The sequence below is a fragment of the Acomys minous genome (assembly GCF_964271855.1).
Source record: "Acomys minous genome assembly, chromosome: 11".
Taxonomy (NCBI): Eukaryota; Metazoa; Chordata; class Mammalia; order Rodentia; family Muridae; genus Acomys; species Acomys minous.
Genome location: NC_140492.1, coordinates 9,597,121 through 9,669,209, shown reverse-complemented (window position 1 = coordinate 9,669,209; position 72,089 = coordinate 9,597,121). Strand labels below are relative to the sequence as shown.

General features: G+C 39.0%; 4 protein-coding genes across 4 annotated transcripts; 2 read left to right on the top strand and 2 right to left on the bottom strand.

Annotated features, from left to right (window-relative positions):
• Positions 1 to 15,146: 15,146 nt before the first annotated feature.
• On the bottom strand, positions 15,147 to 16,075 carry LOC311608187 (keratin-associated protein 13-1-like). The gene has a single exon (XM_084800545.1). The coding sequence runs from the start codon at positions 15,992 to 15,994 to the stop codon at positions 15,467 to 15,469; it is 528 nt and encodes a 175-aa protein (XP_084656671.1). The 5' UTR covers positions 15,995 to 16,075; the 3' UTR covers positions 15,147 to 15,466.
• A 23,680-nt stretch (positions 16,076 to 39,755) lies between these two features.
• LOC311608190 (keratin-associated protein 13-1-like) lies at positions 39,756 to 40,520 on the top strand. The gene has a single exon (XM_084800548.1). The coding sequence runs from the start codon at positions 39,814 to 39,816 to the stop codon at positions 40,309 to 40,311; it is 498 nt and encodes a 165-aa protein (XP_084656674.1). The 5' UTR covers positions 39,756 to 39,813; the 3' UTR covers positions 40,312 to 40,520.
• A 23,605-nt stretch (positions 40,521 to 64,125) lies between these two features.
• On the bottom strand, positions 64,126 to 64,978 carry LOC311608189 (keratin-associated protein 13-1-like). Its single transcript, XM_084800547.1, has one exon. It carries the CDS (start codon positions 64,908 to 64,910, stop codon positions 64,395 to 64,397), a length of 516 nt encoding a protein of 171 aa, XP_084656673.1. The 5' UTR covers positions 64,911 to 64,978; the 3' UTR covers positions 64,126 to 64,394.
• A 6,026-nt stretch (positions 64,979 to 71,004) lies between these two features.
• Positions 71,005 to 71,838, top strand: LOC311608188 (keratin-associated protein 13-1-like). Its single transcript, XM_084800546.1, has one exon. The coding sequence runs from the start codon at positions 71,075 to 71,077 to the stop codon at positions 71,594 to 71,596; it is 522 nt and encodes a 173-aa protein (XP_084656672.1). The 5' UTR covers positions 71,005 to 71,074; the 3' UTR covers positions 71,597 to 71,838.
• The last annotated feature ends 251 nt before the right edge of the window (positions 71,839 to 72,089 follow it).

Sequence of the window (72,089 nt, the reverse complement as noted above, 5' to 3'; positions counted from 1 at the left end):
CAAATGAGGAGCAGGGCCAGTTCTGCACAGCAGCTGGACACCCCGAGGTCCCAAGCTGGTGTCTGTGGCCCACCTATGATGGTAGTCTGCATGTTTCTGCCTGTCTCCCTTCTCCCTCACTGTGTTTTATGATGGTAGTCAGGGATCTGTGTGTCTATGACCATGCCTACGCCATGGGGCAAGAGGGCAGGTCTGAGGACGTATTTCCCAGCCTGCACTGCATGGCATGGTGGAACACAGGCCTCTATATGTCTTCCTGCTCCCTCACTGCACTGCCATAATTTGAATTGAGTTTTATGTGTCCTTGGTGTGGGGACAAGGACCTGTGGGAGCGAGGGACCTGACCAGGAGTGAGAATGAGTTCAAGATGTGTTCAAACCCTGGACATCTCATCCTGAGATCAGCAGGAGCAGGACTGATCCACCTTGTCTCAGGCCTGCATGTACAGATGCACATAGCCCTGTGCCCCAGCCCTGCCCCCCTCGTGAAAGCCCCTACCCAACCCCCAAACTTTTAAGTAGCCTTTGTTCCCCCCAATTAAATGAGCTATCTCACTGGAGCTGTGTCCCAAGAGTCTGTTCTCCTTGCATTCACAGCTGCCTAAGGTCTTTTTTTTTTTTTTTTTTAACCTGCAGCCCTTGGTTGCAGCCGTGGGCCAATTGTGCTGTAACAGGCAGGGAATGGAGTATGAATGTCACCTAGGCATAACACAGCTTTGACTGCGAAGCCAGACATCAAACTCAAATGAACAAAAGCCTGCCATCTACTCTGACTCACACAAGAAGACCACCACCAACAAGGTTCCTTTAAAAATTTTTTATTAATTTATTCTTGTTACATCTCAATGGTTATCCCATCCCTTGTATCCTCCCATTCTTCCCTCCCTCCCATTTTCCCTTTGTTCCCCTCCCCTATGACTGTTCCTGAGGGGGACTTCCTCCCCCTGTATATGCTGATAGGGTATCAAGTCTCTTCTTGGTAACCTGCTATCCTTCCTCTGAGTGCCACCAGGTCTCCCCCATTTCTTTATCCATTGCCAGAGAGAACTTTAATATTCTTCAGGCTAAGAGTCTAACAATGGCGATTATTCATTTGGCGTGTAGGAAATTATGACTAATTAAAGGTGTGACTCCTGGTAAGTAACCTGAGTTCTATACTCAATTTGATTAGGAGTATCTTTTTTTTTTTTTCCTCCACTGAGCTTTCTCTGGTTAAAGAAATAATTTTGTTGTATATGCTTGGTTACAACTATTCTAATATGGCATTAATGGTAAGCCCTGTTTGAAAATGAATGACAAAAAGATGGCTGCGGGAGTGAGGAGGGCGCAACTCTGTAAAGCACACATAACCCATATTAAACTCTCCCCAAGGTGGTGCTGCTGGTAGCTAACCACCTAGAAATGTGGCTAGAGATTTGGAAGGTGGTAAAATTATTGTAAATGTTCAATGGTGCAAACTCTTTTCTATTAAAAGCCTAAACAAGAAAAAGAAGAAGGAGGAGGAGGAGGAGGAGGAGGAGGAGGAGGAGGAGGAGGAGGAGAAGGAGAAGAAGAAGAAGAAGAAGAAGAAGAAGAAGAAGAAGAAGAAGAAGAAGAAGAAGAAGAAGAAGAAGAAGAAGAAGAAACTTACAAAATCAGAACGTGCTTCTGGGTCTGTCTGCATATATTCCATGACTCAATTCAACCTTTGGTATATAGTTTGGTTTTGTTCTTTGAGATTGATTCTTGCTATGCAACCCAGGCCAGGCTGGTGATAAACTGGTGAAACTTCCTCTCCTGTATTTCTTTTTTATTATTAATTTATTTGTTTACTTTACATCCTGGTCATAGCCCCATTCCTTCTTACCTGCCAGTCCCTCCCCCCTTCCCCTATTTCTCAGAAAACGGGAGCCCCACTTCCAATACACCCAACCTCATCACGTTGCAACAGGACTGAGCATGTCCTCTTTCCCTGTGGCCTGGCAAGGCAGTCCCACCAGGGTGACATGATCAAAAAGCTCACAACAGAGGCCATGTCAGAGACAGCCCATACTTAGGGGCTTTCTCTGCCCTTGTATTTCTAATAATAGAACAAGAAGTTAAGAGCAACTTTGCTCACCCCATCTATATACTGCAGGTGAGTATGTGTGTGAGATAGTGTGTGCTTATTCATGTAGCAGGGATGCACAAATATGTGGAGACCAAAGGACAACTTCTAAAATATTTCTTCCTCAGGAGCTTGGTTTACATACTCTTTATTTGTTTGTTTTTTATGAGTGATAGAGTCTGTAAGGATGACATAGGTCTCATCTACTAGGTTAGGCTAGATGACTAGCAAGCCTCAGGGAGCCTCTCATCTCCATCTTCCCAAAATTATGATTAAAAGCCTACTCTATCACGTCAAACTGGACACTGGGTGCTGGAAATCACACTCAGAATGCACGGAATGCTTTATATTGACTGAGCCATCTTTTCAGCCCTATCACTTCTACATCTTAAATCACATAAATGAAGCTAACACATAATACCATGTATACAATTTAAATAAGTTCTTTTTTTTCCTTTTTTTATTAATTTATTCTTGTTACATCTCAATGGTTATCCCATCCCTTGTATCCTCCCATTCTTCCCTCCCTCCCATTTTCCCCTTATTCCCCTCCCCTATGACTGTTCCTGAGGGGGATTACTTCCCCCTGTATATGCTCATAGGGTATCAAGTCTCTTCTTGGTAACCTGCTGTCCTTCCTCTGAGTGCCACCAGATCTCCCCCTCCAGACCACCAGAGAACTCCTACAGCTGATAAACACTTTCAGCAAATTGGCTGGATACAAAATTAACTCAAAAAAGTCTGTAGCCTTCCTATACACAAATGACAAGCTTGCAGAGGAAGAAATTAGGAAAACCACACCCTTCACATTAGCCACAAGCAATATAAAATATTTAGGAGTTACTCTAAGCAAGTGAAGGACTTGTTTGAAAAAAATTTCAAAACTCTGAAGAAAGAGATTGAAGATGACATGAGAAGATGGAATGATCTTCCTTGGTCATGGATCAGGAGAATTAACATAGTAAAAATGGCCATCCTACCAAAAGCAATCTACAGATTAAATAAGTTCTTATCAATATAATATTTATCACTTAAGTCTTTATCATTAAAGAAAGCATCTATCATTAAAATAGGAAAGAAATGGGGATGAAAATGTTACATATATGCCTGGAGACATGGCTCTGTGAATAAAAAAAAAGTGCTTGCATGCTTGCTTTGAAGCTTAGCTTCTAGTACAAGTATCTGTGTAAAAAGCCAGGCACAGCTGTACAACCCTTGTAACACCAGTGCTGTAGGGCACTGACCAACAAAACCCAAGAACTCAATGGCTGGTCAGCCTAGCTGAATTGACAAACTCCTTGTTTATTGAGAAATAATGGCTCAAGACAATATGGCAGAGGGCAGCAGAGGAAATACACGCACTTATGCACACACACACACACATACACACATGCAAACATGCATACACACACATACACACACATGCAAACAAACACACACACACACACACATACATGGGGCAGGGAGAGAGAGAGAGAGAGAGAGAGAGAGAGAGAGAGAGAGAGAGAGAGAGAGAGAGAGAGAGAGGAGACTCAAATGAGGCTACTAAAGCAAAAACCACATCATTCTTCCAAAATAAATTTGCCACTCCCAAGAATGTACTGGGTTTGATGGTTTATTCTTCCTTTTTTCTAGTGTGCCAATAGGCCATAGACTATCACCCTAATGTTGGTGAAGCTAAAGCAGTTTTCAAATTTGGCTTATATGCTAGATAATATGAACAATCAATCACACCTCTTCACCTTCTAACATGTATAGGGCATGATAGTGAAGTCCCTGGAATCAGTTTTATAGTCAAGACATTAACCCCTGTGGTCAGTTGCCCAGCAGGAAGAGTGAGCAGTTCCAAGCACAGAGTCAGCTATTAGTCACTTCTTCTTATGATCACCAGTGTGAGACCAGCTTCCCCTTCAATTACACGACTAGAACTATTTTGCTGATAAAGTACGAAAAAGAGAATGGGTGTGGAGGCAACTCTAGAAATTTCTCCCTTTGCAAAATCCCCTGAAATGAGAACAACTCATTATTTTAAATATGTATTCTGATTAAAAATTGATTTTAACTAAGAATTGCAATATTATCTGGCTTTAAAAAAAACTTGGGGAAATTGATATTGAATGTCTCAACTTCACTGTCTGGAAAGAAGAGAAAAACAAAACAACAAAACAAAAACTACATAATTTTTTCTGTTTTTTTTCTCTTGGAAAATCACAAAAGACTGGACCATACTTAAAAGACTTTGCAATGTAGAAAACTAAATCTGATGAACTTGGCTAGTGAGTCATTAGGACTGTAAGTTAAAATTTACATCGAATACTATGTAATATCACTAAGCAATTAATATTGGAAAGTAGGCCTAGTCATGTGAGACTGGGGCAGGAGAGTTTTATGATTCCATCCTAAAACAACACAAAAAGTTATAAGAATCTACACAATTTATAACGCGAGGTAATATGGGAGAAGGTAAAGGAGTCAGTAGGTTGTATTTTGACCTTTGACCTTTGGTGTTAGAGATGTTGTAAGTCAGTGGGAATTATGTCCTCTCACCACAACTAACAGAATTTTATCTCTGGAAATGTCCCCTATAAACCATATGACACAGCTACTTTTATTCTCAACCTACAGTTACCTTTCTTTAAAATTTTAATTTTGGAATTATTACATTATGCACACTCAGGAAGTTGCAAAACTAGTACATGGAATATTTTTCAATCCTGCACCCAGGTTTCACAATTGTTAACATATTTCTTAACCTCTACAATATCAAAATCAGGGAGTTGAGAATTTGAAAGACATTATTGCCTGACACTTAGAACTCACTGTGTTTTCTAAGTATAAACATGTATGCCTTTGCGTATGTTCACACATATATGAATGTGTATAGTTTATTCCCTGTGTAGCTTCGTGTAGGTCCAATCACCATAATGCCTAGAGAACTAGTTCCATTCCTGCTCAACTTGTCAATAGAAAAATTTAAAAACAGATATGTCCAAATCATTTACAAAATGTTATAGTGAGTGGCTTAAACTCCAGGTGATTATTTCTCAAAGATTTGAAGACAAGAATGTCAATACTAAGGTCAGGGGTCCATTTGGTTTCTGTGAGGGACCACTGCCTGACTTGCAGTCTACAGCCTATCACTTCACAGGACAGGAAGAGCTCTAATCCCCTCCCCTTTTCTGAAGAGTCTAATCATATCTTCCTGGTTCAACTTTAACCATGTCATCTCACCTTAATTGCTTTCCCTAAACAGGCTCTTACTAAATAGCATCACATGAGAATTGAAACGTAAGAAATTTTGAGATATACAAATAACCATTCTATAATAGTTATGGTTAAAAAACTAAGATATACATTTTTCATGTTTATTACTGTGGAATATTACTTAACTTTGTCAATTATGAACTTTGGGCGGGGCTGGGTAGAATGCTTACCATTCATGAGGCCAAGAGTTCAGTCCTTAACAGCACACTCACAGCTAACTGATTAATAAAAACATGGACAGACACAGTTTAACAGATATTGAACCCCTCCCATCCCTTGGCATTTGAGGTATATGATAAGATAAATACCAAAAAATTGTCATATCTCTGTATAATAATGTCCCTTTCCCCTTAAGGCCCAAGCAGAAAAGCATGGAATCTGAATGTTTCCTAGGGAACTTTATACTATGGAAAGTAACTCACATACAGAATTGAAAATTGTAGAACTCTTAGATGCAGAGTAGAGTAGTGGGCTTCAGGGCTTGGAGGAGTCAGGAAGCTGTGGGCCAATGTATCTAAACTAGCAATTATATGGCAGATACATTTTCTGACCTATTGTAGAGGATGTAGTTGTAGCTAACACTCCATTGCTACACTTAAATTCTCCCAGAGAAATTGGTATGCATTCACTACAATAGACAAATAAATGTATATTTTAGTGAAAATTATGAGATTATAGATTTCCTTTTTAAAAACATTTATATATATATTTAGATTATTACACACATATACAATAAACTACCTATAGCAAGAAGAACCATGACACAATCAGGAATTATATAAATTCTTAGTGTCTTGGCTATTTGTATTTGGCAGCCTTGAAGAAAACATCTTTCCTATGTTGGTGCAGCTAAAATTCTGATTGTACATCAATCTCCATCACATTTTGTCATTATCAACTTAAAACATCTATCTAGACCTAAAAACATCTTAACCCCTAAACAAGTTAATTAGTTTGACTGTGAAGATTGTTTCATACAGTTAGTGCTTCTGTATCCATACTGAAAGGTTCTGGGACACGGACAGTAACCCACCTTCACATATAAAATAAAGTCTTCATATAAAATATCACATTGTTTGAATGTTTCCCTTACCCAAAAGCCTTTATGCTTTAAATCATCTCATAATAATTACAATATTGAGAACATTGATATTGGTGCAGAATTAGTTTTTATTACTTCATTTACTTTCTAATTTATAATGTAATTATGTCTTTCCCTTTCTTCCCTCCATACCTCCAAATGTATCCATGATTGCTTTATTTCAAATCCATGAATAGTTATTAATAGTTATTACATGCATACATGTGTATGTATATGTGCATAGGTTTATATATATATGTGTGTGTGTGTGTGTGTGTGAATATAAATGTAGAAATATATTCCTAAATACAAGCCACTGGGTCTGTATAATATTACTTATATGTTTGTTTGCTGGGCAGCAGAATATAAGCATTTTTCCATGCATTTCAATCCATACCCGAATGAAACTATGAAATGGACCCTGGGTGACACAAGAAATAGACATATTTTCACAGTATATCCTCAATGCACACACAGATATAGTATATTACATTGTATTGTTTATATATCTACAATTATAACTATTATGCTTTAGAAAGCTTGACTAAACTCTCCCCAAATAGCCTATTCAAAAAATCTAATTAAAAAATCCTATGAAGGATTTACCTTCGAAATAATAGGTAACAAAATGTAAAACAAATTTTATTTTTAAATTTATCAGCAGGCAGTTATTTATCCTACCATATGTAATATCTTAGAATAGTTCCTTTGATGAAGGGAAAGGAAATGACCATATCTCCCAATATGTTGACTGCATAGGGAGAATTTACTATTAGAGCCAGGAAATTTTGTTCTGAAATCTAATGATCTGTGTAGCAATTTGGCATGTAATACAAATGTAGGCACTATAACTGGCAAAGCCTACAAATAATTTTCAGGAGAAATCATGTTAGGTAATAAAAGCAGAACCAATACAGAGAAAATTACAACCTTTATGGATTGAAAGTGTCCCCCACAAAGTGGTATGTCGAGGTCTTCATTAGTCCTCTGGTGCTGTGAAAACCCATGTCTACAGTAGGCTTTCGTAGCCAGGGAAAGGTGGTGGCATGAGACTACAGCTAAAAAAATAGACATTCTGAGTAGAGTCTTCAACATCTAGGAATCATCTCTGCTTTCTTCTTATAGTGTAACTCACTTATATGGCTTGGGTGTTCTAAAGACAAATTTATGTTTTAAAACAAATTTACTGATTTTTTTTCTAAAAGTTAAAACTCACAGAAACTCTAGGCTTTGTGTTAGTGACCAGAATTAATAAACACACTCTGATATTATCTGAAGGCCTTCAGTTGTTGTGGGTTCTAAATCTAAAGAAAAAGTAACAGAGGAAAATATTTTCACCAACCCTACATCCAACAGAGGGATAATATCATATATATATTTCAAGAAATTAAACACCAACAAACAAAATTATCCAATTAAAAAATTGGGTGCAGATCTAAATAAAGAATTTCAACAGAGGAATTTCAAATGGCTGAGAAGCACTTAAAGAAATGTTCAATGCCCTTAGCCATGAGGGAAAAGCAAATCTAAACAACTCAGAGATTCCATCTTACACCTATCAAATGGCTAAGATAAAAAACTCAAGTGACAACACATGCTGGCAAGGATGTGGAATAGGGGGAACACTCCTCCATTGCTGATGGGAGTGTAAACTTGTACAACCACTTTGGAAAGAAATCTGGTGCTTTCTCAGAAAATTGGGAACAGCTCTATCTCAAGACACAGCTATACCACTCCTGGGCATAAAAGATGCTCCACCGTACAACAAGGACATTTTTTTCAACTATGTTCATAGTGGCACTATTCATAATAGCCAGAAACTGGAAACAATCCAGATGTTCCTCAACTGAAGAATGGATGAAGAAACTGTGGAATATCTACACAATGGAATAATACTCAGCAATCAAAAACAAGGAGGACATCATGAAATTTTCAGGCAAATGGATGGAACTAGAAAAGGTTATCCTGAGTGAAGTAACCCAGACCCAGAAGGACACTCATGGTATATACTCACTTATAAGCAGATATCTGCCATATAATACAGGATAACAGTATTGCAATCTACAGACCTAGAAAAGCTAAATAACAAGGAAGACCCTATGGAAGATGCTTAATTTTCATTCATAAGGGCAAATAGACTGGACACTGAAAGCTATTGAAGAGAGGTAACAGGATGGGAACCTACCATAGAGGTCCTCTGAAAGAATCCACCAAGCACAGGATCTAAGCAGCTGCTGAGACACCACAGCCAAAATTTTGGCAGAGGCCAGGGAGTCTTATGGAAGAGTGGGTGGATAGAAGGACCAGGAAGGGACAGAAGCTCCACAAGACAACAACAGAGCCATCAGATCTGGGCCCACTGATGCACCAAACAAGAACTATGCATTGAGAGGATCTAAGCCTCCTGCTCAGATGTAGCCTATAGGCTGCTCAAATCTCCATAGGGGTCCCCTAGTAAGGAGATCAGGGCCTGTGCCTGCCATGGACTCTGTTGCCTGCTCTTTGATCACTTCCACCTGGCCACAGAGGAAAAGGATGAAGGCAGTTCTGATGAGGCTTGGTAGGCTGGGGTCAGTTGATAGGGGAGAAAAGCTCCCTCTCTGTGAAGACTAGGGGAGAGGAATAAGGAAGAAGAAGGAAGGAGGGTGAGACCAGGAGGAGATGAAGGAGTGAGCTAAAATTGGGATGTAAAGTGAATAAAATTTTCAAAAAACAAAAAAAAAAAAAAAAAAAAAAACAAAACAAAAAACAAAACCCAAAACCTTAATTGCCTTCTCTTCAGAACTCACACTTCCAAGCAACAAAGGGAAAGTGAAAACAATTCCAAAATTAGCAGCCACTGTTGCATCATTGGGGCTGTGCTCTTGAAGAACATATTAGTAGCCCAGCTCCTCCCTCCTTCCTTCCCTCCCTCCCTCCCTCTCTCCCTCTCTCTCTCCCTCCCTCCCTTCTTTCTTCCCTCCCTCTCTGCTTCCTGTGGCTTTACAGGTCAGGCGCAGTTCTTGATGTGCTTTTGACAGTGAAAGCAGAAGTCAAAACTTGGCAGACATTTCACAGCTCTGTCTGTTGGGTTGGGAAATCACACCTTGTTGCATCTGGCTGTTGAGATTTCACAGTTTAATATAAAAGAATGTGTAATATTCTGCCCACGAAGCAAACATGATGTCCTCTAAGTAACTGTGCTCACTCTCGTGTGGTGACTGCTTAGGCCAGCTCTTTTCACACCCATGCTTCACAGCAAGAGAAAAGGAGAAAATGTGTTTTTCTCTCTAGACAAGAAATAACTTTTTAAAGACAAAAACATTGGTTCTACTGACTATCCAGCAGGGTTTTCACAAAAGAACTTCACGCAAAGTTAAAAGTCAAAACATATGAAAGAGGCTGAGGCCACAACAAAGAGATCTCACATTGCTTGGCATATTAAGAGAATTAGTTTCGAAGTAAGAGTGGATGACTTAATGGGTTTAAAGACATGTCTATATCCATTGCGTTCTTGTTACCATCATCCAACTCACCACTGATCCAACTGCAGTCTAGAGCAGAGAGAACACAGGATGTAAAAATGAGAAAGAGAGGAGGGGCAGAGAGAGAGAGAGAGAGAGAGAGAGAGAGAGAGAGAGAGAGAGAGAGAGAGAGAGAGAGAGAAGAAGAAGAAGAAGAAGAAGAAGAAGGAGGAGGAGGAGGAGGAGGAGGAGGAGGAGGAGGAGGGAGGGAGGGAGGGAGAAGGAGACAGAGACAGAAACAGAGAGACAGAGAGACAGAGAGAGATTTGTAATGGCACTGAAGAAATAAATTAGTAAAAAGCTTTGCACATTAGAGGAGAAATAATGCTAAGGAGAGTTACTATGTAGCTATTAGGTAGGGATTGGATGACTCAAAAATATCATCATTTTGTCTGATGCCTGAGATCCAAGTCTTCACATTGTATGTTACAACATCACAAGCTGGGCAGGTGGTTTAATGGCAGCGTGTTCAGCTTGCATGTGGCAAGATCCCTAGTTTAATGCCCAGAACAAGGTGTGGTGCTGCATAATCTGCTATATGTAATCTTGGCAATGTTAAAATATTCTTGAGCTATATAGAGAAACCCTACCTGAAAAATGCCTAAGAATTTTGTTCTAATGGATGCATTTCTTTCTCTGCTTTGTTTTATTTCAGTTTATAATTTTAGAGCAACATTACCCTAGAGTGTGGAAACTCTCTACGTCATTAAATCATCTGTGTTAGCTGTAACCCTTTCATTTTCTTCTAGTGTCATACTGTCTATCTAAAAATATTGCATAGGAGTCCTCAGAGTATATAGCCTTGTCTTTATCCTAGATTTAATTAGTGGGAGAGTGGTTGGCATTTTCTCCATGTAATATGACATTGACTATGGTTTTGTTATATATAACCTTTATTGTGTCGAGGTATGTTATTTTTACCCCTATGATTTCTAGAACTTTTTATCACAGAGTAATGTTAGTATTGTCAAAGAACTCCTCTGAACCCATTGAAATGATCACATAATTTGTATCTTTGAGTATATTTTTACATTGTATTACATTTTTAAAAAAATTATGGATATTGAACAATTTAACTTGCAAGCAGGTTTTGAGGATTTGGGGGCATTTGTGTTTATCAGGGATAAAGGCACAAAGTTTTCTTTGGCTTTTGCATCTTTTTCTGGTTGGTATCATAGAGTAACACTAGCTTTGTAGAAGAAATTTGGAGACCTTCTTCCAATATTATATATTTACTCTAGATGTGTTGGCTGTAGTTCTTTAAATATGTGGTAAACTTTGTTGTGAATCTTTCCAAAACTGTGTTTTTATAATTAGAAGTTTTAAAAATGAGCATATACAGGGGGAGGAAATCCCCCTCAGGAGCAGTCATAGGGGAGGGGAATAAGGGGAAAATAGGAGGGAAGAACGGGAGGATACAAGGAATAGGATAGCTATTGAGATGTAACAAGAATAAACTAATAAAAAAAGTGGTACTGCTTCATTTTTTTCTGGTTATAGATGGTTTAAAATTATTAATCCCATTTTCATTTAACTTTGATGGGTCAGTTATGTCTAGAAATTTGCTGATTTCTTTTAGGTTTGTCAGTTTATTGGGATGTGGATTTTTAAATGGATTCATTGCTCTCCAAGCTTCTCTGATGTAGCTGTGACAGCTCCCATCATCTGTCCCTTTATTAATCTCCTCCTTCAGTACTCCTCTCTTTCTCCTGATTATTATTAGTCTTGAGCAGTGCTCGTGATAGTCACTAGAATTAGCTTGATACCTTTCTTGATGAGCACTGGAAACTTCTAGTCTTGAGGACTTTCTCACTGATGATCTAACGTGACACATTTGAGTTTGTTTTCTAAAATGGCTCCTTATTCTGCATTTTACTCATTACACATTATTTAAAGAGGGTGATTTAGCTATATTCACTGCTAATGGAAATTATTTATACTGTGTAAATCTTTGTTTTCATTAGATAAGTTTGAAATGCACATTTAAATAAAAGTCAATGAGTAGCTGCATTTGATAGCAAATTGTATTAAGCATAATTCTTTGACTCTGACAATTTCTTATTTTATTCTTTTAATTATTTTAAAAGAAAGGAAGAGTTTAACCCATAAATCTCAAACACATGAACAATGAGTTAAGGGAACAGGGGAAATAGAGAATCCTGCCAACCTGGCCTTCCCTTTTGGTCCCTGTTTTCTGTCTGTCATATATTTCTGAGCCAGAAGGCCTAACTCCCACAATTCCATGCTTATTATGTTGTTGTCTTACCATAAAAAAATTTGCTCTCTTTTCTATAATCCATATAGAAGAGGTTAAGGAAATGATATTATGGAAGACAAATCAGTAAAATCTTACATGATAGTCAATGATTGTTATTGATAATTACAATTCCCCCAGTTGAGTGATGTTACTAAGTATGGCATGGGAACCTTTTACCTTCATTTTCCTATCATGCTTACCTTCTGAAAAAAAAATTGTCTAAGCTAGAAGGATCAGTAGAGTGTGGTACACAGATGTCAGGAGTGTGCTACAGTGATTTATTTTTATCCTCATTGATGAGGCCATGTGGATCCCAGAGAGATATAAGCAGATTTGAAACTTTAGACTATCAAAAGTAATCCATTATGATTTCTTACTCAATCAAAAATAGAGTGAATTATTCATCTGTGTTCTGAGGGACTTAATAATCCAAAAAAAGAACTTAAGTAATAATGGTTCTATATACATAATTTCTAAATATGCCATATCTGGGAGTTTCATACTCATGAGATCTTATAATCATCGATTTTAAAATATGTGAAAATGCATTATTATCATGTGTGTGTCTGTGTGTGTGTGTGTGAGTGTGTGTGTGTGTGTGTGTGTGTGTGTGTGTGTGTGTGTGTGAATTTTTCTGGTCTAAATTTCTTCAAGTATACTGCCTTTAGTTAACTGGGGGTTATGAACAGCATATGTGTGATTTAAAGTTAATGGGAAAATGTATATATGTTAAATGAGAACACAATACACTTTTATTCAAAGAATATCATAATATGTGTATTTTTATACCTGTGGGAGCCCTTCTTTTATAGATACTGAAGGAAAGCTGTTTTGTTTTAAAAGAAAATACTAAATTGTTCTATTTTACCAATAAAGACTCAAGAGCCAGATGCTAGGGTGAAAACCCTGTTAGCCCAGAGAGGCAGAAAGCACCCTGTTGAACCTTCCTTCTCAGCTCACTTCCCCCCGCCCCAAAAAAGCCAAAAAAGTTCTCTAGCTCAGCTGACAGCCCAGGAGGAAAAATCCAAAAAAATCCAAGGCTAACGGCTTGCTAATCCAAACCCCAAAAAGCCAAAGGCCAAGGAGCTGAGGAGCTCACTATCTAAAGAGCTAAATGCCAAAGAGCTAAGAGGTAAAGATCACCCCTTGAGTCGAGATTTGGTGGGTCTGTTGGTCTCCTTGTGGAGCTCCTGTCCCTTCTGGGTCCTTCTATCCCCCTGCTCTTCCATAGGATTCTCAGTGTTCTGCCCAGAGTTTGTCTGTGAGTCTTAGCATCTGTTCTGATGCCTTGCTGAGTGGAATCTCTCAGAGGACATCTATCTTGGGCTGGTATCTACTTATAGGTGAATATATGTGATGCACATCTTTCTGAGTCTCGGTTATCTCACTCAGAATGATCATTTCTAGTTCATTTGCATGCAAATTTCATGATTTCCTTGTTTCTAATAACTGAGTAGTATTCCACTGTGTAAATGTACCACAATTTCTTTATTTCTGTTTGGTGGGGAAATCTTGCAGGGCCACAGGGCTCATCTTAATGAGTCCTGACAGGCTAAGGTCAGATCTTAAAAGAGGAGGTCCCCCTCTATCAGAGGAGTAGGGGAGGGGAATGGAGGGAAGAGGTGGGGGAAAAGGAAGAGAAGGTGGGAATGGGAGGATAAAAGCAAGGGGGTAACAATCAGGATATAATGTTAATAAATTATAAGAATAAAAATTATTTAAAAGAGCCAAAAGCTAAAGAGCTAAGAGCTGAAGAGGTACAAGCTAAAAAGTTCTCTCTACTTCTGCAAGCTGACTTAAACACCCCTCAACTCAAAGCTCCTCCTATTCTTTAATCCCTGCCAGCTGCTTTCTTGCTCCACCTCTAAATCTAGGGTTAACTTTATTAAATCCTGTGTATAGAAAGCTCTTGCATTAAAGGTGTGTGCTAAGGCTGGTTAAACTATACCGTATTCACCTGTTTACAGTAAACAGAAAGTTCTTGGGTTAAAGGGATGTGTTAGAGCTCATCCACGCTAAACAAAAGCCAAGTGTTTAGAGTTCACAGTCTCCGGAATCAAAATTAAATCAAGTATCCTGCAACACAGATGCATAGATTTATCTGCTCTAAGACAAAATATGCCTCCCTACAATTCTTCACTAGTTAGTTTTCATCATTATGTCTTTCTTGTCTTTGTCTCTTTATCTCTCACATGCTGGAAAGCTAATGTTTCTCATGTATTTAAAGATAAACATAATTACTTCTACTGTTGTACATGTTTTCTCTTATCATGTCAATACATCATTTTTTAAATCTAATTTAAGTTTTTTTTTTATGCCTTTACCATCTAGTTCATAGCTTCTTGGGGAATTCTAACTCAATCTTGTCTATACCATGTAACCTAAAAGCCAACTATGATTATTAGCATAATGTTCTCTCATTGAAAATATGAGTTGGCCATGCATACTCTCTGACCTTACAGTATTTCCATCCCCTATTTCACAGGTAGGAGGACTTTTGCCTTGTCTTACTATATCCTGTTTTGTTATATTGGGCTATTGTCTCTTGGAGCCTACTCTTTTCAGAATAGGAAATGGAGAAGGAGTGTATATGAGAAAAAAGAATGGGTGGGGGGGGGCAAGCTGGAAAGAGTGGAGGGAGCAAAACTGGTCAGAATGTATTGTAGAGGGGAAAGAAGCTATTTTCAATAAAACAAACAAATAAAAAAAGAAAATATGAGTTGGCTGACTTTTTTTGGACGTATTTTCAATGATTCTCCTGAAAATTCCAGAAGGCTTTCACCCATCAGCCTATGCCAATGGAAAGTTCTACGAATAAATCTCTATGTACCAATGCTGATACAATGTCATAGGTAAGTTGATTGCCTGGTGAAAGCAGTCCAAAAGCACCTAGTCTCAAAGATAACTCACAAATCAAACCATGAGAGTCAACAAAGAATCAGGAGATCATATTAGATGCGTGGATAAATGATTTTATTAGGTCAAATATAACTGAATTGCCACATACCGTCCAAGAATTTGTGAACAGGTAATAAATCACTTCAAACGACATTTGAATTTGTATTTTTGTTATCAAATAATTTCTTAGTTGGATAGACCAAACCTTGCTAGGGAAAGGATTCAGAGAGAGAGAGAGAGAGAGAGAGAGAGAGAGAGAGAGAGAGAGAGAGAGAGAGAGAGAGAGAGAGAGAGAGAGAGAGAGATCTTAGTTAGCCTTATTGGAAAAGCCTATGATAGTAGCACTAAATTAACTCAATTCACTTATAATCAGGAAGTTCAGCAACTTGATCTCCAGAAGGCTGATCCACAAGTGGGTCTGTGATAAGAAGACTGGAAGTTTCTAGACGTCACATAGGTTGGGTAGCAGAATCCAGATCCATAACCAAAGGAAGGGTAGCCACGGACTCCGTAACTCACAGGTCTAAAGCCACTAGAGCCACAGCCTGAAGTGTAGAAGCTCCTTGACCCGAAGCCCAGGGAATGGCAGCTGCTGGACCCAAAGCCCTGAGAGCCAGCATACGTGGTCCTGCAGGGGCTGCAAAAGCTGGAGATCCTGGGGCGATAGCAAGGCTGATGGCAGGAGCTGTGTACCACATGGGAAGCCTGGCATCTGATGGGCTGGAAGCAGTTCTGATGGTAGCCGCTGTGGAGAGCAGAGCCCAGATGGTAGGTTCTGGGAGAGCAGAAGTTAGTGCTCTGGACTAGGTGAGTTAGGTAGGAAGAACCACAGGAGGAGTAGGGGTAGCGTAGTTGACCTCCATAGGATCTAGAGGAGAAGCTTCCAGAACAGCAGCTGTAGGACATGTTGAGAAGAGATGTGAGATCAGCTAGGTGTCGAGGTGTGGATGAGATGATGCTGTGAGTTTGAGTGTCATGATCCAGACTTCAAGTTATATATGCTCTTACATTGGGTGTGTCTACATTCCACTGGATCCATTCACCTCCCTCACCCTTCACAGGAAAATATTTTCCTTGGTTATGCAGTTTAATTTTCACACATTCATATATTAATTGCACTTTAATCACTGTGGCACGTAGTAAAAAGAGATTCATAGTTTATTTGCCCTGGCGCTCGCTGTGGTTTGATATTCAAGGTTACAGTTGATCTCAGCATCTGCTGAGACTGTCCTAATGGAAGAATTACATAAACCCTTTCTTCATTTCCTTGACACGGAAAGTACTCAGTGGTTACTACTCAAAATAATTTGTACCTTCTAGTTTTCACAAGCACACTGTAGTGAAACCTTCAAATACTGTATTTAGGGATTTTTTAAAAAATATGAGCCATTAGATAGGCCTCCCTCTACCATGTTGAGCTGATTATTAAGAACTTTGCTGTGGCATTTCTATCAATGATTTCCTCAGTACAGACCTTTCTTATACCATGTTCAATAAATAAGGAACAATAAATACCACCCTTTGAGTGGAACTTTAAAGAGAAATGTTGCCATAGACTTTCTGAAGAAGCTGTTTTGTAGTGTACAGCCTTCGTCTATGCCTGTCTGTCTGTCTATAGTCTGTGTGTGTGTGTGTGTGAGAGAGAGAGAGAGAGAGAGAGAGACAGAGACAGAGACAGAGAGACAGACAGAGACAGAGACACAGAGACAGAGACAGAGACAGAGACAGAGACAGAGACAAAGACAGAGAGACAGAAACTATTAATTTGTTTTATTTTCTTGTTTTCATAAAATATTCTTGAATGACATCATTTATGTATACTTAAAATGTAATTTTAAGGAATGCTTTTTTTCTTTATTTTATTTTATTAATTTATTTATATTACGTCTCAATGGTTATCCCATTCCTCCCTCCATCCCATTTTCCCCTTACTCCCCTCCCCTATAATTGTGACTGAGGGAGACTTCCTCCCCCTGTATATGCTCGTAGGGGAGGGTATCAAGTCTCTTCTTGGTAGCCTGCTATCCTTCCTCTGAATGCTTTTTTCTAAAAAGAATGACTGAGAGCCAAGTAGATAGTGAAGCAAAAACTGAGCAGCCATGCTGCTGAGGAGCTTAAATTTCTTCTGCCTCCTCGCATCTCAGCATGGCAGAAGACTTATGCCTCTCCTGTGCTGCCTTAGGCAGAGGAAACTTCAAACTCTTCTGCAAATTCAGTTCTAATCTTTCTTAAAAAGTAATCTGTTATTCTGTTTATACTAATATGTAAAAGTCTGATGAACCCTAGTTACCTTTTCTGGTAATATTTACACTGAATAGTGTTCAGCAGGGGAATTCCATGCCTTGGTGGTTTGTATACATTTCAAAAATAGTTTATTTTCTAGGTATAGATAGGAAATAGCTAGAAAATTGATAGTCATATTAATGGGGACACATGCTTCTTACTTGCTTTGTTCCCATTTCTCATGCTCTGAGACTGACACTTTATGGGGCTTACCTAAGGGACATGGCATTCTCAACTGCCATAGTATAGAAGGCTTCACAAATGCCTAAGAATTAGCTGGCTTTATGCATTTTACAGAGCACTTACTTACTTTGTTTTATGATTACCTGTCCCATTCAGAGTCCAAAGGGTGGCATGTGTCACACAAAGTGACCTTGTGCACTGCTCAGGCCGCCATTCTGAGTCACCTAAGTAGACACGCTCTGCTTTATGAATGGACACCTACTGAATTCCCTAAAGTAGTCCATGCCATTCTCAGCACGTGGCACTCCTCCTGATGCCAGCTCTGAGCTCCTTCTGATCTAGAAGTATCTTTCTATTCCTATTAGAACTTAATTCTAAGAGATACAGAGGGGTAGAAGAAAGGAGGGGGAGAAAGGGAGAGAGAGAGACAGAGACAGAGAGACAGAGAGACAAACAGAGGAAGAGAGAAACAGAAACAGATACACAGAGACAGAGAGACAAACAGAGAGAGAGAGAGAAACAGAAACAGATACACAGAGACAGAGAGACAAACAGAGAGAGAGAGAGAGAGAGAGAGAGAGAGAGAGAGAGAGAGAGAGAGAGAGAGAGAGAGAGAGACAGAGACAGAGACAGAGACAGAGACAGAGACAGAGACAGAGAGAGATCTTAATATCTCAAAGTTTCCGCTTTCTAAGCCAAGTACCGATATTGGAGAATAAACACTAGAATTACTTGACCATAAATAAATTCTAATTAACTCTGCCTCCACTCATTTGTAATTACATTATTATTTTTCATTAGCATTATATGTTCACTTTGTGGAAATGCTAATAAACAACTTATAAATGCTAATAAATATGTCCTTCTGAATGAAAGAAAGGTCAGAACTAAGTAAAGCAGCTTTAATAGCTCCAAAACAGGTCCTGGGAACACTAAGGTACTACACACTTCTGCAAGATACTATACACTCAAGCAAGATATTTAAGAAGAAAAAAACTCTATAAATAGGTGAGGGGGAAAATGCTACATCTGGATAGCATTAATTTTGAACTTAGTGATCGATCTATAATCTATGTATTATCTATCTATCATTTACCTATGTGCCTCTCTCTCTCTCTCTCTCTCTCTCTCTATCTATCTATCTATCTATCTGTCTATCTATTTACCTATGTGCCTGTGGACATAGTGTTGGGAGAGGGTCTTGGGCAAGGAGATCTAGGGAAATGAAGGGGAAATGGAATATATATGAAAACACATTGTACACAATGTGAAATTCTAAAAGAATAAAGAGCAATATTAAAATGATTTGTTTCTCTCTTTTCAGCTGTGTTTACCAGTTTTTTCTTACCCTTCATCAATTTTTGAGAAACACCAGTATAATTCATTAAAACAAAACAAAACAAAAATAACACCCACCACAGTGCTGCTAGCCAAAAGTCGCCTGCCATTTGAACTACTTGCAAAATTGTTGTTTTTCAGATTATTACACATGCCACTTAGCCTTCAAACCAACAATTTCTTATTGCAGTATTTTTAGAAATTAAAGAAAAACTTTCAAATTCAACAAAATTCTGCAATAGCAAAAAAAAAAAAAAAAAAAAAAAAGAATATTTGTGCTCAAACCACTGCATAGTTCCCTCTGTGTTCACTTTTACATCCTCAAAATTGACTCCTTGAAGCCTGAGGAGCATCTTGTGTCCAGGTTGACCAGTTCTTCCTTATGGCAAACCTGGTTCCTTACTGTACTTTGACCTTGCTCACCACCTGCAGTTTATGTGTTGAGCCTGGTGACAGCAATGAGCCAAGGGACTCCTGACTGGCAGAAGGCTTGACTCAGGGTCTCAGGCCCTGCCTTGTGCCTCCTCCCCTGTCCAGCCTTGGTTTTCTCCAACAACCTCTCAAATTCTCCTTGGCACCCACAACTTCTCTCTGCAATAGCTGTATTTGCTCCAAGCAGGTTCAGTCCATGTGCTCAGTCCCAGGTCATTTATGAAGTGTCTGATGTAAAATTGTAACCGGCCTCCAAGATGCCCTGAGTGTAAATCTGCTGCTAAGAGCCGACACTTGCACCAAGGAAGTGACTTGAAGAAACCCAAGTGTCTACATAAAGTTCCATGGAGTGACACGGCAAAGTCTAGAGAAATTTTATGGAAATTATTTCCTTAAAACTTCAGCATTTTGTCTCAATTGCATCCTCTTGTCTCTCTTAAAATAAGCATTAGAGAAAGTAGTCCTATATGGGACAACTTTAGTCTGATTCTTTCATAGTTGTCTAAAGGAATACTAATAATACTAATAACAATAATAATACATTTTATTTTAAATGGGGTTTTTAGGAAATTACAAACAAATATAGACTCATACAGTTTATATTGATATTATTATTTTTATAATAATGTTGCCATATTTAGCATGGTTATGTAACATTCATTTCATATTGAAATTTTTTATAAACATACTTGAAATATGACCACCTGTATTTTAAATTCATTTGTCATCTTTACACTCATATATTTAAGAATAAGCTGTAACCACTTACCTTTCATTATTACTCATAGACTACTTAATGCCTGTGACTAATCCTACAATATGCACACTGTTTTATTGTTATTTTATAGTTGAAGAAGCCAGGACACAAATAGGTTGGGCAAATTTCCCAAGGTCACTGATGTAGTTAGTAGCAGAGATGGAATTTGCACTCAGTTACTGGTATGCTGACTGTGCAAAATCTGCTTTGATGCCTTACAGGCAGCCAGCTCCTTCCTGCTTCTACTAAATAGGGCTTTCCCACATAAAACACCATGTTCTTTGCGTGTATTGCATGTATCTATCTTCTAGCTTTCACTGTTATAGACTGTGCTTGTACATGGGTGCCTGTACACACATCAAGGTGAGATCTGTGTATTTGTGATTACAAATAGTTTGTTGTAGTTGACAGAGGCTGTTAGCCCACGGACTCAGGCTGGCTGATATGAACTCTGACCATATCCCACACTAGTGAGACTTTGTTCTCTTACTTTTATGCATTTTCTGCAATCTCACCCCTTTTATTGTTTCTCTTTTTTTGAAAAAAAAATGTGTTTCTTTTTTAACATATACATTTATTTATTTTTTAAATATATTTTATTAATTTATTCATATTACATCTTAATTGTTTCCCATCCCTTGTATCCTCCCATTCCTCCTTCCCTCCCTTTCTCTCCTTACTCCCCTCCCCTATGACTGTGACTGAGGAGGACTTCCTCTCCCTGTATATGCTCATAGGGTATTCAGTCTCTTCTTGGTAGCCTGCTATCCTTCCTCTGAGTGCCACCAGGCCTCCCCATCCAAGGGATGTTTATTATTACACCTGAGTAAAGTAAACTACATACAGCAGGAAGAACCACAAGACAATCAGGAATTATATAGATGTTACATTCATAGTGATTTGGCCATTTGTATTTGGCAAACTTGAAGTAAACATCTTTCCTATCTTGCTGGGTCTAAATTTCTAAATGAAGATCAGTATCTATTATATCTCATCTCTACTAACTTAAAACATCTATCTTGATATAAAAACATCTTAACCCCTAACCAACTAAACTTAATTGAAAGACTAGACTCTCTTGTCTTCAAACCCATCAGAGACTTGAGAAGGAATAAAATTTCATTACCTGATGAACCCGGAGTGCCGGATAGCATGTTTCAAAATGAATATTAAAAAATGACTGAGACAGTTTCCTGCCTGAACAGTCACCCAACACTCTCTATAACATTGGATCATCTTCTTCAGCCTTCTGGCCCAATATATCTGACAGACATATTGCGAATCAGTAACTAGTACCCTCTCTTGGCAGAGTTCAGCCATCGACTCTGCCTGCATCTCCACTGACCATTTTTAGGCAGAATTCTGTCTGTGGCAGAAACGAGGACATTTTCCCCAGTGCCTGGTTTGCCTATTTGAAGCCAACTCCATAAGGAGGTTCTTTGATGTTCATCTTCTTCTTTAAGGCAGGTTGGGTGTTGCCAGGAGTTAACTTGTCTTATACACTTCATCTTTAAAAATATTTTTATTTTTGTTTTGGGCATGAGTGCCAGCATATATGTATGTGCATTATTTATATGCCCAGTGCTCTTGGAGGACAGGAAAGGGTGCCACATACCCTGAAACTGGAGTGATGAAATTTTGTAAGTGACCATGTGGATTCAGGGAACAGTATCCAGGTCTTTGCAAGGCAGAGTTATTTGTGTCTTCTTTGTTTTATGACTTTGTCTCTCCTATGTGTACTTTTTCAGTCAGGGTTTTAACTCTTATGTTTAGACACCTTTATTTAGATATAATTCCCATGTAATAAAACAATAACCTCTCTCTCTCTCTCTCTCTCTCTCTCTCTCTCTCTCTCTCTCTCTCTCTCTCTCTCTCTCTCTCTGTGTGTGTGTGTGTGTGTGTGTGTGTGTGTGTGTGTATGTTCCTTTAGTGCATGTGGACATGCATGCCTGTAGATTCCAGAGGTTGGCTCTTCTCAGATGTCTTCTGTAATCACTCTTCTTGTTCTGAGGCAATCACCAAACCTTGGGCTTATTAATTCAGCTGGAAGGGCTGTCTCAGAGCCTTCCTCCTAGTCATCTTGTCTCAGCCTCCCAAGCCTTTGGATTAGAGGTGCATAGCACCACAGCTGGCCTTTTACATAGACTCTGATAAATAAGCATTGGCCCTCTCAGTTGTATGATAATTTGCTGCTCTAACACTGTGTTCATACAAGCAGATGTCATTATATAACCAAGAACAAACTGAGATAGACTATTTCCTTTACTGACGTATGTTCTCAGGCTCCTTTGTGCCTATAGTTTCATATACCTGGAATTATAGATCATGAACATATTTTGGCTTGGATCTTGCAAATAGCAGTATGATTTTGAGATCCATCTTCATGTTTCATGCTTCACTACTTCGTTTTTTGTATTCCTGTAATTTAATTAGATATATGTTATGTGATGTAGATACACACTATGACATTATCTCCTGATTTGAGTTATTATGAATACTATGGAATACTACTCAGCTATTAAAAACAAGGAATTCCCGAAATTTGTGGACAAATGGATTGAGCTAGAAATGATCATAATGAGTGAGTTAACCCAGAAGCAGAAAGACACAAATGGTATATACTCACTTATATCTGCATATTAGCCCAAGGGGCATGTCCCAGGAAAGCCTTCACTTACCAGGAAACTGGGACAGAGGGGAGGACATCCTATTGGGACTCTAGATGAGAGAAGCATGGGAGAATTACAAAGTAGAAGGATCCAGAGGGTCCTAGAAACCTACAAGAAGAACATTATGATAGGCAGATTTGGGCCCAGGGGTCCCGCTCAAACTAAGGCACCAGCCAAGGACAATACAGGCAGTAAACCTTAAACCCCTACCCAGATCTAGCCAATGGACAGAATACTCTCCACAGTTGAGTGGAGAGTGGGGTATGACTTTCACACGAACTCTGGTGCCTCATATTTAACCATGTCCCCTGGAGGGGGAGACCTGGTGGCACTCAGAGGAAGGACAGCAGGTTACCAAGAAGAGACTTGATAACCTATGAGCATTTACAGGGGGAGGAAATCCCCCTCAGGAACAGTCATAGGGGAGGGGAATAAGGGGAAAATGGGAGGGAGGGAAGAATGGGAGGATACAAGGGATGGGATAACCATTGAGATGTAGCAAGAATAAATTAATAAAAAATTTAAAAAACCAAATGATTCAAACAGTTACATATCGGTAGTTCTGTGGACATATACTTTCACTTATCTTAGGTAAACAGCTAGATACAAGATCACTGACTCATAAAATAGCCTTATATTTAACACTGTAAGACAATGAGGCACTCTTCTCCACAGGAATGTAACAATTCACATTCTCAATGACAATGTCTCAAAGGTCCTGTTGTTCTGAGTCCTCAATGATTTGTTCGGCTATATAATTATCATAATAATTCAATTATTGTTTGGTTTACTTTAAGTTGGCATGTGATGGCACACTACTGTGGTTTTGGTTTGCATTTGTGCGGAGACTAATGAGAACGGGTATTTTTCTCGTGTTATTTCTCTCTCACATCTGTTATTTATTTATATCTGTTGTCTCTATTGTGTGCTTGCCCTTGCGTTATATCAGTTCTTATACAAGCAAGGTTCCATTTACTTTGGGTTTTTCCAATACATTCTTCCAACTGTGTCTCATATCATTATTTCCTCTCTTTACAAAATGTATTGTATGTACTCACTTTACTGTACAATGTTACACAAGGATTTTTATACAATAACATAAGCTGAACATATTTCCCCCATCACCCCCATATTTCATTTTCCCATCTCTTCCCCTCCTGTAAGCCATTTTACTTCTGAAGACAGTTTTGTCTACTTTCATGTCATGCGTACAGTCATGACTTTATGTATCTCCATACAATCTACAATATACAAGTGTAAAATCAAGTACTACTTGTCTTTTAGAGGTGACTGAAATTCACCTAATGGGATTATCTCTAGTTGCTTCCATTTCTTCAAAAGACATAACTTTGTTTTTCTTTAAGGCTAAAAAGAAAAAACCAACTGGAGAGAGAGAGAGAGAGAGAGAAAGAGAGAGAGAGAGAGAGAGAGAGAGAGAGAGAGAGAGAGAGAGAGAGAGAGGGAGAGAGAGAGAGGGAGGGAGGGAGAAATGGACAGAGACAAAGAAACAGAGATACAGAGACAGAAAGAGCATGTGTATGTATGAGTTCATTTTAAGGTCTTAGCAATGTATCTGTAGAGATTCCAAATATGAAATTTGCAAAGCAGGCCAGCCCAGTATGCTAGGAACAGAAAGGAAAACTGGAAACCAGGTTTCTATGTTGCAGTACTGATAATCCCTGCTTCCTTGGGAAACTTAATATTACTTTTAAGGTTTTAAACTGAAGTTAGTGAAATAGATCAGTGGATAAAAAACCTTGCTGTAAAAGCAAGAAGGCAGGGGTTGAAATCCCCAGGATGCATGTGAAAGATGAGCCTGTAATCCTGAGGGTGGGTGACAGAGCTAAGCAGATCTCAGATGTTCCTTTTCTATCTGGCCTAGCTAAACCATATAGCAAGTTTCAGGCTTGGCCAATGTACAATGAACATTATACAGACTGAATTCTGTGTATACGTGTATACATATATGCATGTAACAACAATTAATAAAAGAGAAAAGAAGGTATATATGGTATGCAGGGAAGATAGAGAAGGAGGAAATGATGTTATAATACTATAATCTCAAAAAGTAAAAGAAATGATTAAAAAACAGAAAAATAAGATGGAGAGTGCTAGAGAAAGGTAACATATGTCCTCCTCTGGCCTCTGAGTGCATACACAGCATGCATTCATATATATATATATATATACACATACATATATATATCCCCAAACAATACACACACACACACACACACACACACACACACACACACACACACACACACCACTTCTAAACTGATAGGGTGGAGCTCACCACTATAATGAAGGGTAACCTACACTACTCAAAATTTTAACAATTTATATGAAGGACAGTGACAGACATCTGCCACCATAGAACTCAAGAAGCCTATTCCAGAGGGTCCTGATCTCAAAGCTGATGTGTGTTATAAATTGTGCCTTAGAAATGTCCAGTGATTTAAAAACTAGTCATATTTTAGAAGTAGTTTTGCAGAGATATCTTCACTGCTGATTGACAGAGTAAGTCACGCACTGTAAGTTAAAGTTAGCCATACAGATGGTAAGGTTACAGAGTGTCAGTAACTTGAGCAATAAACAGTTCCACAAATAACTTTTATAAGAGAAGTATTATTGTCATTCTACAATATACTTCTTTGTTAGGTTATTTCCCCAGGTGGGTTATTTCTTTAAATATTTCTGCATTTTTGAGTCACTCCATATTGACTATTATTTAGGCAGTTTAAAATCTTTATAGCTTGCATGAGCCTTGCTGAGTAGAGGAGGAGTATTTGCTAAAGAATAGCTAACACCCTAGTGGCTATCCACTCCTAAAGAAAAGGACACTCCTGCCCTAGCAACTATTAACTGCTAGCCACCCCTGAGGGCTATGGAGCATTATGGGCCCTTTGCTATGGATAACAGCAGGCCCAACCCACTGATGCTGGGAATTTATGATGGCAATAGCTACATAGTGGCCCCCATTTCATTCCACAACACTCTTCCTGTTTGTTTTCCAACTCATATTTATCCAACCTCCTCCTCTGTGATAGATATGTCCTGCACTGTAGATTTGGTATAAGAAATTCTAAAAGAATAAAAAAAAATCTCAATAACACATAAAAGTTTTTTTAATCAAGTAAATTGTAACACCGTGAATTGAAAGGTATAAACACCATCTGGGGAAAGCATTGGTCTTATTTATAAGAAAGATCATTACAAAGTATTCACTAACCAGTGTAATTGAATGCAAGCTAAGCCTGTGAATGTTCTATATTTCATTGTAATGCTGAGATTCTGTCGAAATTTATGTTCAAGAAAGCACATATTGATTTCATAAAACACTGGAACGTTTATGGTGATAGTTGTAAGAACTCTTTGACTTGATGCATGAGACAATGGATCTTAGTAATGAGAAGCTACAATTTATTAGGAAATATTCCTTCAGTTAAAGTTGGAAATAGTATTCGTCATCCAATAGGAGTCTTTACCACTAAGTTTCTAGCTATTATTAACTTCTTAACTATGATGTCACTATGCTTCACTCACCATGGTAGCAGGGAAGATACTTAAAGCCAAAACCTTTTACTGTAATCTATTTTATTTCTTTTTGTTCTTCCAAAAACTTAAGTGAAATAGATTTGATAATCTAAAGCTTAATTTTAGAGCAGAATTAAGAATCTCATTTTTCTACAGTAATAAACTAATGGTAATAATAATAGACCTAGGGGAGGAGAATAGGGTGAAAGCAGGAGGGAGGGAGGAATGGGAGGATAGAGGTGATGGGATAACAATTGAGTTGTAATATGAAAAAATTAATTAAATAATAAAAAGAGAAAAATAATAACAAAAGGTAATATTTAACTTAGTTTACATGGGCCAAATGCTGTGCTAAACATAACACATAATTTATCCTGTTTAACTCCCAGTAATCATGTTATCATTTTATATACTTTTAGGGAGAGAAAGAAAACAGAAACTATGTTCCATCATAGCTTGATCTGAGCCTCCAGTCATGTTTTTAGCTCTTATTATTCATTATTGCCAATGAATTTTAATTTCTCTGTTGTCTAAGTATGATGAACCAGTCCAGAAAAATCAATTCAGATCTACTTCATGATACCAGCCTAGACTTAAATTTCAGCATCAACAAAAGTGTTCTAGCAATTTTCTGATATTTCTCCCCGAAAATCACCTCCTTTATCTGCAGTATGATGCTATACGAAGACATTGTATCAAACCATAAAAAGAAAACAGCCAGCTACTAACAATCTAAACTAATCTCAGAGGAAGAAGCAAGTGTAGCATTGTGTTTAGAAATGTCAATCAAAATGGGCTGCTGGGTAAAGAGAACTGTCCTCTAAACTCAGTGAGGCAATATTAGTAAGGTAGACACAGGGACAGAAAGTAATATGATAAATATGTGCTTCAACTGTCTATCCACAACTTGACATGTATAATGCTATCTAAATCAAAGGACTGGTTGTGTGTGTATGTGTGTGTGTGTGTGTGTGTGTGTGTGTATGTGTGTGTGTGTGTGTGTGTGTGTGTGTGTGTGAGAGAGAGAGAGAGAGAGAGAGAGAGAGAGAGAGAGAGAGAGAGAGATGTGTCACATTTTGACTTGTAGAAGTGGTGGCAGACCATAATTAAGAGTTTGTATGAGGTTACTCCTTATAAGTTATGGAATTAAGACTTTAGTGAAGATTACACTCTAAACTGTTTTACTGATACTTCTTCACTCATGCATTCTTTCTGGTTTACTTGTGTGCCTAAGTATGTGTATTCAAAAATTTTTTTGCTTATATACAACTTATTAATATCTAAAGAACTTCTTACATTGTATTTTGATAATTTCTCTCTTTCAATTTTCCTATTTCATATACTCCCAACATTATGTTCTTAAAGAAAATATATATGTATTCTCACTTGTGCTATTTATAGACTCTTGGGTATGTGGCCATTCCCGGGAGCTTTACTATCATGCTCTTAAGCAAGATTATCACCTTTTTTATTGAAAATATATTCTTCTCATACAATATATCCCAACTATAGTGTCCCTTCCCTTCATGCCTCCCAGCTCTCCTCCACCCGCCCACCTCCCCACCCCCCATCACCCGAAGATCCACACCACTCATCCATTTCCTTTCAGATACAAACTGGCTTCCAAGAGACAACATCCAAATATGACTAAGCAAGAAACAATAAGACAAGGTGAAAGGCCTCATGTCAAGGCTGGACAAGGCCAAACAATAGGAGGAAAAGAATCCTAAGATCCAATCCCCACTCTCCACATAATTGTGGAGAATGTCATGTCCATTGGGTAGATCAGTGTAGGTGTTCAATATTTACTACTTGCACTGTTCGTGGTTAGTGCAATAGTTTGAGCAGACCCCCCTGGCCTCTGATCCACCTGTCAAGATGTTCTTCTTGTAGGTTTCTAGGACCCTCTGGGTCCTTCTATTTCCCCATCTCCTATATTTCTGTTGCCCCATATTTGATCACCTCCCTTTTATGGGGAGGCCTTATGGCACTCAAAGAAAGAATAAACAGGCTACCAATATGAGACTTGATAGCCCATAACCATATAGAGTGTGTGGGGAGTCCCCCTCCATCTTAGACCTAGGGGAGGGGAATAGAGTAAAAGTGGGAGGGAGAGATGAAGGGGAGGATACAAGTGATGGGATAGCAATTGAGCTGTAATCTGATTAAATTAATAAAATTAAAATTAAAAAATAAAAGAGTCCCAAGAGCAGGAAAAAGTTAGAGATACACCCACTCCTCAATCTTTGGAGTTCCAGAAAGCCACCAAACTACTATAATATATACACAGATGACTTAGTGCAGACCCATGCAGGCCCCATGTTTGCCTCTCCAGTCTCTGAGCCCATGTGAGCCCTACTTAGATGATTCAGTGGCCTATGTTCTCCTGGTGTCCTCCACTCTCTCTGACTTTGAAAATCTTTCCTCTTTCTCTTCCATGCCATTACCCTACCTCCAAAGAGAGGGATGAGATGGAGACCTCTAGTTCACACTCTCTCTGCATAATGTTTGCCTTTGGGTCTCTTCATCTGCTGCCTGAGGAAGAAGCTTCTCTAATGACAACTGGACAAGGAAGTGATCTGTGAGTATAGCAGAATATCATTAAAAATCATCTCATTGATTGATTTTTGTCAATGGTATTGTATTTGGTTCTACACTAGGTCTCTGCGTAATCTAATTTCTGGTTCCTGGCTATTCTGATGATGCAGGACATGGAACCGTCTCCTATTGTAGGCCTCAAGCTAAAGCAAACACTGCTTGGCGACTCCCACAAAGTCTGCACCACCATTACTACAGATTGACCTCTCTATGTTCTATGAGCTGTGTGGACGATGTTCTGAGGCATGAGGTCTCATTGTCAGATTTCAGAGAGCAAACTTCTGACCTTGTATCAGCCTGGGTTGCTTAGCCATCACCATGGTAGCCCCTTTGGTTAACAAATCAACCAAATTCAACTCAGTACCACCACTGCAAATCTTGCCTGGCTATAAAAGATGACCAGATCAGATGCCATATACTCCATTACCAGAAGTCCTCACTAGGATCACCTCAAAGATGCCAAGAAGTTTCCACTGCAGTAAGTTTTCACACATACCCCCAACTCCAGATGGCTTCCTCTGCATTCCCTCCATTTATCCCTCCCCAGAACCTGATCCTCCCTTCTCCCATCCCACCATACAACCTATTACACTTTCTCTTCCCAGGGAGAGCCATACCTCCCCCCTAGACCCCCCTCTCTAACCTCTCTGGTTCCGTGGGCTGTAGCTTAATTATCATTTGCTTAACAGCTAATATCCACATATAAGTGAATGCATACCATGCTTGTCTTTCTGGTCCTGGGTTACTTCAGTCAGGATTTTTAAAAATAGTTCTATCCATTTGCCCGAAGTTTTATGATGTCATTATTTTAAATAGCCAAGTAATATTCTATTGTGTAAATGTATCACATTTTCTTTTTTTTTTTATTATTCTACTGAGAGATCTGTAATTTGTTTCCAGTTTCTGGCTATTATTAAAAATGTTATGAGTGTAGTTGATCAAGCATCCTTGTGGTATGGTAGATCATCCTTTGGGTATAATATGACCAAGAATAGTATAGCTGGCTCTTGAGGTAGCTTGCTTCCCAATTATCTGAAGAACCACCATATTGGACCATAGAGAAGAGAACAGTGAGAACAGCCTTGAACCCATTGGCACAGCAGACAACTTCCTGAATAGAATCCTGACAGAATAGGCACTAGGATCAATGATAAATAAAGGAAACTCTGGAAGCTGAAAAGCTTCTGTAAGGCAAAGGACATCAGCAAGTGTACAAAGAAACAGCCTATAGAATGGGAAAGATTTTATTTTTACCAGATATATATCTCATAGAATAACTCAAGAAGTTACATATCAAAAATCCAAATAATCCACTTAAAATGACGTACAAATCTGAAGAGAGAATTATCAACAGAGGAGTTGTAAATGGCTGAAAAACACTTGAAGAAATGCTCAGCCTTACACCATAAGAGAAAAACAAATCAAACTACTTTGAGATTTCATTTAGGATGTGGAGTAAGGGGAACACCCTTTCATTGCTGGTGGGGGTGCAAACCTGTGTCAATAGCTTCTTAATGAAGGGTGGGACTTCATGACACTTCAGCTCTTCACGATAGGAATTTGTCTGTTTTGGGCTTGTCGAGGTTGTATGTACAATTGTCCTGTTGTGTCCCTCCAAGTACTATTTCTTTGTGTAATCTACTGCCTATTGTTTTGAGTAGGAATTACATGAATTATTCATACAGAATAGACATCATTAATGTTGGTCAGATGAAATTATTTAAAGGTGAGTAAATGTGCAAGGTCCGTGAGGTCGATTAGTTTGAGTTATTATTAGCAAACATATTCTCTGGTTCTTGCAAATAGTGAATCCTTGAGGAGGCAGACGTATATTTCTGGGTTAGAAGAGCTGCAGTCTGCTAGATGAGTTTGGATCCTGCTTCTCTGAGATAACATTTAGGTCTCAAGTAGAACAGCTAATGGAGAGAGAGAGAGAGAGAGAGAGAGAGAGAGATCTTTTTCAGCACATTTCTTCATTGTAACCTTTGCTGTATCTGACAAGGGATGGGAAGAAGCAACTAAGCTTTGCTGGGCTCTTTACAAATTATCATCTTTAGGGTTCCAAGTTTGGATAGAGATCAAGAGGAAAGAAACAGTAGAAGGAAAAGGAAAGTCAATTAGGATCTGATGACAGCAGCTGTTTCAGAATCTGGAGTGCCTACTTTGAATGGTCTGTACTTTGCAGGGAAATGTTCTCTTCTGTCTGTGAAGAGAGACCAATGGATTTCATGACAAAAGAAATGGTCTAAAGCGACACAGAGAGCACTGAAGCAGTTCAAGATGATTTCTATATTAAATAACTTATTGTAAAATAAATGAGCAATCTTCTATTTCTTTATGGTATACATGAAAAAATACAGAATGGGTGAATATAGACTGTACTCTAGGAAAGGGTAAGTGGAGGCAAGATAGGGAGGAAAAGAAATATATGAGAAGGAGGAGAAAGGTCTTTTTTATTTTTTACTGTTTCCTTTTTTTAATTATTAATTTATTCTTGTTACATCTCAATGGTTATCCCATCCCTTGTATCCTCCCATTCTTCCCTCCCTCCCATTTTCCCCTTATTCCCCTCCCCTATGACTGTTCCTGAGGGGGATTTCCTCCCCCTGTATATGCTCATAGGGTATCAAGTCTCTTCTTGGCAACCTTTAGAGTGGACAACTTTGAGATTTCTAGTTGTAGCTTTGACAACTGATGAACTTAAGAGCTTTGGCTGGTGTATGAAGGTGGCTTGTAAAAGGCTAATTTCTTATAAATTGATAGAGAACTCTTGGAGTAGCAGGTCTACATTATTCGTAGGAATAAAGTTAAAGAGACAGAAATGAAGACCTGGAAATAAGTCATGCTGACATTAGACCGGTGATCACAAGTCACAAGTCCATTGAAATTGGGTGGAAAGGTCTTTGAGGATCAAATATATCATATGAAGTTCTCGAAAAATACATTTGAAAATGTAAAAGATTATGGTAACTAACCTCATACAGAGGGCCACCGAGAGGTGGCAGACAGCCCATAAACCGAGGAGAAGTCCCCATGCACTTGCACATGTACTCAGAGAGAACTCAGAATGTAGGATCCAGTCAATGAGGAAAAATGCATGCGGGCTTCCTAGCTGGAAGCTGCTTTAGTGGCAGACGTCAGTCAATGGAAATCACTCAGCCTATACACTGTTGGAATATGGAGTCATTTTTGAAAATGGAGATATGCAAATGGCTTGCTAGGATTGCCATGGAAGTTTTCTGTCAACTGACAAATGTTGCTCTCATAACCTAAAAGTCTAGAGGTCTGAGATCAAGATGTCTACAGTCTTCTGCTCTTCAGCTGTGTACTTGGCATTTGATGGCCATTTCTTTATCTCTCCCTCCTGTTTTCCCTTTATGAGTGTAAAAATATTTCATTTTTGGAACTACGCAGTTACACTGTATAATAACCCATTTACTGAGCAACATTTTTCTTCACTGCTTCTATAAATAAATAATGTTGTGGCTGAGATAGCAGGAAAAATATTTGAACATAAACAACTTAAAATTAGATAGGCTATAATTTGTTTTATTGTGTTAACAAAGGATTATTAAAATTAGGAAAAGGAATTATTTAAAATGTGGGTTAGATATTGTTTACCAATTTTAATTTTCCTTTACTTTAATGATGAGTTGGAGTAAATTTTGTCACAACGGACTCCATAAATGTTTATTACTAGATGCTTTGTGTGAGGAACTCATGGCAGAACACACGGGGGCCTTGGATGCTTCATTATTCATATCATTGGAGCAGAATTGATTTTCCCATGTGAGAATTTGGCTGAATGCATTTTATTCATTTAGTTAAGAGACACAAGCCACTCATTTCTTGTGTGGCATATGGCAGTGGCTGTTTTCAGGGCTAACAACCATGTATTCCCTATGTAACTTCTCTGAGCTCCACTTGCCATTCCTAATGTTTGTAGCAACAGTATGTTCAGTTGTTAATGTTGATTTTCTGGGAACCAGGCAATACAGTGAACAGAGTAATAGCACTCATTTCAGATTATTAGCAAGAGAAAAATCATGACCTTAATATAGAAAATGTCAGTATTCGTTGTTTTAATAAATATGTTGAAAGTCAGCCTAAACCCTGTCAGTGACAAAGGTTTTACCATTTATGCCGAGGTCCCTTATATTGTGGAGGGTGAGGTTGAAAAGCAAAGTGAAGGTTCCTGGAACACTGCCAAGAACAAACTAATTCATGCCTATGGGGCCCAGTAACACAGAACTGCTACCAAAAGTCCTCCAAGGCCATTGTATATTACATTGTTCACTGAGGTCTCGAGTTCATGTTGAAAATCATGGCGAAAGCTAAAAGAAGAACTTTAACCCGTGCTGTAGGTTCCCTGTTAGATGAGGATGGGAGGGGAGGAAAGGGGGCAATAGAATCTGTCCATTACACACAGCACAACATCAAAGCAGAATGACTTTTTCAAAATCAATATTTGTTGCATATTTCAGAAGAGCTAAATAAGAATTCAAAACATAATTAACAAAATGAAGTGATACATACTTAAGGAGGCTAACGGCCCTGACTTGATCATCATACATTATATACATGCATTGAAAGATCACACTGTCTTCATAGATATGAGCAAATGTTATGTGCAAATGGAATTTAAAAGGTATGATATATCTGAATAAAATGTCTTTATGAAACCCTTATATACATATATGTGTGGACATATATATATATATATATATATATATATATATATATATTTGAAAATAAAATTGAACATAACAACAGCAACAAAAAGATTAAGTCATTAATAAGTAAATTGTTGGAGGAAGTGTGTCACTGTGGAGGCAGCTTTGAGGTCTCCTACACTCATGCCTCACCCAGTCTTTCCTTGCTGCATTATATAGAATTCTTGGCTCCTTCTCCAACACCCTGTCTGCCTGGATGCTGCCATGCTTCCTACCATGAGGATAATGGACTGAACCTGGGAAACTATAAGCCAGCTCCAACTAAATGTTTCCTTTTATAAGAAAAACAAAACGGAAAAACAAAACAAAAACAAAAACAAACGTAAAATCCAAGAGAGGAACGCTCTGGCTGTTGGAGCTTTCCCGGTCTTCTACAGAACTGAGATTCATCACTCCAAAAGGGTCTCTGCCCCTGGTCCCTCCCCTGCCACAGAGTCCTGCCAAGGAAGCAGGAAGAAGTTCACTCAGATGGAGGAAAACAATGGAGCTCGGTTCCTCTCTGGAGCTATTCCTGTCTAAGGCTAGAGCTCACTCAGTGGTCCCAAGGAATACATGCTGAACAAACAAACCAGAACAATCCTGCTGAGGCCTCAGATTCCAAGCTTCTGAAAACGCAGAAGCACCCGTTTTCCTCTGTACCCTTCTCTGTTCCCTCATGCATGTATTCTCTCTTGTGTTCCTCCCATGTCCTCACTCTCTCCTCCCCTCCTCCTCCCTCGCCTCCCTCCCTTCTTCCCAGCTCTTTCCCTTTTTCCTGCTCTCCTCTTCTCTTCCCCTCCTATCCCTCTTCCTGCTCTTTCTCATCCTCCTCCTTCTCATCCTCCATTTTCTACTTCTTTCCCTGTCCCTCTTTCTTCCTCCTCCACTCTCTTTAAGCTCACCTGTCTTACTGTGCTAAACCTTTACAGAGTAAACAAGCACTTGCTGTCTGTGCTCATGCATCTTACCAAGGTTCCCTATAATGGAGTTTTAAAAGGGGAGCAGACTCTGGACATGTCAGGGTCAGGAAAAGGTCAGATCCTCAGAGTACCAGGGCAGGAAAAGCCCTCAAATAAGCCACTTTTCATATGGTCTTATTTTGTATCCTATTGTGTTTGCCAAGCAGAGCACATCTCCTGATTCATTTCTTTCCTTCTTTTTTTTTTCCCGATTTTTTTACATATACATTTATATTATTACACATATACACAGTAAAACCAGACACAGCAAGAAAAACCAGGAAACAATCAGGAATTATATAAATGTTACATTTATAGTGTTTCTCCTGATTCTTACTCAAGTCCTATGTTTCTTGCCTCTGAGCAGAGAAGTTACAAATATATTTGTTAGATACGGTCAACCTTCACTCAGCTGCCCAATAAGAGTCAAGAGATGCAAAGTGCTTGATATTGACCGAATGATCATGATTTCCTTCACTTGAGACAACTACAAGTCTTCCCTTCTTGTTCTGTGATCAAGAATCTCACAGAGGCCACCTGTACACCAGGATTCATTTGTGCACCAGTCCTGTGCTCAGAGCACTTTTCATCTGATTTTCAACCCAAGAGCCTTTTTTATTCTGCCTCCTATTTTCATCTGACACGGTATGTCAAAATCACTATTCTTCTCTCTGGTATTTATGGCTAAAGGAGTCATTACTTGTCATCAGGGGGCCGTGTGTACAGTGTCATTGAGTAGTGACACACAGCCACTGTTTAAGCGCTGAGATATTTCATTTCTCAGATGGATGGATATTAACCCTACTATGTCTGTCTTCCCCATTCCCAAAACAAAAAACATTGCTAATAACTGTTGTGCCTACACAGCCACACAAACAGGGTGTCCCATGGTGATATAGGAAACAGTCCTTTCCAACAGAATCACAGTGTTACAAACAGAAATTAGATAAATTTCTTTCAAAATATGACTTTGTATTTTATGATCTGGGACAGACAAATTTTGAGCAGGTGTAACCACAAATGCAGAGTGTTGTTTTTGCATTGCAAGGATTCCCTTACAGGGGGGCTGTAGGCTACAGGGTGACCCTGGGATATAAGGGAGTGATTTCTAACCACTGTAAGAAATCAGAACCATAGGTGCAGCAGTAATCTCAGGTGGAAAATTTTAATTTTGTCTTAAAGTTCTGTATTTATCATTTATTTACTTCCGTTTTGGCTTATTTTGTAACCTAAGTGGTGCATTGTTAATTCTGCTGTAGATTCAGTGGTAATACCCCTATTGACCCAAATTTTTGTCCTATTCAGATTGTACTTGCTTATGAAGCATATTAAGTCAGCGTACCTAACTTCAAATCACTGAACTTTCTAGGAAACAGTTCAAAAGTCCAAGTAGTCTATCCTAAGCATCAGTACAGGCATTTTCATTTTAGCTTGAAAGATGAAGAAATAAGTATTTGTGTTTCTTTCTCTGCAATTTTTAATTTTAATTTACTATAATTTATTCAGGTTACCTGCTGATTGTTATCATTTCACTTGTATCTTCCCATTCCCACCCTCCCTCCCTCTTCTGCCCTATTCCCTTCCCCTAGACCTCTGGCAGAAGGGGACCTCCTCCCCCACCATACAACCAGAGCCTATCAGGTCTCCTCCAGATAGCCTGCTTCCTCTTACTCTGTGTGCCTTTAGGCCTCCCCACCAAGGGCAATTTCTTTTTCTTTTTCTTTTTCTTTCTTTTTCTTTCTTTCTTTCTTTCTTTCATTCTTTCATTCTTTTTCTTCTTCTTTTCTTTTTCTTCTTCTTCTTCTTCTTCTTCTTCTTCTTCTTCTTCTTCTTCTGCTTCTTCTTCTTCCTCTTCTTCTTTTCTCCTCCTCCTCCTCCTCCTTCTTCTTCTTTTCTCCTCCTCCTCCTCCTCCTCCTTCTTCTTCTTTTTAACTAAACCTAAAGCCCCTTAGTTCTGTGGCTCATTTACTTACTAATGACAGAGATGACAATGAATATGGTGACTAACAGTGAATGGGATGTGGTCTGGGATCTGAGAAGAAAGAGGAGTGGTTCGAGAGGTCAGGAGTAATGAGACACACACCCTCAAGCTTGTGCTCAGCTCCAGCCCCCGTGAGGGATAGCAGCTGGTTAGCATGCTAAAAATAGAACCAGAAGTCCTCATCTCGTGTTCACTCTTCTTAGCATCTAAGTGTTGCTTTATACTTTGGAGTTTGGTAGACAGCCCATGGGACTGTAAAAGAAATAGACTGCATGGCTGGATGTGATATAGGCATTGCACTCTTGTGCTCCCATCACATTGAATGGGAGAAGGAAGGGTACACATAAGGATGAAGGGGATGCTAGTACATGCCTGAGAAGGTAGCCATAATGTGGTGGCATGGTGGGAAAATATGCTAACTTGGTTAATTTGATTGGTGCCTAGCTTGCTTCCAGTGATTGATAACTTACTCCAACTTGCGACAGGACGTCTGCTTTCAGAGAGATGTTGGAAAGTGCTGATTTGAAAACAAAAGTCTTATCCTAGCAATAGACAAACTGAGATGTTTACCCCAGTTATCAGGAACCCAGAGAAAGACATTTAGAAGGTCATAAGATGAACTTTTAAATACATAGATGCCAGATAGTTGTGAAATCCTCTGTCATTCAAATCATGTAGTGATGCTTTCAAACAAATCACAATTAAGCATACTTTTACAGAAAAGGCACTGGTAATCCCAGCATCTGCCACTTACCTCTATTGTATTTGCATCAAATGGATTTATAACTCAGCGACAGAAGCTGTGCCATTGTGTTACTCAAACACTGATATCACATGCTTGACCTCTGGTGGATTACATCACTATATTAGTCCTGAGTTGCCAGGAAACCTAGATATATTATAAACTCACGATGACTCTGTCAAATATTTTATTGTTTCATGTTTTTATGTAGAAGTAATGAGAGGGGATGGCAAAAAAAAAAAAAAAGAACCAACAAAAACATAGCAAGATTGTCACTAAGCGAAGTTGAGCCCTAGACAAAAACATTGCCACGAAGGTCTTAAGAAGGGTAGGTGATTGCATGTGAGACCCTGTATCATGTCATGAGAAAAACTCCCAAACTTGGGACTGGTGTCTTTGACAAGTTAAAATCAAGTAATGAAACATTAGACTCAAGATTTTTCTGACTTTGATAGATGAGGCTGTTATCCCAGCTCTATAGCATGGGGGTTATGGGTAGCAGTCCATGAGCCCGCTTGGAGGGCTGCTTTCACTGCTGTACTAAACACACTCCCACAGCATCAAACTGATGGACTTCGGAAAGTGTCGAACCAGAAGTATTAAAACCGTGAAGGTGCTCTGCATCCTGCTAGAAGGCCCAGTCAATGTAAGCAGCAGACCCCTAGTGATTCTTCCAGAGGATGATGACCCTCGGGAACAGAAGTAGGGTCACCTATAAGCATACCCAGAAGAGTAACGGCCAGGAGAGGTTTTTAAAGGAAAAAGAAGACAAAATTATGTAAGCTACTTCTGATACAAAGTCAAACCCAGTAACTAGTGTAATATCTGTCTTGGAGGTGCTATTCAGGGCGAGTGCTTTGTCTACAACATCTTTGCTAAATTGTTGCGCGATCCAAAACAGTCAAGAAACCAAAGTTCCTGCACATGTGTGGGTGTGATGCACGCAACTCGTGTAACACATGGAGACGTACCAAGCCATCTCTCTTGTGGCTTCTACAAAGCCTCTGAAACAGTGCTAGCCTCAGAGAGGCTGGCATGAGTCCTATCCCACTTCAACTTTTGTCTGGGTCTGGGAAGAATCATTTTATTTTTCACTTATTGTTAACTTTCACAGGCAACCCAAGACTCACAGCCATTTTTGATGGATTCCTACATCTGTAATAACACCCACAGCTTGCAGCGTGGGTAGGAACTTGGAGAAGGACACCTGACTGGTAGAAACAGGGTCCTTGGCTTGAAGCACCAACTGAGAACATATAGGGACATTGAAAGGAGCAACCTCTGTTACATTGAATACCTTGAGTATTTTCTTTTACGTAGTTTATCAAAGGAAAATATTATTTTCAATATTGCTATAGAACAGCATGCTGAAAACCCCATTCTCATTTCCAGAGGTGATCATTCATTCAGGCAATGGATACACTCACAGGCTCATAGGTGAGAATGGAGGTATCGGATTCTCTTGGTTTTGTGGCATTTCCTGGTTTTTAAACTTTAAATGTTTATGTATTTTAGCATTATTTTCATTCACACTTAGGCGCATCCTTTTTATTACATATTACTCTGATAATGATGCTCATCAAAGGATCCCCTTCAGTGTTCGTGAAATCTGGACCTACTGGGAATAAATCTGCAACAGAACACGGACAGGCAGCCTGAGTCTGGACAAGCTCTGAAACCATCCATCAGTTTGAAATGACGGTTAGTGACATGAGTCAGGAAGCAAACTCTAGAAGGGTTGAAACGAGATGAGGGTATCCATCAATCGATTAAATGAAAAAAATCCTCACAATACCATCGTCCCTGTTGATGCCGGTGACACACGTAATGCCTGCTGTTTTGCTTCCATGATGGCCCCATAAGATTTTGATTTTATTATTCTAAATAATCATTTTTCTACACACTTGATCAGTACTGGGATGCTTTTGTACAATGTCGTAATTCTTTTGACTTGCTTTTACATAGTTCCTATAGACTGAATATAATAACAACCATTAATATATAATTCATATTATACATACATGTATAGTAAACAGAACATTATACTGCAGAGTGTGCATCAGTGATTTGATACTGGAGCCATCTTGAAATGGCTTCTTGTCAAAGCAAGATTTTCCCTCAGCAACCAATTGAGAATACCGACTTTGTCATCCCTAAGAGTAATTCCACTCCCCAAACAAGAACACACACAAGTCACAGACAGAAAAAATAAGGGGGATTTCCTGGCTATAATGGCAGCGGCACTAATTAAATACAGTCATGGCATTTGGAACATAAATGTATTTCATTTACTCAGACATATAAAAACAAAATGAGTTCTCCCTTAAACGTAAGATAAAAGGAGTTTACTAACTGCAATTAAATAGAAAATTACTGAGGTCCAGACATGCAAATGAAGGAGTCCAAATACAGAAACAATGACCCTGTAGGAAGCCACACCCATTGCTGGCAGTATATAAAGGTCCCAGAAGAGGGGTGATGTTCAAACTCAGAATCTTCTGTTCATCCTCAGCTCCACTTACACCTGCATCAACATGTCTTACGGCTGCTACTCTGGAAACTTCTCCGGCTCCTGTGGAGATCACCTGAACTACCCTCGCTCCTCCTGTGGTTCTTCCTACCCGACTCACCTAGTCCAGAGTTCTAACTTCTGCTCTCCCAGACCCTGCCATCTGGGCTCCGCTCTCCACAGCGGCTACCATCAGAACTGCTTCCAGCCCATCAGATGCCAGGCTTCCCATGGATTCCAGAGCTCGTGCCATCGGCCTTGCTATCGCCCCAGGGGCTCCAGCTTCTGCAGCCCCTGCAGGACCACATATGCTGGCTCTCAGGGCTTTGGGTCCAGCAGCTGCCACTCACTGGGTTTTGGTTCTAGAAGCTCTTGCTCACTGAACTGTGGGTCCAGTAGCTTCAGACCCCAAGGTTTCTCTTCATATGGATCTGGATTTTGCCACCCATCCTTTGTGCCCAATAGAACCTGCCAGTCTTCTTGCTACAGACCAAGCTGTGGCACCGGATCTGGATTTTGCTGATCTCTAATTTCTGATTTGCTGACCACTGTCTTCCAGTCCCGGATTCCTGGCCTTTGCTTCCTTTGACCAGGAAGAAATAACCTCTCATTCACTGATTGCCAATTCTTGACTTTTTCTCTGACCCCAGATACTGGCTGATGGAGGAAGTCCTTTGAGAACTCTGTAATTCATTTGTTAACTCAAAAATAAAGTCTGCATTGCAAATGAAATTTATAGTGTTGAATTTACTTCCCGATTTATGAAAAGTAAAATTTCAAGCTAATGAATATACTAACTTGCTATCCAGTTATGCCTGCTTTTGTGAGTTTTTTTTCTGCGTGCTTGCTTTTGTGGTTGTGAAACAAGGCATTGGTTAACATTAAGTGAACAGCATGTATGGGGATACAGGTTTTGAAGTTCTATTAAGTTGTAAATTAGATAAAAGTCTATGTGGCTCACATTTCTTACTTACAATCATAAAGCAAAACTGCACTGTTTGAAAGTATAGATCTTTATTATTTAAATCCAGATACAAAAAATAGATTTTCGTAAGTAGGTGGGGTCTCAGCTTTATGCTAATTGGTCTAAGTTCTAAGAAGCCATGAGTCCAGGCTCTCTCCCTGCAGCATCAAAGACGTTCCTTTATGCAACAAAGACAAGCACAGAACTTGACAAAATGCACAGAGAAATTGGCTGTGGGGAGCCCATCCCCAATTGGACATCAACAATACAATCCCTGTGTCTGAGGCTTGGAGAACATCACAGAAGGGAGGACAGAGCTATTTTAGGAGCCAGATGACCAGAACGTCTACTGTGACATTGTGTCTGGTATCTATGACAAATGTTTGAACTCATGACATCTTACCAACATGGTTCTAAACAAAAACTTCACAGTGGCATCACAAATTAACAGGACAGTATAGATGAGGATAATCTCATGAGGCCCCACCTGAAGATGAACTACAGGGAGTTAATGACTGCTCAGAGAAATATTTTTCTTCAAAGTTAAGAACCTTGATAGTTTATTTAATCCTAAGTAACCAACCTTAGACACACACACACACAGTGGACTCTACAGGTTGTATTTCTAAATGCATGTACACACAAACTATGGAACTAATACTTAAATAACAGGGGTTGTGAATTGAGAAAGACTTGGGGGGGCACAAGAGGAGTTGGAACGAGAGAAGAGTACAGTGGCATTGATGCAAATACAGTATTCATGTATGAAATTTTCAAAAATCATAAAATAAATAAAGATAATTTCTTGTGTAACTATAGGTGACCATTATATATTGTAGAGTTTAAATGCCAGAAGGAGGAATTTAAATGTTCTAACTAGAAAAAAAGTGATAAATATTTGAGAATATAGGTGCCTTCAACTTAAATAATGTTGTACAAAACATAACATTTTTAAAACATATGGTAACATTAACATACATAATAATATGATTTCATGTAGCAGTTGAAATTTAATTTAAAAGCATCCAAACTAGTCATTTTTATCATTTGCAGCCAAAACCAAAATAGAATTAGCGTAATAAAATGACCAGATATGGAAAGACAAAGTGTGCAGTCACCTCCCTATGGAATCTGAAAATGATGGTCACATCGAATCAGAGAGCTGGGTTACCAGATCTAAGGGGAGGATGAACACGAGGAAACAGATAAACTGGAAGATATGACTTCAGAGGCACATTGCACTGAATGATAACCAAGGCTAATATATAATATATTATGAAACTGTAAAATTATGCAGTGTGTACTCTTCGCATTTTATTTAAATTATGGCTTAAGTGAAGTTGAAGGTAGTGCCACTTATATCACCAGAGGTGAGCATTTAATGCGCATTTGAGTAAAACATAATACCTTTTGCGGTAATATTGTCTGAATTATGTGCCAGAAATTCCAGAAACAGATATGAAGATAGGCAGCTTTAGATATGGTGCCTATAATTGATAAAAGAGATGATTCATGCAAGTTCCCATAAGTGGCCCCATCATTATTCCTTTATTCTATATAGCTGTCTTAGTCACTGTCCTATTGCTGTGAGGAGACACCATGACCAAAGCAACTCTTATACAAGAAAGCATTTCATTGGGGGTTTGCTTACAATTTTAGGGCATTGGTTCATTGTCATCAGGGCAGGTAGCCTGTCATCTAGGCAGGCAGGCATGGTGAGGGAGAAATAGCGGAGAACACCACATCCAGACCACAGACACCATGCAGAGAGACAAAGGCAGTGTACATTGAGTGGGTGTTTGAAGCCTCCTCCCAGTGACACACCTGCTTTAATAGGGCCACAGCTTCTCATGCTTTCAAACAGTTCAACTGGGGACTAAGCATGCAAATATAAAAGCCTATATGTGGGGAGCAGTGATTGTTCTCACTCAACCCACTATAATACAACTAAAGAAAAACAAGTAATGTAATCACTTTAGGGACATCTTCTATTTCATATATATATATATATATATATTAGTAAGAAGCACTGTAATATAATAGGAATATCTAGCTTTCATCAAGATTGAAAGCAACAAAATAAAGCACAATCCAAAATTTTAAAACACTGTGCATGACGTCTCACCCATGTTCCCAAGACTTATGAAGCCAAGGCAGGAGAAACACAGCAGATTCAACACCAGCCTGGCTACATAGTGAGCTCCAGGACAGTTTTAGGCAGAGTGAGACCCTGTGTCAAAGAACAGGAAAAACAAACAAGCAAACAAACAAAACCCCAAACAAACAAACAAAAAAAACCCAAAGGTTAAAAAAAGTGCTGTTATTTAAATCATAAGTCTTTAGTCATTTTGCCTTCAAATAGTCTTTCCTGTTTATAGTGTTACCTAACATATATCTTATTCGATTTATCTTATCTCTTTTCCCATTATGTTGATACTATATTCAACAATAAATAGATGTAAGGAATATAAGCCATTAAAAAAGTATTTTAGACATGGAAAACCATTGGTGGAAAATGGAGTATTTTTACTCAACTCAAATAAGAGTGATGACATCATTTCATCCTTCACTGTGGGCATAAACAATTATTGGTTACAGTATAGCTAAATACAAAACAGGGTTTCACCAAGAACAGTATAGGGACACTCCTTTTCATGACTTCATAGCATTAAAGACCTAGAATACTAACAGTTCTGACATAGAAGTAGCTAAAAAAATACAGCTAATTAGCCTGTAAAATAAAAATGAGAGTATTATTTATCTGTTATTTCAGAATGTATTGAGTGACATACTTAGAAATGAAAAGGTACATGTCAGATGTGATGCCATGTACCTTAAATTCAGCATTAGGGTGTGGGGATAAGAGGATATTGGTTTAAAATAGTTTGTAGGCTAAGTATTGAGATGTTGCCAAGAGAGAAACGGGAGCATGAGGGTAGGGCAGGGAAGGAGAGAGACAGAAGAGAGAGAGAGAGAGAGAGAGAGAGAGAGAGAGAGAGAGAGAGAGAGAGAGAGAGAGAAGAAAACTTTAAATGATGTAAAAGAGCAAACCTATGGCTAAGACCATAAATGGTTCCTTGTCCAGCAGGTCATTAAACTCAGAATCTTAGTAATATCCAGCTGTGCTCACACCTGCTCCCGACATGGCATACACCTGCTAATCTGGAGACTTTTCATCCCCCTCCTCGTATACTCCCTGACCTCCTCAGGGTTCTCCAGTGGAGCTTTCTGCCCCAGCAACCTGGTCTCCTGCTCTACCAGCTGCTCTGAAGCAGCTAAGAGGACGCCTTTCTGCTCTGACTCCATACTGTGTTTGCTTAGTCAGTGCTCAGCCCCCCCTCCAAACAGTCACATCTGCCTTGGCAACACATTTGAGATTTCCGTGGCCTAGGCCATGGTCCAGAGCTACTAACAAAAATAATTGGCAAGTTATGTCTAAAATAACTACGAGGCTCTGGAAGGAAAGAACGTTTCAAGGTTACTCTGACACTCATCTATCTTTGAAGAGTCTTTGTGGGTTTTGCCTTTAAAAACTCTGAATTCCCGAACTTTATACTAGGAGACTTTTGAGAGGCTCAGGCCAGCTCTTGGTCTGGCCATCAAAAAAGAAAAAAAAAAAAAAGGACTTAAAACTCTTAATTGGCTTAATAAGCGTAGTTGTCAGTAACTATCTCTTGTGAATCATTACAGATTTCCCACCATCTGGCAGCTGGAGTCCTGTACGCACAGTGGCTATATGCAGACCTGAGGTGAACCCACCAGCTACCAGCTGTCCTGTGTGGTGTCCAGCCCTTGTCAGACAGTTTACTCCTACCCAAAGACCGGAATGCGCAGCTGGCCCTGCCAATTGAGTTATGCCATGCCTCAGGGCATTGGAACCAACAGCTGCAGTTCCCTGGACAAAGGATTTGGAAGCTAGTACTCACTGGGGTGAGGTTTGAGTTCAGATTCATAAGTCATGGTGGACATATGTTCTTCACTCTTCTTCCTGTGCTATACACATCTAGGAGCTGTCAAACATTCACAGAGAATCTATGGATCCAAGTTCGATTAATTAACCTGTGGACAGGCAAGACTTTCTTTTTTTTTTTTTTTTTTTTTTTATTTTATGCATACTCAGTCAATTTATTATAGATTAAATTCCCCTAAACAATTATATACAATTATTTTTTTTTAATTAATTTATTCATATTACATCTTGATTGTTAGCCCTTCCCCTGTTTCCTCCCATTCCTCCCTCCCTCCCACTTCCCCCCTTCTCCCCTCCCCTATGTCTGTGATTGAGGGAGACTTCTTCCCCCTATGTATGCTCTAAGATTATTGAGTCTCTTCTTGGTAACTTGCTATCCTTCTTCTGAGTGCCACCAGGCCTCCCCATCCAGGGGACATGGTCAGAAAAGGGGCACCAGAGTTCACGTGAGAATCAGATCTCACTCTCCACTCAACAGTGGAGAATATCGTGTTCGTCGGCTAGGTCTTGGTAGGGGTTCGAAGTTTACTGCCTATTTCTCCTTGGCTGGTGCCTTAGTTTGAGGAGGACCCCAGGACCCAGATCTGCCTGTCATAAAGTTCTTCTTGTAGGTTTCCAGGACCCTGTGGGTCCTGTTATTTCCCCATTCTTCCATGCTACTCTCGCCTAAAGTCTCAATAGGATGTCCTCTCCTCTGACCCACTTTCTTGGTAAGTAAGGTTTTTCATGGGACGTATCCCTTGGACTAGTGTTTTGATATAAGTGAGTATATACCGTTTGTCTCTTTTTGCTTCTGGGTGAACTCACTCATTATGATAATTTCTAGGTCAATCCATTTGTCCACAAATTTCGGGAATTCCTCGTTTTTAATAGCTGAGTAATACTCCATAGTGTAAATGTACCATAGTTTCTTAGTCCATTCTTCTACTGAGGGACACTTAGGCTGTTTCCATGTTCTGGCTATTGTGTATAAAGCAGCTATGAACATGGTTGAGCATATGTCCCTGTTGTGTGTTCGAGCATTTTCTGGGTATATTCCAAGGAGTGGGATAGCTGGGTCTTGAGGAAGCCCTATTCCCATTTTTCTGAGAAAACGCCAGATAGTTTTCCAAAGTGGTTGTACTAGTTTGCATTCCCACCAGCAGTGAAGGAGTGTTCCTCTCTCTCCACATCCTCGCCAACATGTGGTGTCATTTGAGTTTTTGATCTTAGCCATTCTGATGGGTGTAAGATGGAATCTCAGTGTCGTTTTGATTTGCATTTCTCTGATGCCTAACGAGGATGAGCATTTCTTTAAGTGTTTCTCAGCCATTTGATATTCCTCTGTTGAGAATTCTCTGTTTAGTTCTAAGCCCCATTTTGCAATTGGGTTGTTTGGTTTTGTGGTGTTTAATTTCTTGAGTTCTTTATATATTTTGGATATTAAACCTTTGTCAGATGAAGGGTTGGTGAAGATCTTTTCCCAGTCAGTAGGCTGTCGCTTTGTTCTCTTGACAGTGTCTGCTGCCTTACAGAAGCTTCTCAGCCTCATAAGGTCCCATTTATTAATTGTTGACATTAAGGCCTGGGCTGTGGGTGTACTGTTCAGGAAGTTGTTTCCTGCGCCTATGTGTCCCAGGCTCTTCCCCACTTTTTCCTCTAACTGAGTTAATGTCTCTGGTTTTAAGTTGAGGTCTTTAATCCACTTGGACTTGAGTTTTGTGCATGGTGACAAATAAGGGTCTAATTGCATTTTTCTACATGTAGACATCCAGTTAGACCAGCACCATTTGTTGAAGATGCTATCATTTTTCCATTGAATAGATTTGGCTTCTTTGTCAAAAATCAAGTGAGCAAATGTGTGTGGGTTCATCTCCGGGTCTTCAATTCGATTCCATTGATCCACCAGCCTATTACTTTGCCAGTACCATGCTGTTTTAATAAGTAACCTCTAGAGGGCTAACTTCTAACCAAGCGTTTGTCTTCACTGTTTTGAGAAAATTACTCCTCTTTGGGACTTCACAATCAGCTGTTATTTATTTTTAATTTAGTTATAAACTACTGACCAAAAAAAAAAAGTGGCATGGAAAATACACAGAGCTTAATGAGTGATGTGTTTGGTAAATTCATGGAATTAGAATAAAATTAATTGTTGGATCATTCAGTGAAAATTATATGCACAATTAGACTTAAGTTTAAGGAATTAATATAATTCATATTCATCATCTTATCTATAAATACACGAAAAAACAAGTAAATATTAGCTAATAAAGTCATACATTCTGATTTCAAAATGTTGTTACTTTTTTTGTTTTATCTGAGGAGGGATTTTTTTTTATTTTGTTCTGAGAAGCTATGTTTAATCTTGTTATACCACTTAGAGAAATTTTACAAAATCTGACAGATTGGTATATTTTTCTAAGGCTTTCAATATATTCCCTCTCTAAAATTTCTGCTTTCTCTCACTGTTTACATTACAAAGTTATCTATATGAATAATGTCAAGAAAAGTATATAATACATTTTCTTTGAATATGGAACATTTATATTTTTTTCTGAGTAAAACAGGAAACTAGCAAAATACAAACAGGGACAATTTAGGTCCTAGGGAAAGTTTTGTACAAAATAATAAGAATCTTTCTTTGATTTAGTGTTGAGTAGCCAAACATACCCTTTATTGTAAATATTTTGCCTACAACTATCTTTTTATATGTGTTTAAGAAGGAAATAAATTATCCTTTGTAAGAATGAATTATTAAGCTGGGCGTGGTGGCACACGCTTTTAATCCCAGCACTCAGGAGGCAGAGGCAGGCGGATCACTGTGAGTTCGAGGCCAGCCTGGTCTACAAAGTGAGTCCAGGATAGCCAAGGCTACACAGAGAAACCCTGTCTCGAAAAAAAAAAAAAAAGAATGAATTATTATCATGGAATATTAGTTTTTATGTTCTTGGATCGAATACAGTAATATAGCTAGAAAACAAGTATTCTTTGTCTAATACCTTTTTTACATATACATTTTTATTATCACACATATATAAAATAAACCACATACATCAAGAAGAACCAAAAAATCAATTTTACTCATTCTGAAGTCTTTGATGTGGTTGAAGAGCAAATAGTTTAGCTCCACAATGAAGAAAACAAGTATTTCAAATGAAAATTTGTATTTCTGGTTTGCCATTTCAAAATTGATTAGTAACTTCCATTTTAGAATTTTATGTTATGATTCAAATATTTTATATAGAAAATAATGAAGTAGTAAAATTGTTAGCATATTGATTAGGTTCTAGTTATTTATAGATAGTTGCAAAATATGCTATCTTTGTACACAGATAGAATCAAAACTCAAAGAATTTCTCGATTCATTAATTTGTAGCTCTCCACAGGAATTATAACAAAGAAATTTTATGAACTGCACTTACTTCACACAAAAGGAAATGAAAACTCACGGGAAATCAGGAGTTCACAGCAGGTCCCAACCCTGTGAGGAAACTGCAATCAAAGTCTATGAGGGGGGAAATTTGCAGAAAGCAAAGATATCTGTGCGATAAGAAAGAATAAGAAGAATTTTGAAATAAAAGTTCACAAACTAGGAGTGCTTAAAGGTATTTGTGAACAAAATACTAACGGAATTAAAGTGAAATGTACATAGTATAGTGAAAAATAACAAAGCACCCTGGAGATGCAACCCAGGTACACAACAACTCTGTTATCTCATAATTTATCTGCTTGTGTTCCTTTGCTATTAAAACTACTTTCTATTTGGCCATTCTCAATTTAATTTTTATTTGAGTAAATATTTTCATATATCTTATAAAACCAAATCTTTCCAAATGTCATTTAAATTGCATTTATAGTTATATTATTTAATTATTTAATATAGATATACATATTCACGACAACTGTGTAACTTATTATAATGTAAAGTATATATCCACATAGGTAATACAAATCTTGCATCACACATTACATAAGGTGTTAATATTTCTTGGCTCTTTTTCTTTTCTCTTTCTTTCTTTCCTTCCTTATTTCTTTCTTTCTTTCCTTCTTTCTTTCTTTCTTTTTAAAATTGAGTCAGGGTTTCTCAGTGCAGCTCTGGCTGGAACGTGCTTTGTAGACAGACCAGGCTGACATCAGACTCAGAGATCTTCCTGCCTCTGCCTCCTGACAGCCCCCTACCCCTGCTCAGCTGTTGTAACTGAACATGTTCTTCCCTTAAATATGCTTCTGCTTGATTAAGACCTAGTTCAGGACCAAGTTTAGGACAGAATTTTTATGTGTAGAATTAGTTATAAGCAAGCCTTCCCCCACTGATAGAATAGTCTAGCAGACCTTAAGATATTGAGTGCATTGTGGATGCCAAACTATCTAGTTTTCATTTATGAGGCATCTTAGAGGAGAATCATATTACAGTAAAATAGAGATATGGAATGGAGTCTTAAGTTCTGCAGAGGAAATACTAATGGAGCCTTGTAGACAAAATAAATTTGACCAAGGGACACAATTTAGCTACATGTGTATTTACAACTGTCCCTCCTGGCTGATTTCTTCATTCCACTTATCCTAAAGTCACATAATTGCACAGTAGCTTATAAGGACCAAAGCAGAACAAGGACTCAAACTGTAACACGTGCCCAGACCCCCGTGGCATCCCTTGCTTCAGATCATATATGTAAGCCACCTTGAAAGTCTTGAATAACCAGCTGAAAGAGAATATAAAATATCTCCGCTAGGTTTAAAGATGATTTGGGTTTAATGTGGCTGTCCTTAAATAATGCAAAGATGAAAATGTGTTCGCTGTGGTCAGAGCTGTATATCGAACCCTATGCTCTAAACTTGAAATAGCCACAAATGAGATTCCAGGCGATGATACTTCTAGATTCCTCTAAAGTGGAAATTGATCGGACAAGCTCTTCAGGACACGGGAGAGAGATTAATGCAATAATAACATGAGGAAATCAGGGAAAGAGACAGTTAGGTAGATTGATTCATTGGAGTGAACACAAAATGAACTCTTCATATTTCATTCCAGTGCCTACCAGAGTATCTACTGTGGAGGAGAGAAACTAAAATATCAAGAATACAACATGATCCTGCCAGGTAATTTTAGTCAGGCTTCGCTGGAAGTCTCTTGCAAGAAGAAAATTAAGAAAGAAAGAAAAAAAAAGAATTTAATTAGAAAAAAGCCCTCATCATTTAAGAGGAAGCAAGACTTTGGAGTGGAGGTCGCCTTCACATGATTTCCTGGCTCTTCTGTGTCTAGCTACTTTTCCTAAGTCATATTTTTGTTCCTGTTGCAAGTGAGGAGCAGTGTGTGCTGATGGACAACAGCTGGGTGACACATGGGACTGTAAGTCAGCAGTGAAATAGAGAGGCAGTCATCAAATACATCCTGGCAAAGAACAAAAAGGTACCTGAGATCACTTGACACAGTAGGAAAATGGAAAAAAATTCCAGGCAGAGATGAACATAGAAAGTAGGTAAGACAAAGTTTTATACTGAGCAATTCCCTAATATAAGAATATTCATTGTTTTTGCAGTGTTATAGCAAATTGAAGTACTCATACCTATATTGAGGAAAAAGTTATTCAGTTGCAGTTACAGTGCTTAGTGGTTTACACATATGAAAAAAAAACTATATACATGTGAAAAAAATCAGCTTCAAGTTGTGTTGCACCAGCTGATAAGATTATAGATGCTACTTAGTTCATGTCTCCTCATGCATCTGAATTCACACTTCCACTCTTGTAACAGATGTTCTGACAAGTTATCCTTGCAGTAAGATGGAGACTTCCTGGCCTACTCAGGCTTATCCTATAGTGCTTCATATGAAGGAACCTTTCTCTGGCTGTTGCTGTCTTCTTGATAGTAGGTCTGATCCAGTCGCACCAGACCAAGGTTATATTTTCAGTGGACTTTCTTCTTTCTGCTTTAGACCATGAATCAAATATACTATGCATTTTCCTTCCAGGAGTGGTCAAACTTTGTTTTAGCACTCCAGATTAGGAGATGGCTTCCATTGAACAATTTGATGAACCCCATAAGTGATCATCAAAATGTCTGTGATATTCATCATGAAGTTGTCCAATGACAAGTACCTTTTATGTCTTTTATCTCATTCTTTCTTTTTAATTTTAATCTTTCTCTCTCTCTCTCTCTCTCTCTCTCTCTCTCTCTCTCTCTCTCTCTCTCTCTCTCTCTCTGTGTGTGTGTGTGTGTGTGTGTGTGTGTGTGTGTGTGTGTGTGGTGTGATTGTATACCATGTATGTGGAGGTGCTTACATAAGATAGAAGAGAATGCCAGATGCCATGGAGCTGGAGTCACAGGCTGTTGGGAGACAGTGCACATGGGTGCTGGGAGACAAACTTGTGTTCTGTACAAGAGCAGCAGTGCTCTTAGCCATTTAGATATCCCTACGACCTGTACTAAAAAGTTTCATATTCTATTTCCACTAAATAGTAGGTTAAAATGTACTTGTGTTTTCAAAATGCATGAAACTATATTTTCTCTGAAATAGGTAAAATGTTTAATGATTATAATCTAATTCCCTTGCTCATTCTGACATACAAATATTTGTGTTTTTAATAGGACATTGATCAGAATATATATTCAGTTTTAATTGGCAATCTAAGGAACTGGCAATCTAAGGGCCGGTGGGATGGCTCAGTAGGTAGAGAACCTGTGGCTCAAGCAAGAAGATGAGGGTTCAGAGGCCCAGAACCCATGTAAATGATAGACAGGTTTCCTGTCGTGCCAGTCATTGTGCCCTCAGAAAGCAAAGGTTTCAGAACCTAATAAAAGCTGGCTAGGGAGACCAGCCACAGCAGCAATCTCCGGGTTTGAATGAGTGTCTCAATGACTAAGTTAAATGGTGATCAAGGTAGATTCCTCCACATCAACCAAGGCACAAACATAAAAATGTGCATGCCCAAGTCCACACATAAACATGCAGGTACCCCCACACATGTTAATACATAACAAACATACATACACATTAAATACAGAAAACAATCACAGGTTTATAACTATCTGGTGATGATCTGGCTGTGTTTATGTCGACTTGACACAAGTTACAGTCGTTTTGGAAGAAGTAACTTCAATTGAGAAAATGACCCTACAAGATGGTCCTGTGAGCAAGTCTCTGGTGGGTTTTCTTGATTGATGATTTATGTGGGAGGGCACAGTTCACTGTTCATGGTGTCTCTATCTGGGACTGAAGTTCTTGGATGCTTTAAGAAAGCAGGCTGAACAAGCTATGGAGGGCAAGCCAGTAAGCAGCCTTCCTTTCAGGCCTCTGTTTCAGTTTCTGCCTTAAGTTCCTGCCCTGACGTCCTTGGATTATGGACTACTAGTCTTCAGATGAAATAAATCTTTGATCCAAGTTGCTTTTGGCCATGGTGTTTAATCATAGCCATAGAAGCTCTAATTAAGAGAGGTGGTGAACTTGGTTGTGGAGACTGTGTCATTCTTTGTGTAATGTTCGTGGGTTACAGAGGGTAATTCAAGAGGTTGTACTAACCTAAGATAAGTAGACTTTTAGGTTGTAACATCATAGCAGTACTATTGAGTAGTGCTCTGCCTATACTATTTTTTATTTTGATTTTTATTGAGGATGATAAATTAGCTTATCACATATGATATTTTAGCATTTTACTTATTTTAAAGATAAACAAATAGAGTATATCACAACTCTTCTCAGCTCTCAGTTCTAAAGTAAATATCTATAATTTCCTAATACAAAGGACCTCTTTGATGGGCAAACCAAAAGGACGACAGAGCATACTATTGAATTTACAGGGCTAAAATCCAATGAGCCAAGTGGAGTTGGTTTCTGCTGCTGCTGATTGTGCGCTAGAAAGCGGCTATGAACTCTGAAATAGACAAGGCCAGATGGTGTGACAGTATATTCCTGCAAACCTATGGCTAGGGTTAACTGATCAACACATAGATCTGTTTTACATGTTTTATATGTGTTTATGCTAAAGAATCATACACCCACCCACCCCCCCCCACCCCCCCCCCACACACACACGTTTATCTACAATTCACATTAAACTAGCAGTCAGCCACACTTCAGCTGATGCCAGAATTATATTACCTAACACCTATATTTTTTCTCACCCAGAATTTATTGATTTCTCATTTTAGCAAAATTCATTGATTTTTTGTTAGGCTTTTCGGATGAAGGGATATATGATGTTAAGATTTGCAGATGGACACTCAGAGTTAAAGTGCTGTGGTTAGCATACTTAAGACTTTCAAGGATAAAATTGGTTTTCTTTAGGAAGTAAAACATATTTCAAAACACTCAATTGAAAAATGATGAGCACAAACAAAACCACCAGACATTTACTACAGATTAGGTGCTGGGGAAGAAAATTTGTCCTATGAATCCTGGATAAAAGATCAAAAGCAGGATTACTTCATAGCAACAATGTTGCCATTTCAAAGGAGATGGTCAGAAAATTCTTTGTCATGGGGGATCACAGGGTGAGAAAAGAAAGGTGCCATTCTCCCCAATCCCAACCCCCACTCACTAGACGTCAGTGATAGTTCCTTTGCCACTGTGATGACAACGGGAGTCTATATTTTGTTGCCAAAAGCACGATACCACAACTGGGTGGGTAAAAAGGAAAGGCTCATTTTAGCTTATCATTCTGGTATAGAGTCAAGGGTATATATAGGTCCACTTCCTGAAATGGTTTTCTCACTGGCAGAGTCCAGCAGCAGTGTGGTCATCACAAGGCAAAACTCAGAAATCAATCTGTGTGCATTTCCAGGTCTTTTCTCTATGTCTTCATATAAACACATCAGCATTAATTTATTTATACACACACACACAAAAAAAAACAAAACCACATACACACACATATATATGTATGACATTACATATGCATATGTTGGTATATATGTACACACTTTACAATTTGATTGTTATTGCTTTACTTCATTATTCTTTTTTAAAAATTTTTTATTAATTTATTCTTGTTACATCTCAATGGTTATCCCATCCCTTGTATCCTCCCATTCTTCCCTCCCTCCCATTTTCCCCTTATTCCCCTCCCCTACGACTGTTCCTGAGGGAGATTTCCTCCCCCTGTATATGCTCATAGGATATCAAGTCTCTTCTTGGCAACCTGCTATCCTTCCTCTGAGTGCCACCAGGTCTCCCCCTCTAGGGGACATGGTCAAAGTTGAGGCACCAGAGTATGTGAGAAAGTAATATCCCACTCTCCACTCTACTGTGGAGAATGTTCTGTCCATTCGCTAGATCTGGGTAGGGGTTTAAAGTTTACTGCCTGTATTGTCCTTGGCTGGTGCCTTAGTTTGAGCGGAACCCCTGGGCCCAAATCTGCCTATCATAATGTTCTTCTTGTAGGTTTCTAGGACCCTCTGGATCCTTCTACTTTGCCATTCTCCCATGCTTCTCTCATCTAGAGTTCCAATAGGATGTCCTCCCCTCTGTCCCAGTTTCCTAGTAAGTGGAGGCTTTTGCGGGACATGTCCCTTGGGCTAATATGCAGATATAAGTGACTATATACCATTTGAGTCTTTCTGCTTCTGGGTTAACTCACTCATTATGATCATTTCCAGCTCAATCCATTTGTCCACAAATTTTACGAATTTCTTTTTACATGTACCTACTAGGTTAAAATTTTATTATGCTTCTTTTTGGAACTTCCAGTGATATCAACACAATTTCCATCTATCAATTTTTCATACCTTAATATAGCATAATAATTGCTTTACCTATTTCAGAATATCTTACAAATATGTGTTCAAAACTGCTGTTGCATCACCATACCATCCCTTTAGTAGAGCAACTTTCTTTGGCTGTCTCTGGAGCTCAAGTTGGTCTCTGTTAGTTACCCTGAGCTACCTCGCCTCTAAACACCACCAGTACAGGGCCACCTCCGTCTGTGCTTGTTTGTTTTATTGAGTTCATGGTACTGATGAACATCTTACACCGTAAAGGAGAACTGTGAACAGACTTTTGATGCATGTAAAATGTTTTCACAGAACGAGAATGAGTAGGTTAAGCTTTTTAAAGCCCTTAAACTTATTTGTCTGTGTATTTACTTAATACGTATAGAAGTATTTTATACATATATATCTGGGTACCACATACACGTCTGGTCACAGCAGAGGGCGTTACAGCTCGGGAGCTGGAGTTACAGACAGTTTGAGGCACTATGTGGCTGCTTCAAATTAAACCTGTGTCCTCTAAAAAGAAGCAGCCTGGGCTCTTAACTGCTAACCATCTCTTCAGCACCGCAACGTCTTTTAAGAAAGAGAGAATTGTTTCTATAGCATGAAACAATAGGAATCCCACTTAAATGCACTCTTAGAAGGCCTGACACAGAAAGCAGGAGGTAGATAAATTTGTGTGGCATAATAGCAGAAAGAGGAGGGACATTTCTGGCTAGATTGACAGGTTGATTTACGCAAATAGACATAATATTTCTCATACAGGATGGTTAATTGGTTTTGTATAATAATAAAAACATTATGCACCCATAAATACTATGTGTAATAAATTAAAAGGCAGAGGTAACAAAAAATCTGTAGACTTACTAGTATGCAAATGGAAAATTACAAATAAAAAATGATTACTCTGCAGATTTCAACAACTACGGTCAAGAGTAAAGAGATAAGTCATGGAGCTCTACATGTCACAAAGCAACTGACAATTTTTCAGTGTAACTCGGAAATACTCACATCTCCTATGAAGATGTCTCTAAACAATTGCTCTGAAGCTGTCTTCTTCGCAGTCCTTTGGGGACATTCTACACAGCCTTACAATCCCCCAGGGGCTCCTACCTGAGGCTCTTCTTTCTCTAGGAACCTGTTGTACAGGACTAACAGTGCGACACCTGCCAACTGGGCTCCATGTCCCACAGTGGCTGGAAGAAAGCCATGTGCTACTAGACATCTTACAGGCTATGCAGCCACTGCCAGATGCTCTTCTTACTGCCACCAAGGGATGGAGATGCCTTGTGACTGCTGGAGATTGCCTTGAGAAGACTTCTGGTCTTTGGTGAAAAGGAGTGGTATTACCTGTCTTTATACCTGGAAGCTGCTGTTCACTGAGCTGTAGGTCCAGAGGCTTTCAAACTGAGACAGCAGAAGGAAGGAAGGAAGTTAAACAAAAATTCTGTTTTTACAAAGATTGAATAAAAATTCACATTATGGTAATGTATTTTCAGGAAAAAAATATTTTTCACCTTAAATTGCATTTATTTAGTTAATTTGATGTTGGGTGGCAAAAATAAATGTTCTTAAAGCTGATGGAGCCAGTATAAGTAACTTTATACAGACTGAGATTGTGTGTGTGTGTGTGTGTGTGTGTGTGTGTGTGTGTGTGTACATATATGTGTAATAGCAATTAATGACATAAGAGGATGTGAATTTGAAATAGAGCAAGGAGGGGTATATGGGAACATTGAGAGGGAGGAAAGACAATGGATAAGTGATAGTTATAATCTCATAAATAAAAAGGTAATAAAGAAAAAAGATGTGCATATTACAAAGGTTCAGGAATGATTTACTAGATATAAGAGACATAGGTGGCTTACAGACCACAAAGTTAACCTTGCAGTATACATGAGGCCCTTGAGACAGACACGTTCCCATAGTTAGACATGAAGAAATCTAAGAGCAGACCTGCTGCATCCTAAGCTCCACTTAGACAGGGCTTTGGTTATGCTATCAGGCTCATCTCCCTTCCCCAGAGCTTTTCCTTATTCTTATTCCAATCATCATCTCTCTCCTCCAAAAATTCCAAGATAACAGCTTCTAGGCATTGAAATGATGAGAAAGCTATAGAAAATTCTGTTCAATATTCCTGAAGAGAAACTGAAATAACAGCACCACGTACCTCCCTGTAAACTGAAATTTACTTCATCCTTAACTTGCATGGTATAAGGCCTAAGTTATCTCTCTTTGTGTGCTGTATAGTCTCTGCTGAGAAATTACCACAGAGATCCTGAAAATTCTGCATTAGTGTTAAGGAAGAGATACTGCCAAAACTGGAGGCATCACTGCTGGTTAAAATCACCACAGACATCAGAGCGGATCATTGGCCTCTGGAAAACCTCTAGTTAGAGGACCCAAATTCCTTTGAAGAAGCAGATGCAATAGTAATTAAATAGTAACATAATAAATCCCTCACCCACAAGTGTAATTGCAGTGCTATAGACAATAAATACGTAACATCTCAGTTGACATTGCTGCTAAGTACCAAACTATCATGTACAAGTTGCAATCAAATCATCACCGTATCATTCATTGTACGGGACGTTCTATTTACACACAAAGATTGCTTGAGAAACAGCTAACCTCAGCCGTGTTCCAACTATTTGATATGCATTGTGTTATATATTTTTAGCTTCAGTTGGTGGTGCTGAGGGTGGGCCTCCGGGGTTTTGCGTATTGTGAGAAACCTCTTCACTACTGAGATGGACCCTCTTAGCGCCCGAAGTTTAGCGCTATTTTCAGATCACCGGGATGATTTTCACAAATCATCAGCCTGGGTGCTCAGATTCGAACAGAGTCGGTCCTGCTGTGAACTACCTAACTACACCTCTGACAAGTCCTGTCTCTCCCAGACCTCCAGCATTCTCCTGCCTTCTCAACCACCAACCAAACTCACTCTTTCTGTGAATCTCAAACAAAGTGGTTAAGGTCTTAAGCTGCTGCTACCCAGGCAACAGTATTTCTTGGAAAGGCTAATCTAATCCTCTTGTTCTGGTCAACCCAGAGCAGCTTCTAGGGAACAAGGCATGGATTGTGATTTCCTGGAAATAACTTGACTCATTTCTGTTCAAGGGATTTCACATTTTCATTTGTGCATTCCTGTCACATGAGAGATTGCAGATAACAGTTTCACCCACCCCCCTCAACTTAACTCCCATACTGTCCACTAGCCATGCTTCAGTAACACGTTGTCAGTTTTCTTGTCAGTGCCAGGCAGTATTTAAGGCAACATTCACCTAATGCCGCTGTGCAGAATGCGTATGAGCAAATGCTTTCTTATTTTCCATGAGGTTATGTTCAGTCACATGTTAGTCTATAATGACAAAAATTAAAACATTTTAAAATGTGCTTGCTTTCCGTTTTTCAGAACATACCACTTAGCAGGATTAATAGAAATCAGGTAAATAATTACCTAATTACTAGAATATTAAGCCTGCGATGAACTGGTCTCAGCATACAAAAACATTTCAATTGGCCTTGGTGGTGCACGCTCACCATTATGACAGAGAGAGGCAGAGACAGGAAGATCATGGGTTCCAGACAATCTTGCATTTGAAGCCAGAGTGGGACATGCTCTCAAAATAAACAAACAAAACAATCTACCTTATGAGATACTGTTTATCTTCAAAGACAGTAAACAAACAATAAATTCAATAAAGCTCAGGAAGTCTATCACGGATATGCAATTTTGTACTTTGCTACGGCCAGAAGAGAAGAATGGATCTGTGATTTGTAACATACACTTTCATGATTCCATATTTGTTGACCTTTATTACTAGCTCTGCCCATGAATTCTGAATGAACATCCTTCTACTGTAAGCTGACTGAATTATGATTTTCTCTAAGCATAATGTACTCTTTTCCTGCTTTCTTTGTTTTCTTTGTCCTCTCATATATCCCTCCAACTTTTCTCTTCATTAGTCAGATTTTGATGGTCACAGACTCCCAACTTGTAAATTCATTTATCAAATAGTATTTCTTCCTTCATTATCTGAAAATTCTAGTCTGGAAAAATGTTGCATAAGTCAGTTCTCTTTGTAGGTTTATCAATCTGAAAATCTTCCATCCGTTAAATGACCATCAAAAACGCTGTTATAAGTTGATGAGAGCAAATAGAAGACAACAAAAAATAAATTATAACAAAGCTTAAAGACTCAATAGCACACCAAATTAAAAGAAAAGCTGAAGAGAAAGAAAAACTGATTTATTTTATAACGCTCTAGAACAAGCTGAATATTCTGTGATGATTAAAATTAGTATAGTTGTAACTGGGGAGTTTGCTCAGTGGGTAACTTGCTTGATGCCTAACTGTGAGGACCAAATTAGGTCCCCATCATACACACACACAGAACTGGGTGTACCTGCAGGCATCTGCAACCCAAGTTCTGAAAAGATACAGGAGGAAAACCCTAGCTCCATGGCCAGTCAGCCTAGCTGAAATAGAGATCTTCAATGTGGAGAGAGATAGAGATGAGATATCCACTAGTAGTGACCTTTGTCCTCCAGATGCACCTGCACCTTCACCTACAAACACACTACATGGACATCTCTTCAAGATGCTCCCCATGCACAAATAAAAAGTGTGTATTAATGTCCTGGGGGACAGGGATCGCCGGGAAGAGAACATAAGAGAATTAAGGTTTGAGGCTAGGTCCTGTGACTTGCTAGAAGTATTTTATCTTGCATACATTTTTCACAGTTGTCAGGCTTGACTCTGTCACTTATAAACACATAATAATTGCATGGTAGGTTATTTGGAAAGCTATGACAAAAGGCATCTCATACCTTGTCCGAAGCCATTGACTAGTTTCTTACTGCACTAATGAGTAAGGTCACGATGATGAATTGCATCTTTGCAGACCTACAAAGCATGCCACCAGAATACTCTAGAAGAGAACATTACTATGTTTTTCCTTCACCCTCAATAATTCATTAGGTACCCTGCAGGTTTGTAACACACATTTCAGGATGATGTTCTTACAAGTACTTTCCCCAGATCAACCACATACCCTCTGCTTATTTTTAAATCTATTCTGGTCCTTCTAGGGATTTTTTTTTCTGAACATGAATCTTTAAGACTTAAGAGTTTCCTTTTTCGTAGTCTCTTTCAGCACCAACAACTTTATACTTCTGGATATTTGTTTTGATTATTTGGTTGGTATTTGGCTTTTCTAGTTGAGTGTCTGATTATAATAGAGAGTGCATATTTTGCTAATACTATTCTTCATTTCATAGTATTATAAATTAATATACTTTTAAAAACATACTTAACATTTACATAAAGAAATATCATGATCACATATAGAGATGGAGGTGGTCCCCCTCAGTCACAGACATGGGGAGGGGAATAGGGTGAAAGCAGGAGGGAGGGAGGAATGGGAGGATACAAGGGATGGGATAACAATTGAGATGTAATCTGAATAAATTAATTAAATAAAAAAATCAGACACACCAAAAAAAAATCTCATGATGACATGAAAATGATGGTATATCTTAATTGTACCTTACTGAACATTCTTGAAATTGAACACGTTATCAGAATTGGGGGAATGTACATATACAAAATATTTTGGAAGATACCCAGTTTAAACTTGAAATTCCATTATGTCCCTCCTATATGCCTTAGATACACAGCTTGAAAGTAATTATTTTATTTATTTATTTATTCCTTTTTCAATGCAGTTATAACCTACTCTCTTCTTTCCTCCAGATCCTACCCTCCAGCCTCTTATCCCTCTTTCCCTTTCCTCCTTTTTCAGAAAAGCCCACCACCACCTTTCCAAACAACACCAGCACATTAGGTCACATCAGGACTATGAGCATCCTCTTCCAATGAGACCAGACAAGGCAGCTCAGCTAGGGGGAAGCGATTCGCCAGCAGATAACAGAGTCCATGTTAGAGACAGCCCTTGCTACTTGCTAGGGTATCCACTTGAAAACTACATGAAGCTGTTCACCAGCTGGATATGTGCAGAGAGCCTGGGTCCAGATCATGCATGCTCTTTGGTTGGTGCTAAAAGTAATTTTTATGAAACATTTTTAGGCCATTTGTACATTGACTAGGATTTCAGGTACATCATGGTTACAATGAAAATTTTCTGGGATGACCTTTTTAGAGTAATGATTCTAAGCTGTATATTAACGATAAATAATAATAATAATAATAATAATAATAATAATAATAATAATAATAATAATAGCAGCTTGAAGGCATACCTTACAAATGTACAAAGTAATTTAGACTGAGGGTGGAGAAGACAAAGTAGCCCTCTTTAATCACTAGTGAGTTAAGCCTTGACAAGCAGAAACAGTTGACAAGCAATGCCTGGAAATGATTCATGAGAGAATTTCTGGAAACTGGTCACATCAATTCTTGGAAACCTGCACAGAAAACCAGTTGGTTAAAAGATGATGATTAGCCTTGGCAATTGATTATAATTGTGAGCAGCAAATGCTTCATTTGTGAGCCTCCATGCTCAGAATCTCTGGCTTTGTATGCTTGTGCCCTAGTGTGCATTAGGATGATTCTGGAAGAGTAGAAACAACTAGCCATAACCCTGAAAACTGCCGGCTGGCCTCCTGTCAATTACAGAAGGTGGAATTAACTTACAAATTAGCAGACCACAATTTGCTGTCAGGTTTTTAATTGCTGGAATAGAGAAAGAGTAAGATCTGTGTGCTGGGAAGTTTAACAGTACAGAACTGAAAGATAATTAGTACTGCTGGCAGTTATAAAAATTAAGACACTGTATGTGTGTCCTGGCTGGTGCCACTGTCTTATACACTCAACGTAAACTCAAAACAAACAAACTAAAAACCCACAGGCCCATACAACATTCAACATTCCCACCCTAGCTAAGCTTTGGACCTCTGTCCTAACCAGGCTAGCTCAGTGCGGAAGGTCAATGATCCAAGGTAGTATGAAAGGATTACTGTACCATACATCATTTGCCCACTACAAGACCAAGATTTTAAATTCAGTGTGTATGTGTGAATGTCTCATAATAAAATCTTCATTGTGTACAACATATATATCATATTAACATTTTAGCAATTTAAAGCAAAATTATTACTGGATACATCCCTCTTTTCATATCTTCCTAATTGAGTAATTATAATTCATGGATTCCCCTATGCGATCCTTAGAAATACAGAAAATGATACACTCATCTGAAATTAAGGTTACAGATTAACCTCTTCCTGGTCAGGAAACTAAAGAGCATCATCTTTCCAAATCTTGCTGCGGCCTGTGCTTTGAGGGATGAAATATGACAATTTATCTTGGGTAATAATTATAAACTTAAAGATGATAGAGATGATGAAAACTTAGAAACGTTATGCAGAGGATGGCGTTCACTGCCTCCCTTAGCAACTTTTATGATATTGCTGGTTATTTTTCCCACAAATCTTACTTCATTTTTACTTTTCCCCCTATAACTATATAAGCATCATAATTACTTGCTAAACATAGTGATGAAGGAAGGGAGGTGAGAAGTCACATAGGAAGGAGACTGTCAGCTGTGGAAGAAGGGGCATCAGAGAGAATGTGGGTAAAGGCAGTGGGTACACAGAGTAACGTAACATACAGTGTGGTTCCAAGCATAGTGCTACAGTAACCCACACTGTAAGCTTTTAAAATGCTCTTAATTCTGTTTTTGTTTCTACCACTGCAGGATGAGTGGACCCAGTACAGTGAAGCCGGCCTGCTAGGCTTTCATAGTTGACAGTTAGTTACCACAGGAGGAAGGAAGGTACCACCAGAAGGAAGAAGAAAGCATGCTGAAGTGAATGGCAAAGGCGTCTAAGATTAACCTTTTGACAGGTGTCCAATACTCTGCACTCCATTCGTAATTCCAGAGAACATTTGATTATCTCATAAAACAAGAATCAATAATCATGTGAATACTGCTTGATATGAACATTGATTACTTACATTATCAAGCCAGTTATTTTGATCTATTTTATGTGCTCTTTTCATTATTTCTTCTTTTAATGAACAAAGAAGAGGATGTGAAACACCAGATGGTTCAAGCTTCTTTCAAGAGATCATCGAGTCACTTTTTTTTTTACACATTTTTATTGAAAATTAAAAATAATTCCTATTACATCTCATTTTCTATCCCATCCCATGCATCCTCCCATTCCTCCCTCCCTCCCACTTTCACCCCAATCCCCCTTCCCTATGACTGTGGCTGTGGGGGACCTCCTCCCCCTGAATATGGTGCTAGGGTATCAAGTCTTTTCTTGGTAGTCCTCTATCCTTCTTCCGAGTGCCATTGGGCCTCCCCCACAAAGGGACATGGCCAAATATGGGGCACCAGAGATCCTGTGAAAGTCAGTCCCCAGTCTCCACTTAGCTGTGGAGAATGTTCTGTCCCTTGGCTAGATCTGGGTAGGGGTTTGATGATGACTGCCCGTTTTGTCCATGGTTGGTGCCTTAGATCAAGCAGAATCCCTGGGCTCAGATCTAGCCATAATAATGTTCTTCTTGTAGGTTTCTAGGACCCTCTGGGTCCCCCTACTTGCCTATCCTCTATATTTTCCTCATCTAGAGTCTCAATAGGATGTCCTCACCTCTATCCCCGTTTCCTGGTAGGTGCAGACTTTCATGGGACCTGTCCCTTGGGCATCGAGTCACTTTTGACAGGGATAAAGTGTCAAATGTACTCCCTTAGACTTAATCCACATATATGCAAAGATCCCAGGTGTAGCTTCCACCTGCTGGACCTTGCTATTCTTAAGTCTGCTGTCTTCTTACTTATACAAAAAGAAATAATATTAACAGACTGGATACGGGGATTGAACAATTTTTTAAAAAGTGACACTCCTGCATGGTAGATGCACAAAAGTGAGAATTAACACACACACACACACACACACACACACACACACACACAGAGAGAGAGAGAGAGAGAGAGAGAGAGAGAGAGAGAGAGAGAGAGAGAGAGAGAGACACAATCTCCCTTCTCAGCTAATATCCCGCATGCATTGACCTTACCGTGTAAACCCAATTTTCTTGCATTCTTCAAGTTTCTGACACATTCTATCCTTTGAAATCCACGGTGTAGTAACAAATTTAACAAAAATTATCACTTCTCTATTTTGTTATTGTTGCTGTTTTTCAAGGCAGGGTTTCCTTTCTGTACCCTTGGCTGTCCTGAACTCACTTTGTAGACCAGGCTGGCCTCAAACTCACCGAAATCGGCCTGCCTCTGCTTCCTCAAGTCCCAAAATTAAAAGTGTGCTCCACCATATCTGGCTCAGTTCTCTATGTCTTTAGTTAGAGAAAGCCCATGGCCCAGTGTAGTCACAATTAGTGCTAATTAATGCATTGCATTCTTCTGATAAAGAAACCCAATGAAGGAAAACTTATTTTGGCTCTTGATTTGAGTTTCTATTTCACCATCATTGGGGAAACGTTGAGGCAGAAGCAGCCTGTGACAGGAGCAGCCATTGAGATGCAGTGTTCACATCTTGGTATCCAGGCAAACACACAGAACAGGCAATAACTCTCAAGGTCTTGCCCCCTAGATCTTCCAGTTAGATGCCACAAACTGCCAAAACTACCCTCAGCTTGGGACCATATAGTGAACAGACGAGCCCCTGGGGACTACTCTTATGTTCACACTATAACGCATTACACTTAAATAATAACATTAAACACATAATTATGTGGCAGAAACAAGAGTTTATTGAGGTAAACTTATATGACTTTTTAACTTTGGGAAAAGTGAAGAGTTATCAATTTTATCAAAGTTGTGGTTGAAATTTTCATTAATCTTGCAGTTTGACAGAGCCAATTTCAAAAGTGAAGATTAGAAAGGAAAAGGCAGCAGAAAAATCAAGAAAATTTCTATAGTTCTCAAAGATAAGTTGAGAAGATAATTGTACTAGAGAAGCTGCACTCAGAATTGGCATTGGAGAGTCAACAGGTTATTCAACAGAAGCCAGATGTATAGAACGGCTGGTAACAAGATGAATAGAAACCCCTAGAAGGAACGAGGAGTGGGCTGCAGGCGGTGGATCTGTAATATCTGGTAGGAAAGTAATGGACACCGTAATTCAGAGACCTGAAGCCACCAGATCCACAGCCCCCTGAGTAGCAGCTTCTAGATCCATAGCCCAGGGAACGGCAGCTGCTGGACCCAAAGCCCAGAGACCCAGCATATGTGCCCTGGCAGGGACTGCAGGGTGTGGAGCTCCTGGGGTAGTAGCAGGACATCTGGCAGGGGCTGGACACCACACAGGACCTCTGGCAGCTGCTGGGCTCAATGCAGGTCTCCTGACAGCCACTGTTCAGAGAGGAGTCCAGCTGGCAGGTGCTGGGAGAGCAGCTGGAAGTGGTGTAGACCAGGTTGCTGGGGTAGGAAGAAACACAGGAGGAGCCTGAGGAGGGCAGGCAGCGCCTAAAGGAGCGTGAGGAGAAGTTTCCAGAGCAGCAGCTGTAGGCCATGTTGAGAGGAGATGTGAGCTCAGCTCTGTGTAACAAGGAGAATCTGGGTTTGAATGTCACTGTGTGGAGAGCTGGGCTTATATACTCTCAGCAGCAGGTGTGGTCCCCAGCAGTGTCATCCTTGATGCATTTGTGTGCTTCCTGGTTTACAAATGTGTAACTCAGCAATCTCTGTAATTGTAGTTGCACTCCAATAGTTTTCTGCCTGTATATTTATGAGTGTTGTAACTACACTCTAGCCAAAGAGCTACTCCTATCTACAAAATGCTATGACTATTTTGTATTAATGCCTGCCCCATTCTTCCCACTCCTTCACTGTGTGCTACCTGTCTGTGCTTGGTTTGTATACTCATGCCTCTGCTGGGGAACACGTCTTCCCTGAATCTGGAAACAAATGTAATGTTAGTTATCTGAAGCCTGGATCTGTTTCCCGTAGATATGGGAGCATTCACAGGACTGGTCCGTCTTATCAACCTCCATCACCATTCTGACCAATTACCTTATGGAAATTTAGTATGGTAGTACCTGGTCATAATTATACCGTTGTCTACACTTACACTTGTATATCAATTGAATAAAAAGACAGATTAAAAATAGATAAAATCAGCATACTAAGAGTGATGGCTAAGACTAAAGCAAGTTGTTGAAAAGGGTCGCAATTGAAAGAGTCTCACATTAGTAATAAAAGCGAAAGAACCATGAGTGTTTTGTTGACTATTTGTTTGTATTTTTAAAAACAAATGTTTGTGACGGTGTCCAGGCTGTCTTCGAATGAGAAATCTCTCTACCCTACCTTCCTCAGGGCTGAGACTGACGCTGCCATTTGCAAATTAGCCATTCTTACATTTTTCATATTACCCTTTCATCATCTGCATTTATAAGCATTGCAGTTTTCTAACCCTTTTAGTATGCCTCTATCTTCTCATGGCATTGGGTATCTAGTGACGTTTTCTTCAGTGTTATATCTTGGTACTCAAGTACAATTTCCTGCCTGAGTAAGATTTCACTTTTCTAATATTCTTTTCTACTATGAGGTCCACAAATGTGTAAAGCTCCTCCTTTTCCTCCCTCCCTTTCCTCTTCCTCCTTCCTCCTCCTCTTCTTTTTCTTCCTCCTCCTCCCTCTTCTCCTCTTCCTTTCCATCTGTTCCTCCCTCCCTCCTATCTCCATTTATTGTTTTGTTTGTTCTGTGTTTAAATTTTACAATGTCTTTTATTTTCCTCTTTGCTTTCTTTTATTTTATTCACTATTTTTTCCTAGAAAACTCTAGGTTGAAAGTTGAAAATAAGTTTGATACACTTTATCAAATTATTAGTGTATAACCAGCTTTTTCTATGTTCACTGATAAAATATTTTGTGTTAAAATACATATAAATGATAGAACAGGGATACACAACTACAGCCTATGGAAAGTTTTGCACATGTTTTCTAATAAAATATAATCCATTTGCAATTCTGATAAAGCTCAAATGTATAGTAATAGGAAAAGTACTATAATATAGATATTATAAAATCCAAGGAGGGAAGAGATAATGATACACAATTTTAGGTAATCCATTTTTTGGTTTCTATTCTTCAAAACAAAATTCATATTTCATGATTTTGTACCTCAGGTTGAACAGCCTATCAATAAAGTAACAAGGGAAGTATTCTTTCCCATTTAGTTTTTGTTGTTGTTTCATAAATAAGTCTTTAAGTTATCTTGAGAACAAATCATTGTTAAAAATAACAAACAGTAATTCTATAAGGCAAGAAAGAACTCAGTGATTTCATTTTCAGATTCCCTGTATTCTGTTATAGGAAGTTTTTCTTCACTAGTTAACACAACTAGTCCATTACTTTTTTTTTTTGTCTCTACGCTTTTTAATTTTGTCCATATACATTGAGATATTAAGGGTCTTCAAAAAGCTACCTTTGAAACAAAGTGTACTATTTCATCTGTATAGCTCTCTGATTATGTTAATTTAATTATCCACCAACATGGAAAAGCTTGGATAATCCAGGTAAGATATCAGGCTGAGGAGGACATTCATGCAAAGCTTTTGATGTTTGGTTGTGGATTCTCATCAGTAGGGGATGAAAAGATGTCTTTTGATATCTGAGATATTTCCAAAAGAATCTCACTCATACAGAAAGTCAAGGCTCCTTCTCTATAAAATTTCAGTGGATTTGTTATTCACAGGCGCAAGTTCTTACTTCCAAAAAGAATTTAGACTAGGATTTCCATAAACAAAATTTATATCCCCTATGTTGAGATTATACTGTAACACTAGTAAGAGCCACAGAATGCATTTTCATCACACATTATTAAATTAGAACTCAGTAATTAAAAAAATATTTCACTTCACATGACCAAAAATGTCCTCATGGCAGAGACTCCTACATGCCATTCTTAAGCGTACTTCTCTCTTTAATAAACCCAGCATTCTCATGAAAGATCATTTTAACACATTCATATGAAATCAGAGATACACTTTTTGTTGTCTAATAAGCATATTAATAAATCTTTGGGGCTGGATAGATAGACGGTTAGCTGAAAACATAGATTCTGGGGTTTACCACACTGGTTGCTCTCAGGGCATGCCTGGGATGGTTGCTCACAACTGTCTATGACTACACATTATCTTCACATTATCTTCCGGACCTTTGACTGCTCCAGGCATGTACCTGGTGCACAGATATTTAAGCAAAACACCTATGCACATATGATAACATGAAATTATTTTTAAAACATGGATTCCAATATATGCTGCTTATTGAAGAGATCATTGTATAGACAGAAAAAAATACACTAGGAAATAGAAGAAGTTCAGTAACTGCCAGCACCTGAACTCAACTCCAATCAGCTTTTGTTACAGTGGTTCAGAATGTGCTCATGAATGAAAAAGTATTTAAGAAGAATTCTATAGGCATTTTTGTCGTCATTTTTCAGGGTGTACCCAAGACCTCTCATGGAATATCAATCAGCAAGGTACTAGCAGATTTTGGGGGTTTTAAGGAGGTCAAATGTTACTTTTAGATTCACAGTTACAAGAAAAATGCAAAGAGCTAAGGAATTTTGGAAGGATTAAATAGAGTGACAAGAAAACAGAACAATGTGAAAACATATACAGTTAGAACTCTTTGTATCTCTGTGGAAAGTGGATGCATATGGCACAAGAATGGCAGTCAGACTTATGGAGACAAGCCAGGCAGCCACAGCTGTAGCATCTGAACCTGTCAAAGCTTAGCAGGTGTCAACACATTAATGTAATGATCTATAAGATTGGCACTTTCATTAGAATGATCCCTATAAGATCTGTGTATAAATATTTAAAAATTCTATAAAATCATCAGTTGCAGATTGCTTAAAATAGTAACTAAATTTTCCAGGAAAACAGAAAAATTAGAGAAAAAGCACACAATTATGGATATATACATATAATACACACACACACACACACACACACACACACACATATGTGTGTGTGTGTGTGTGTGTGAGAGTGTGTAGATGGGTGTGTGAGAGTGTGTAGATGGGTGTACACAGACACACACTGCCAGGGACATATCACAGCACTGAAGATTTTACACAAACCAGAACCCACCAGCTTAACCTGGAGCTGGGAGGCCCTTAGAATTATATCCTGATTTAGGCAGCTGTAATGAAAACAATAAGAAACTTTCACAAACATACACAATTTCAGAAGGAATGTGGAATACCAAGCCCTTCAAAGCGTGGAAACACTCAGGATCTCAGAGGGCCAATCTGACAGCAGAATCGAATGTCTAATGGCCAGTCTAGTAGAAAGGACACAAGCACAGAAACTAAGTCTGAACTGCGGCAGGTCTTGCTTGGATTGCAATGATCTAGGCTGCAGGTGTCTTTATCCCAGCAGCCTGGCAGAACTGAGAGTAACATTTCTAGGGGAAGGCAGAATCTTTTTCCCAGGTAAAATGTCTGCTGTTCCTCAGAGCATAGGAGGAACATAAGATGCCTGAAAAACAAGGGAGTGGAAGAATTTATAATGCGAATCATAGGACTCATGTAAGGCAGAACCAGACATTAAGAAGTAGTCATGTGTCATATAGGGCTGTTTCCGTCAGCAGCACATGGCACAGACAAGGGGGACCCTATAGGATTACGATTCCTAATGATAAAGCGGCCATATTTGTTTGAATACATCCTGACATTAGAAATGACAAAACTTGCTAACAGCACATTTTTTCCAGACCCACGCCCATCATTCAGTGACACAGGACTGTAGCTATGTGAAGAATATAACTATATGAGAGAGGAATGTTTTATATTTAAGAAATAAGTATAACTGGGAAAAGGAGATACAATTGAAAAATTGATAAGGAAATAATAAAAATAATGCAATTGAATTTAGCTAAAAGTTTGAAAATAAAGTAAGAATTTGAAAAAGTATGGGGAGATTTCAGGATCTTAATGAGAATGTCACACATGGCATTAAATCATAGTAAACAAGAACATTTCCAAAACAAAGGTCACAAACAAATGATTGAAAAGAGGCCTGCAGAACTCAGAAGGCACAAACTTATTCATAACTGGATCTAAGAAAAACAAGGAGTGAATGAGGTAGGGATAATATTTGAGAAGACTCCACCTGAGAATGTACAAATCTTTTAAAATATATTTTATTAATTTATTCATATTACATCTCAATTGTTATCCCATCCTTTGTATTCCTCCCTTCCTCCCATTTTCCTCTTACTCCCCTCCCCTATGACTGTGACTGAGGGGGACCTCCCCCACCCCATATATGATCATAGAGTATCAAGGTATCAGCAACAAAACTGTTAAAAAAATGGGGGTGATTGTAATATGTCTAGTCAGTATAGCGAATTAAAGATGGGTTTAACAGATGTAATTTACATATATGTTGCATATGGGCTTTCTGTTTTGGTTTATTTTAATAAATCAGCACAGATTTTAAATCATTTTCTTTGTCAATCCCACTTGGCATTCCAAGAGAAAGCGCCCTACTGAACTGTATGCCTTCTACTAACAGTGGGTTTTCTTTATAAACAACTATAAACAAAAGTTCATGTATTCAGAGTCACTGGATTGTTTTTCTTTACAAAATCTCCCTCGAACTGAAGACTGAAAAAAAAAAAGCGCAAAGTTCCTTTTACTTATGCAAGATACAGAGTCCTTGCTGAAGAGAGAAGGACCCTGTGCTAGATTGGCCATCACAGCCTATTAGGAATTCCTCTGGCTTCTCAGGGCTCAGTCATTGCTTCCGAACAGACAATGACAAAGAAACTCATGCAGAAATGTAGCTGAATTTTAGAGGACAGCAGGAAGAGCCACAGAGAATAAATCCCTCGGTGGCTTAAGGAGTGAGAATCAAATCCTCCACTCAGTATCATATACGAGAATTCAATATAATCTCAGGGCTCAAATCACATACACCGGATGTATAACTTGTTCCCTCCCCTCCCTCAATGATGTTTTCTACTTGATTCCACCCCACCAGGGTTTAGACTTGTGAGTCTTACATTTCTGCCCCTTGGGATCATGACACTTATGGTTGCCTTGCTCTGTCTCTCCCTTGACTCAATCCTTCTCAGCTTTTCTGAGCTACTGTTAACATGCTCTATTCACCTGTGAACCTCACAGGTGAAACTGTGTATCCACATGCAGTAGTTTTGAAAAATGAGACTCAATAGCAATGGGTATGTTTAATCTTTATTAGGTATTATAGGTTACCCAAACTACGGCTGTCAGATCATTAACAAAGAGATATGCATATTACTATCATTAAATACCATAAATAAAAGTATTTCCTATATAACATACTCTGACAGACACATAAAAGCTGTGTCAAGAGGACAAGGGGGGATTTCCCTACATGATGAAAGGAGCATAACTGTAAACACTCAGAGCATCTCTGACACAGCAATAGCTCATTGCTTTAACTGTAACAAAATTACAACACCCAAAATACACTGTGCAGAAAACTATTCAAATGCAACTACAATTACAGATATTACTGAGTCCCACATTTATAAGCCAGGAAGCACACAAATGCATCAGTGATGACACTGCTGGGGACCACACCTGCTGCTGAGAGTATATAAGCCCAGCTCTCCACACAGTGACATTCAAACCCAGACTCTCCTTGTTATACCAAGCTGAACTCACATCTCCTCTCAACATGGCCTACAGCTGCTGCTCTGGAAACTTCTCCTCACGTTCCTTTAGGTGCTGCCTGCCCTCCTCGGGCTCCTCCTGTGGCTCTTCCTACCCCAGCAACCTGGTCTACACCACTTCCAGCTGCTCTCCCAGCACCTGCCAGCTGGACTCCTCTCTGAACAGTGGCTGTCAGGAGACCTACATTGAGCCCAGCAGCTGCCAGAGGTCCTGTGTGGTGTCCAGCCCCTGCCAGATGTCCTGCTACTACCCCAGGAGCTCCACACCCTGCAGTCCCTGCCAGGGCACATATGCTGGGTCTCTGGGCTTTGGGTCCAGCAGCTGCCGTTCCCTTGGCTATGGGTCTAGAAGCTGCTACTCAGGGGGCTGTGGATCCGGTGGCTTCAGATCTCTCAATTGTGGAGGTTATGGCTTCCCTTCCCTGAGTTATGGGTCCAGATATTACCCAAGCTATTTCGTTTCTCGTTCCTGCCAACCTTGTTACAGACCAGTGTGTGGATCAGGCTTCTATGGATACAACTATTAAGTCTGTATGCTCTCCTATGTCAGTCTATGCTCAAACTATATTTTCCCTGTTTTTCGCTTACCAATATGCTATCATCCTTCGTTAAGTGTCTTTATTCTCCAAATTCCAGCAGTTTCTGAGATTACTGGGTAATTGAAAATTATGCTTTACTCTCTGACCTGTTGATATATATGCTACTTGCTTTCTATCCAAGAACCTTGGAAACTAAAAAAAAATGTCTAATAAACTTGTGCCATCTGACATCTCCATGTTCTGTTCACATTATTATCGCTTTGCTCATAAGTTTCGCACTTATGGTTTGGAAAACTGAAGATCAGTGTGATTATCTGACTGGACACAGGAACATGCAGTTTAACATTAGCTTGATTTTCTTCATTGGCAGTTGTCAATTCTATGAAGATTGTCACTCATGTCCAAACACCAGGATCAAGTGATGTGAATTGCCTGATGTTAATGTACATGAATTTCTGGTGAGCCAGAAACCAAAGCACTT

What these genes read in the sequence shown, in the direction of transcription:
- LOC311608187 (XM_084800545.1), bottom strand. Translation starts at nt 15,994, where the DNA reads ATGTCCTACAGCTGCTGTTCTGGAAGCTTCTCCTCTAGATCCTATGGA.
- LOC311608190 (XM_084800548.1), top strand. Translation starts at nt 39,814, where the DNA reads ATGTCTTACGGCTGCTACTCTGGAAACTTCTCCGGCTCCTGTGGAGAT.
- LOC311608189 (XM_084800547.1), bottom strand. Translation starts at nt 64,910, where the DNA reads ATGGCCTACAGCTGCTGCTCTGGAAACTTCTCCTCACGCTCCTTTAGG.
- LOC311608188 (XM_084800546.1), top strand. Translation starts at nt 71,075, where the DNA reads ATGGCCTACAGCTGCTGCTCTGGAAACTTCTCCTCACGTTCCTTTAGG.